At 40.8% G+C, this 72,089-nt stretch overlaps 1 protein-coding gene and 1 long non-coding RNA gene across 2 annotated transcripts; both read left to right on the top strand.

The window, feature by feature from the left end:
* Positions 1-26,629: 26,629 nt before the first annotated feature.
* On the top strand, positions 26,630-58,423 carry LOC115178631 (zinc finger protein 420-like; the record flags this gene model as incomplete). Its single annotated transcript, XM_029739884.1, has 4 exons — positions 26,630-26,649; positions 35,910-36,620; positions 42,169-42,495; positions 57,390-58,423. Coding segments are annotated over exons 2-4 (1,800 nt in total), but the record flags the coding sequence as incomplete, so codon positions are not given.
* Positions 58,424-64,780: 6,357 nt separating this feature from the next.
* Positions 64,781-68,901, top strand: LOC115178453 (uncharacterized). The gene is made up of 2 exons (XR_003872631.1): positions 64,781-64,818; positions 68,700-68,901. It is a non-coding gene; the product is annotated as an uncharacterized LOC115178453 (long non-coding RNA).
* The last annotated feature ends 3,188 nt before the right edge of the window (positions 68,902-72,089 follow it).

Raw genomic sequence — 72,089 nt, 5'->3', positions numbered from 1 at the left:
ACAAATCTAAGTATTTGAATCTAGGTTTCTCTGTAGACATGGTCCATCCCACCAGAGGGTGGAGGGGCTCCTGTATCAGTGGTTTTGACCAGATAGACACCTGCAGACACACAGTATAGTGCCTCCCATGTACTCTCCTAAGATTTAACTTTTCTATGCCACGTATCACATGACTGTGTACAAAACTGCCAATGGTAGAAAACTCTGGCAGCGGTATACAGAGCATTCGTAAAGTATTCAGACCCCTTCACTTTTTCTACATTTTGTTACGTTACAGCATTCTTCTAAAATGGAATCATTTTTCACCCTCATCAAACTACACACAATACCCCACAATGACAAACCCAAAACAGGTTTTTAGAACATTTTGGAAATGTATTTACTTTAAACATTTCTGCAGCATTGAAGGTCCCCAAGAACACAGTGGCCTCCATCATTATTTAATGGAAGAAGTTTGGAATCACCAAGACTCTTCCTAGAGCCGAACACCCGGCCAAACTGAGCAATTGGGGGAGAAGGGCCTTGGTCAGGGAGGTGACCAAGAACCCGATGGTCACTCTGACGGAGCTCCAGAGTTCCTCTGTGGAGATGGGGGAACCTTCCAGAAGGACAATCATCTCTGCAGCACTCCATCAATCAGGCCTTTATGGTAGAGAGGCCAGATGGAGGCCACTCCTCAGTAAAAGGCACATGACAGCCCACTTGGTGTTTGCCAAAAGGCACCTAAAGGACTGTCAGAACATGAGAAACAAGATTCTCTGTTCTGATTAAACCAAGATTGAACTCTTTGGCATGAATGTCATGTGTAACTTCTCACCCATTTCGTCAGTCGGAAAGTGAATTTCCCCTCAGACACACACTTTTATTCTTTGTTGTTATGAAGGTAATTTGTATATAATGTACTTTTCCTCACTCATTCACCCCATCTCTTTACATTGCTTATTTATATTCAGTGGCCTGGCTGCATCCAGACTGTCAAAGGCCCATCCTGGTAGATCTGAACCTAGTGCAGCTTGGAGTGACCGGATGACAGAAGTCACATTTTGGTGCCAGGTGTAACTGAGGCCATAGATGCTCCATATCCATTACTTTGAGTGTTTTATATATATGACTAAATGCATTTCTTTCTGTGTTGCAGGAACAGTCAAGAAATGGAACAGCAAGGCCACAGAACATGACATAAGCAGAGCTGTGGGAGACCACCTCAAGCCCCTGGTAGAGCCGGGGGTGGTGTTTACCACTCCACCACACCTTCAGCAGGCTGGAAAAGTGGGATTGATCTGTTTGTTTACTTCAATTCTCAGTAGTTGAATCCTTCGACAAATTGTTGAATTCAAAGATATTCATTTTCAACAAATGCACTGGATTAGTTGAAAAGTGATACTAAACTTACATACCATTAACTGTTTGACATAGTGGGAGATACTATTTTTCATACTAAGATTGTCAAAGATGTGTTGCTTTTGCACTTATTTGTTCATTGGTTTAGCAAGAGTCTGTTTATTGGTCAGTCATTGGGTTCATTTGTTTTGCAATATGTTCAAATAAATCTTTATTTATACAGCACATGTCAGACAAGGATGCAACACAATGGCCTCATAGGAAAAAAAATATTGAAATACAGAAATATTTACAACAAACATAAGAGGATAAAAAACAGATTTACAACTGTAAGACTATTGAACATTCTAAGGAAATGCTTAATTGATGAAAATACTAAGAAGTGGATGCAATATCCAACCCAAAATATAAGCTTGTTTTTTAGGAGGGGTTCTGAAAGACACTATGGGGGTGTCCACTGGAAGTTGACTAGTAACAACAACTGGGACCTAAAATACACCCACCATGAGACCCACTACATCTGCCCAAGAAGAGGAAAACAAAAGGAAAAACCCACACCAAACTTAAAGACAGGAAGCAAACTAAAAAAGTGGAGCAACTAAAGGTGTTGACTCTCCACATGTATCAAGACAACTGGAGCACTGGGCCAGACACTCTTAAATAGAACCTGGACCAGCTCAGGTGAAACACCTTCCCACTAACGAGATGGACAAGCCAGCACAGGTGTAACACACACTGACTAACGAGGTGACACCAATCAGTGCACCCTACGTGCTAACGAGCCCTACGTGCTAACGAGCCCTACGTGCTAACGAGCCCTACGTGCTAACGAGCCCTACGTGCTAACGAGCCCTACGTGCTAACGAGCTAGACGTGCTAAAGTCCAACCTCAAAACATAAATGGAAAAAACTCGTTGGTGTATTTTAGGTTCTGATGAAGATTTGCAGAAAGATTTCTTCCCTGTGGGTCTCTGCTGGTGTTTCTTGAGGTGTTCTGATCTGAAGAGACTCTTCTCTGCCTCATCAGCTTCATGATGTTGTTGAGGCTCCCCAGAGGATCCAAGATTGTCCCGTCTCTCTCCTGTGTGAACAACAAAGTCAGACAGATGGTTAAAGGCCCAGAACAGCAGAAATCCACTGTTTATTTGAGGTAAAAGGTGATGCCCAGAGTGTACCCATGAAGTTGTACAACAATTGACGTCTGTTAAATGATTTGACAATTAAGACAGTCAAGTTAGCAACAAGTAATGTCTTGTTTTCACATTAGTGGTAGCTAGAAATAAGTTAATAAAGTTGTTGAAATCCTAAGCAGTGTGCCAGACGACTATTGGTCTCCAATATAGGCCCCTTTCTGTGTTCAATAAAATCGCGGCATGAGGGCAATGCACACACAATTTGATTGTAGAAACACCTCCCTACTAATGAGGAAACCGCTAGTTATGGATGTAGTATATCTGGTAATGAGGAAACCACTAGTTATGGATGTAGTATATCTGGTAATGAGGAAACCACTAGTTATGGATGTAGTATATCTGGTAATGAGGAAACCACTAGTTATGGATGTAGTATATCTGGTAATGAGGAAACCACTAGTTATGGATGTAGTATATCTGGTAATGAGGAAACCACTAGTTATGGATGTAGTATATCTGGTAATGAGGAAACCACTAGTTATGGATGTAGTATATCTGGTAATGAGGAAACCACTAGTTATGGATGTAGTATATCTGGTAATGAGGAAACCACTAGTTATGGATGTAGTATATATGCTAATGAGGAAACCACTAGTTATGGATGTAGTATATCTGCTAATGAGGAAACCACTAGTTATGGATGTAATATATCTGCCTGGAGCAAAAATGGTGAGCAAAGATTTTAGTTTTCCACAACATATTCTGAATATTACAGTGCACTATCATCGCAAGATCAGGAGTGCTACTCAAGGAAACTCATATTAAGCTCTGTGTCTATTCACTAATTCACCACCGTGGTGGAAAACTCAGCGGAGTTCTCATAGGCTGACAGCAAAATTAGCTTCCATTTCCAGGTTGCTTATGAGTGCATTTCACATTACTTTTGGATTATAATTGTAAGGCTCGCTTGAATCTCCTGCTTAATATAATGTCTGTGTTATTGTCACATATCAACTGATTTATACTTTAAAAAACACTTCAACCAGTAAAATGCTCTATGGCTAGCTTTGCCATCAGCTTGACAATGAGGGTTTGTACACTAAGTGTTTAACAAATTGGCCCATAACTTCACCAAACAATAACATAGACCTACTGTAGGACCCATAACTTCACCAAACAATAACATAGACCTACTGTAGGACCCATAACTTCACCTAACAATAACAGACCTGCTGTAGGACCAATACCTTCACCTAACAACAATATAGACCTACTGTAGGACCCATAACTTCACCTAACAATAACATAGACCTAGGACTATAAATCATTTAATATTTCAGGTGAAACATACAAACTAAAATGTCTATGTCATGACATTTCATAACCTGATCACTAGATAATTTTGTGAATAATCCCACTAGGCTACTCTGTAATGAGTTGTCATTCTAAATGTCCTGAATAAAGGAAAATATCTCTGTGTGTTGTACAATAGCCTATGCATCAAGGAACAGTTCTCTACACATTATGAGCTAAGTATCTCTGTTTCCAAACAGACTAATGAGACCCTATTGTAAATGAAGCAGACAATAACGCATAATAAAAATCCATTTGTTAGGGATGTTGGATCCAACATGGAGCACGGCATAACTGTCTTTACCAGAGTAATGAATGAAGAAGCACTTTGGTTGTTGTTGCATGTTGTGATGTTTGTCATGTGACTGTCATTCAGAAAATTATTTCCTGGATCAGCTGATGATAGTTGAACATGTGACTGTAACTAAACAGCTACAGTATTAAGTGTAATTATTGAAGAACGAATTAATGACAGTATCCATTTGGGTGTTGTCAATAAAGTTAAGGTGACTCTCGGTTAGAACCACTGGATTTAGCAAACCCCTACAGATACTAAATGAAACAGCCTATGGCAGACCACCCAGACCTGACCTCTTCAAGATGCGTCAGTTTTATCAATTTATTAATTGTCTTTTGTTTGAAACACTCCTGTCAATGTTGAGTAAGGACGCACACCTGATTACGCATATAACAGTAGGACTAGTCTACCTGGCCTGTGTGCAAATGTAGGCCTATAAATGTGCCCATTTGGGGATGTCTGATAGTATTTCTGATTGTCTTAATGCACCACCACTAATGAGTTGTGGAGCTTCTCAAAGTATTTTTTCTTCACCTCAAACAGCAAGTAAAAAAAGTCTAATCAAAATCAATTGCGAATGACAATAGTTCCTCAAAGTCATTTCATAAAATATTGCCAGCTCTCGTCCTTTCGATAACAACTCGGCATAAAAGGGAAAAATGTAATGCTCTGATCCAGTGGAAATGTCATAAAATACCCGTTTACTTCTAATCCCTTGAACAAATAGCCTACAGCTGCGTCTGTCCCAAACTCCCTGGCAGGAAATTGAAGGCCCAGAATATTTTATACAATGTTGCAAGCTTGCTATCTGGAGTGTTGGGCCGACCCAGTTGATAGTTGATACAATGTTTCAAGTTCGTTGTAGACAGACCATGTGCAGCAAATGTGATTTATAGGAAATGTATTTTTAAATCTGGATATTTTCTACCTGCAAGCTGCAATGTTTTTATTTGTTGGCTTTAGGTAGGTTATTTTTACATAGTTGGCAATGGCAATAAAATTTACTTTCAGATTTGTATAATTTTCATTTAGATTTAGATAGAATGTAGATGAATCACAGACAATGACTGAAAGAACATGACTGGATCCCTCTAGTCATTTGTGTGTCTTATTTATTTAATCGAACAGCATGCTTAAAGCATCAGACAAATTCAGTACATTTAGATTTTATAAAAACACATGGGGCGATTGGTAGAAAGAACAGATGACTCTTGGTTGACCAAGATGTATTTTAGTTGGGGACAGCACTAGAACATGATTTTGGGGCTCCCGAGTGGTGCAGCGGACACTGCATCTCAGTGCTTGAGGCGTCACTACAGACACCCTGGTTCAAATCTAGGCTGTAGCACAACTGGCCGTGATTGGGAGTCCCATAGGGCGGCGTGCAATTGGCCAGCGTCGTCCAGGGTAGGCAGTCATTGTAAATAAGAATTTGTTCAACTGACTTGCCTAGTTAAATAAAGGTTACATTTAAATAAATAAAGTGTTTTATGACAAACCGTTTTCTACAAATCCGTCAAGGGACCAACTTTGAGAAGGTTTTAAAACAAAGGTTTCAAACCAATTCATGAATGTAATGCAATCTAGGTATGTTTCGCCTTTAACGTAATGGCATGAAAAGAATTGGCTGAAAATTATACAAATTATACAAATTATCAACAGCTCTAATAATTTGCCCCCCACAGGAAATCTACACGGGCAGTTATAGAATATACTATATATCCTAGAAACCTGGTTTAAACTATCATTATGACATCACGGATGAATTGTAGAATATACTATATATCCTAGAAACCTGCTTTAAACTATCATTATGACCTCATGGATGAATTGTAGAATATACTATATAGCCTAGAAACCTGGTAAAACTATCATTATGACATCATGGATGAATTCTAGAATATACTATATATCCTAGAAACCTGGTTAAACTATCATTATGACATCATGGATGAATCCTAGAATATACTATATATCCTAGAAACCTGGTTAAACTATCATTATGACATCATGGATGAATTCTAGAATATACTATATATCCTAGAAACCTGGTTAAACTATCATTATGACATCATGGAGGAATTCTAGAATATACTATATATCCTAGAAACCTGGTTAAACTATCATTATGACATCATGGATGAATTCTAGAATATACTATATATCCTAGAAACCTGGTTAAACTATCATTATGACATCATCACATCAATCATCTCCAATCCAAAGTGAAATCTAGAATTGGCTTCCTATTTCGCAACAAATCAAATCAAATCAAATCAAATCAAATTTATTTATATAGCCCTTCGTACATCAGCTGAAATCTCAAAGTGCTGTACAGAAACCCAGCCTAAAACCCCAAACAGCAAGCAATGCATGTGAAAGAAGCACGGTGGCTGGGAAAAACTCCCTAGGAAAAACTCCTGAGAAAGGCCAAAAACCTAGGAAGAAACCTAGAGAGGAACCAGGCTATGAGGGGTGGCCAGTCCTCTTCTGGCTGTGCCGGGTGGATATTATAACAGAACATGGTCAAGATGTTAAAATGTTCGTAAATGACCAGCATGGTCAAATAATAATAATCATAGTAATTGTCGAGGGTGCAACAAGCACGTCCGGTGAACAGGTCAGGGTTCCGTAGCCGCAGGCAGAACAGTTGAAACTGGAGCAGCAGCATGGCCAGGTGGACTGGGGACAGCAAGGAGTCATCATGCCAGGTAGTCCTAGGGCTCAGGTCCTCCGAGAGAAAGAGAGAAAGAAAGAGAGAATTAGAGAGAGCATATTTACATTCACACAGGACACTGGATAAGACAAGAGAATACTCCAGATGTAACAGACTGACCCTAGCCCCCCGACACATAAACTACTGCAGCATAAATACTGGAGGCTGAGACAGGAGGGATCAGAAGACACTGTGGCCCCATCCGATGATACCCCCGGACAGGGCCAAACAGGCAGGATATAACCCCACCCACTTTGCCAAAGCACAGCCCCCACACCACTAGAGGGATATCTACAACCACCAACTTACCGTCCGAAGACAAGGCCGAGTATAGCCCACAAAGATGTCTGCCACGGCACAACCCAAGGGGGGGGCGCCAACCCAGACAGGAAGACCACGTCAGTGGCTCAACCTACTCAAGTGACGCACCCCTCCCATGGACGGCATGGAAGAACACCAGTAAGTCAGTGACTCAGCCCCTGTAAAAGGGTTAGAGGCAGAGAATCCCAGTGGGAAGAGGGGAACCGACAAGGCAGAGACAGCAAGGGCGGTTCGTTGCTCCAGCCTTTCCGTTCACCTTCACACTCCTGGGCCAGACTATACTTAATCATAGGACCTACTGAAGAGATAAGTCTTCAGTAAAGACTTAAAGGTTGAGACTGAGTCTGCGTCTCTCACATGGGTAGGCAGACCATTCCATAAAAATGGAGCTCTATAGGAGAAAGCCCTACCTCCAGCCGTTTGCTTAGAAATTCTAGGGACAATTAGGAGGCCTGCGTCTTGTGACCGTAGCGTACGTGTAGGTATGTACGGCAGGACCAAATCGGAAAGATAGGTAGGAGCAAGCCCATGTAATGCTTTGTAGGTTAGCAGTAAAACCTTGAAATCAGCCCTTGCCTTAACAGGAAGCCAGTGTAGGGAAGCTAGCACTGGAGTAATATGATCAAATTTTTTGGTTCTAGTCAGGATTCTAGCAGCCGTATTTAGCACTAACTGAAGTTTGTTTAGTGCTTTATCCGGGTAGCCGGAAAGTAGAGCATTGCAGTAGTCGAGCCTAGAAGTAACAAAAGCATGGATTAATTTTTCTGCGTCATTTTTGGACAGAAAGTTTCTGATTTTTGCAATGTTACGTAGATGGAAAAAAGCTGTCCTTGAAGCAGTCTTGATATGTTCTTCAAAAGAGAGATCAGGGTCCAGAGTAACGCCGAGGTCCTTCACAGTTTTATTTGAGACGACTGTACAACCATCCAGATTAATTGTCAGATTCAACAGAAGATCTCTTTGTTTCTTGGGACCTAGGACAAGCATCTCTGTTTTGTCCGAGTTTAAAAGTAGAAAATTTGCAGCCATCCACTTCCTTATGTCTGAAACACAGGCTTCTAGCGAGGGCAATTTTGGGGCTTCACCATGTTTCATTGAAATGTACAGCTGTGTGTCGTCCGCATAGCAGTGAAATTTAACATTATGTTTTCGAATGACATCCCCAAGAGGTAAAATATATAGTGAAAACAATAGTGGTCCTAGAACGGAACCTTGAGGAACACCGAAATTTACAATTGATTTGTCAGAGGACGAACCATTCACAGAGACAAACTGATATCTTTCCGACAGATAAGATCTAAACCAGGCCAGAACTTGTCCATGTAGACCAATTTGGGTTTCCAATCTCTCCAAAAGAATGTGGTGATCGATGGTATCAAAAGCGGCACTAAGATCTAGGAGCACGAGGACAGATGCAGAGCCTCGGTCTGACGTCATTAAAAGGTCATTTACCACCTTCACAAGTGCAGTCTCAGTGCTATGATGGGGTCTAAAACCAGACTGAAGCGTTTCGTATACATTGTTTGTCTTCAGGAAGGCAGTGAGTTGCTGCGCAACAGCTTTTTCTAAAATTTTTGAGAGGAATGGAAGATTCGATATAGGCCGATAGTTTTTTATAATTTCTGGGTCAAGATTCGGCTTTTTCAAGAGAGGCTTTATTACTGCCATTTTTAGTGAGCTTGGTACACATCCGGTGGATAGAGAGCCGTTTATTATGTTCAACATAGGAGGGCCAAGCACAGGAAGCAGCTCTTTCAGTAGTTTAGTTGGAATAGGGTCCAGTATGCAGCTTGAGGGTTTGGAGGCCATGATTATTTTCATCATTGTGTCAAGAGATATAGTACTAAAACACTTTAGTATCTCCCTTGAGCCAGGGTCCTGGCAGAGTTGTGCAGACTCTGGACAATGAAGCCCTGGAGGAATACCCAGATTTAAAGATGAGTCCGTAATTTGCTTTCTAATGATCATGATCTTTTCCTCAAAAAAGTTCATAAATTTATTACTGCTGAAGTGAAAGCCATCCTCCATTTGCGAATGCTGCTTTTTAGTTAGCTTTGCGACAGTGTCAAAAAGAAATTTCGGATTGTTCTTATTTTCCTCAATTAAGTTGGAAAAATAGGATGATCGTGCAGCAGTGAGGGCTCTTCGATACTGCACGGTACTGTCTTTCCAAGCTAGTCGGAAGACTTCCAGTTTAGTGTGGCGCCATTTCCGTTCCAATTTTCTGGAAGCTTGCTTCAGAGCTCGTGTATTTTCTGTATACCAGGGAGCTAGTTTCTTATGACAGATGTTTTTAATTTTTAGGGGTGCAACTGCATCTAGGGTATTGCGCAAGGTTGAATTGAGTTCCTCGGTTAGGTGGTTAACTGATTCTTGTCCTCTGACGTCCTCAAAGCATCCTTCACTCATGCTGCCAAACATACCCTCGTAAAACTGACCATCCTACCAATCCTCGACTTCGGCGATGTCATTTACAAAATAGCCTCCAATACCCTACTCAACAAGCTGGATGCAGTCTATCACAGTGCCATCCGTTTTGTCACCAAAGCCCCATATACAACCCACCACTGCGACCTGTATGCTCTCGTTGGCTGGCCTTCACTTCATAATCGTCGCCAAACACATTGGCTCCAGGTCATCTACAAGACCCTGCTAGGTAAAGTCCCCCCTTATCTCCGCTCACTGGTCACCATAGCAGCACCCACCTGTAGCACGTGCTCCAGCAGGTATATATCTCTGGTCACCCCTAAAGCCAACTCCTCCTTTGGTCGTCTCTCCTTCCAGTTCTCTGCTGCCAATGACTGGAACGAACTACAAAAATCTCTGAAACTGGAAACACTTATCTCCCTCACTAGCTTTAAGCACCAGCTGTCAGAGCAGCTCACAGATCACTGCACCTGTACATAGCCCATCTATAATTTAGCCCAAACTACTACCTCTTCCCCTACTGTATTTATTTATTTTATTTATTTTGCTCCTTTGCACCATATTATTTAGATTTGAACTTTGAACTTTCTTCAAACTACAAATCCACCATTCCAGTGTTTTTCTTGCTATACTTTATTTACTTTGCCACCATGGCATTTTTTTGCCTTTACCTCCCTTATCTCACATCATTTGCTCACATTGTATATAGTCTTATTTTTTTCTACTGTATTATTGACTGTATGTTGTTTACTCCATGTGTAACTCTGTGTTGTTGTATGTTGTCGAACTGCTTTGCTTTATCTTGGCCAGGTCGCAATTGTAAATGAGAACTTGTTCTCAACTTGCCTACCTGGTTAAATAAAGGTGAAATAAAATAAATAAATAAAAATGGATGAATTCTAGAATATACTATATAGCCTAGAAACCTGGTTAAACTATCATTATGACATCATGGATGAATTCTAGAATATACTATATAGCCTAGAAACCTGGTTAAACTATCATTATGACAATATGGATGGCCAGTATTTGTATTCAAAGTCTAGTGAATTCAGGGGGTAGCCCTGAGCTGAACTCAAACCTGGGTCCAGTGACTGTCAAGTCAACACCTTATAACTGTTACGCCAAGTCTCTGGGCAGCCATTTTGTTGCTGTTTAAAAAAAACACAAATTAATCAATCATCCAATCTGCAGTTAAAACACTGTTGGTAATAAGATGGTGGATGGGTCTGGAGAAATGTAACTAGTCTCAAATGCATAGACAGACCTATGGATGCAAGGACTGACCATCCATGATATCAACATTATTGTTTTAACCATGTTGAGGCTATACAGTGTTGGTTTACATTGTTTCTAAACATTGGAGTAAAAAAAGCTTATTTGGGGTTCTGATGGGGTACAACAGTTGAACTAAGCTCATGAGGCATGTGTTATATTCTTCAAGAATCAATGGCTATAAATAAATAATTTAGAAGTCTAAATATGGATGTAGCTATTGCAGATTTCCCCTTTAACACCAAACATCAGTTCAACAACTGCAGAGTTTGTGCCTCTGTATTTAAGACAGTACTTGTGTTAATCAGGGAACGGTTTCTCAAAACCATCTTATGGCTAAGTTCACCGTTAGAACCATTGGATGCCTTAAGATGCGTTTGGGAAACAGGGCCCAAAATGTCCAGTTTCCTCCTCTTCTTCCACCTCCCTTTTGGATGTGACAGTCATCTCCCCCTCTGACTTTTTTACTCCAAAAACTGCATCTTCCTCTTTCACTCTGAACACGTCTACCTCTTCTTTCACTGATACGTCTTTCTCTTCTTCTTTCACAGTAACAGCCTCACCCTCTACTTGTTTTTGTTTCGAAACAGTCTCCTCTTCCTCCTCTTTCACGACAGCTTCTTTCTCCATCCAGCTGACCTCTTCTTTAGCAGGAGGAGAGTAGTGTCATGACATTGGCCTGTGGGTAAGGTTTATGACCCCCCCCCCCCCATAAATACCTTTCTCCCTTCCCCTCTCTGACCCTACTGAAGGACTGGAATAGCCTGTGTTAAATATAGAGAGTCTGGGAACATCAAACAAATGGGGAAAAGGAACCATATTTTGGTAATAAAACCAGTTGGAAATATGCTTGGGAACGTAATGAGTATGTATGTCAGTTCGGTTGTCATCTGAGACATTATGACTGATGACAGGACGACATAAACTGTACCTGAGAAAGTATACACCCTCTAGTTATCAGAGTAACATGGAATTGTTATGCAATTGAAATGTTTGATATTGAAATTGTTTGTTAGGAGATTAAATGTAATTTTAGCTTCCAAATGAGAGAATTGGGTTTTCATAAAGAAAGTGCTCTGCTTGATCAGTGGCCCACCCCTGTGAAGAGACAGGGGTTATAAACGATGAAACACATCCTTCCCCCTCTCCACTATATAAGCCTTTGACGAAAAGATAACCGCATTGGTTCCAGTACGTGAGGTCTGCAGCCTCTACGTTAGAAGGACACACATGTCAAGTACAGAACTAAGCCAACCTCGGCGTGAGCTTTGGTGGCGAATGGTATGAACTTTGAGCTTATTCACTACAGAAGTGATACTTCCTAGCCGTTGAGTTAGCAGCGGCCGCTGTAGACGTGGGCTAGGAAAGGACGGACAACGGATCCAGTCTAACAGACGGACGAAGATACCACCACGTATCCAATTTACCACCAGAGACATTCTTCCGAGGACAGGAAGATCTGTTGGCCAACCCGGCCAGCATCTACGACCAATCTACCGAAGCGCAGCTCAGAGTAAACATTTATTGCATTTTCCTTTTCCAAATGGGCGGTAATTTAGAATGCATAAGATAATGTATTTTACGATAGCATAGCTGCTGTTTCTTCGTTCCTAAGTCTTCCCGCTCTTTCATTCAAGCCCAACCCCCCCTTCCTTTGTGTAACCAGCTTTCATACAGGTTCCGTCCACCAGGACGTTTTCTGTATGACATCATTTGTATTCTGTGTATATGTAATTCTGTGTGATTAGTTTAGTTATTTAGTAAATAAATAATTAAACCCAATTTGGTATTGCTGATTCAACTTGTTAGCCAGGGTTTGTGAAGATAGCCAAGAATTTACAACTTTCATTATGAGACTGAAAATAAGATAAGGGTTAATATTGACTGCTATCGATGTAAAATATTACTAAGTATTTTAAGAGTTTATTCGGAAGATAACGGCTCTATTGACATTCTTCCGTGGTGCCCCGACTTTCTAGTTAATTACATTTACATGATTAGCTTAATCAGGTAATATTAATTACAGAGAAAGGATTTTATAGGTTAGCATATCATATCACTTAATCCGGCATAGCCAAAGACACGACAGTAGATTCGTGGCCGCATGGTCGGGGATGTTAGCTAACTAGGCTTATGCTAACTTAACCAGTCCGCTAGTTGACTAATAACAACAATACAGGAAATATTAAATTAAATCTGATAACTAACTAGACGACAGAAGTGGGTTTAAAACACAGTTGCTAATATACACTAAAGCGTCTAAAGTGCTTTATTGGTTCGGCTATTTTGTCTATCAAGCTACCGAGGTGGCTGATTAAGTGTTCCTGCTGTTGAGAGAAGCGTTCCGTCCACTACATTATACGTCACACCAACAGCATCGCCTTAAATTCCCAGACCACCATCTGTTGACTGAAGTGGGTGACGCAGTTGAGTAAAATGTTTATTTAATTTTCAGACAAAAAGTTAAAGGGTAGGAAGCATGAGTTTTTACTCACCAGTGTAACAACACAGTGTGGTTAAAGACTTAGTAACTGAGTTGTATTCATGATCTGGTTTCCTATAAGTACAAACAGTTATGTTTTTGCGTTATTACATATTTCTTAACTTATTTCCGGATATCTTCTAAACTACCCACAATGCACTATGTGCTACAGAGTTTGTATGCTAGCTCGGTATTTAGCTCAAGCTTGCAAAAGTTAGCCACACCTCATGCTTTCATATACTGTGTGGTTGTGATATCTAGTGGGAACGCATTAGCACGGTAGGCTCTGGTGCCTTGTTGCCAGTAGGGATGTTACTTTTGATACCGGAGCTACAAGGCCTGCGTCCAAATCGCTAAGCAGTAAACTTCAAAGCAGTGTACCGATGCCTGTATCACTTTATCAGCAGCACGTCATCAATGACGTCTGAAGCTTAATTTCATCAAACAACCACCTGATTGGTTTGGTATTGGGCTTGTTCGACACTGCAGGCGACTGCCGACTGACTGATCTACAAATCACCTTACATCATAAATAACTACTCATTATTATTTAGAAATCAGTCTAGCAGTCACCATTTACCCACAATGCAGCATGGATTTGATGCTCTCGAACACGGCCAGTGGTTTAGTAGATGACATAAAGTCTACACTGCTACGGTGTGGGATGTCATATATAATAATTACATAAAGGCTATGCTGCTACGGTGTGGGATGTCATCTATAATAATGACATAAAGGCTATGCTGCTACGGTGTGGGACGTCATCTATAATAATGACATAAAGGCTATGCTGCTACGGTGTGGGATGTCATCTATAATAATGACATAAAGGCTATGCTGCTACGGTGTGGGATGTCATCTATAATAATGACATAAAGGCTATGCTGCTACGGTGTGGGATGTCATCTATAATAATGACATAAAGGCTATGCTGCTACGGTGTGGGATGTCATCTATAATAATGACATAAAGGCTATGCTGCTACGGTGTGGGACGTCATCTATAATAATGACATAAAGGCTATGCTGCTACGGTGTGGGACGTCATCTATAATAATGACATAAAGGCTATGCTGCTACGGTGTGGGATGTCATCTATAATAATGACATAAAGGCTATGCTGCTACGGTGTGGGATGTCATCTATAATAATGACATAAAGGCTATGCTGCTACGGTGTGGGATGTCATCTATAATAATGACATAAAGGCTATGCTGCTACGGTGTGGGATGTCATCTATAATAATGACATAAAGGCTATGCTGCTACGGTGTGGGATGTCATCTATAATAATGACATAAAGGCTATGCTGCTACAGTGTGGGATACCATCTATAATAATGACATGAAGGCTATGCTGCTACGGTGTGGGATGTGTTAGGGTTGAACTGGCTATTTGTATGCATAACTTGTATAATATACTGGGGAAGCTTTGCTACAATGTTAAGTATATGAACTGCGGATAAATCAACTGCTGAGGACAGGAAGTGCGTCACTAGGCTGGGACCAGCCTGCACGCCGACGTTAGGAGGAGCAAGTTTAACCTCTACGGGCTAGGGGGCAGCATTGAGAATTTTGGAAAAAATATGTGCCCATTTTTAACTGCCTCCTACACCAACTCAGAAGCTAGAATATGCATATTATTGTTCCGGTTTGGATAGAAAACACCCTATAGTTTCTAAAACTGTTTGAATGGTGTCTGTGAGTATAACAGAACTCCTATGGCAGGCAAAAACCTGAGAAGGTTTCATGCAGGAAGTACCCTGTCTGACAAGGTGTTGTTGTTCTTGCTTCTGTTTATTGAAGAGTCAGGATCTTAGCTGTAACGTGACAATTCCTAGGGCTCCAATAGGCTCTCAGAACCCGGGAAAAACCTGAACGATGACGAGGCAGCCTCAGGCTGAAACACAGAATCCCTTTTTCCAAGTGTCCCATCAGAGGACAATAGAATTAGGCGCGTGCGCAATTCGACCCCGTGGAGTATTTCCTTCGGCTGTTTAGCTAATTGCAGATTCCCGGTCGGAATATTATCGCTTTTCTACGAGATAAATTGCATAAATATTGATTTTAAACAGCGGTTGACATGCTTCGAAGTACGGTAATGGAATATTTAGTAATTTTTTGTCACATTCTGCGCCATGCGCGCGACCGTGATTTAGCATTCTGATAGTGTCTAGAACGCACGAACAAAACGCCGCTGTTTGGATATAACGATGGATTATTTGGGACCAAACCTACATTTGTTATTGAAGTAGAAGTCCTGGGAGTGCATTCTGACGAAGAACAGGAAAGGTAAGACCATTTTTCTTACAGGAAATGTGATTTTGGTGAAGGCTAAACTGGGTGGGTGTCTAAATAGCTAGCCCGTGATGGCTGGGCTATGTACTTAGAATATTGCAAAATGTGCTTCATCCGAAAAGCTATTTTAAAATCGGACATATCGAGTGCATAGAGGAGTAATGTATCTATAATTCTTAAAATAATTGTTTTGCTTTTTGTGAACGTTTATCGTGAGTAATTTAGCAAATTGTTAGTAAATTCCCCGGAAGTTTGCGGGGGGTATGCTTTTTCTGAACGTCACATGCTAATGTAAAAAGCTGGTTTTTGATATAAATATGAACTTGATTGAACAGACATGCATGTATTGTATAACATAATGTCCTAGGTGTGTCATCTGATGAAGATCATAAAAGGTTAGTGCTGCATTTAGCTGTGGTTTGGGTTTTTGTGACATTATATGCTAGCTTGAAAAATGGGTGTCTGATTATTTCTGGCTGGGCACTCTCCTGACATAATCTAATGTTTTGCTTTCGTTGTAAAGCCTTTTTGAAATCGGACAGTGTGGTTAGATTAACGAGAGTCTTGTCTTTAAATAGCTGTAAAATAGTCATTTGTTTGAGAAATTGAAGTAATAGTATTTCAAACGTTTTAAAAATCGCGCCACATGATTCAACTGGCTGTTACGTAGGTGGGACGAATTCGTCCCGCCGGTCCCATAGAGGTTAAACCACGCGAAGTTGGCGACGAGTGCAGACGAGATTTCAGCTTGCTCCGAGTAACCTTAACTTTTATCCCTCTCAAACTTACTTAAATGTAATGGAACTTGGCTTATAGTAAACACAATAGAGAACAATGTTTAATTGACCGATAATTTGATTCAAAACTTTGAGAAATGGAAGGAAAAAATGTGCGAAAGAGCAAAGGGAGGAGAAGGCAGTTGCTAGCTGAGCACTCATACACTGGAGAAAAACCGCCACCTGACTCCTCAGGAGAAGAAATGGATTCTGGACGTTCGGTTGATCTGAAAATGCAGTCATTAGTCCTGCAACCAAAAAGACACATAAAGAATTGTCTTTGCGCGAACTACAGATCAACATAATCGATGCTGTCTCTGTAAAGAGCCGACGGTCTGGAGAAAATGATACGCGAAAACACATCAAAAATAGTTGACCTCGAGACCTCTCTGAATCATGCATACAAGAGTATCGAAGAGCTTAAACTTGCAAACACTGCTACGTCTGAGAAATGCACTGCTCAGGAGAAGACCATCGCAGACATGCAAGAGCGCTTATCGGAAGCAGAGCGATACCGGAGAAGGTGGGGGCTACGGCTTTACGGTGTCCCCGAGGACCAGGATGAGAATGTGAAGCGCTTAGTAAGAGACATCTGTAACCGTGTGGCACCGGACTTTCCCGATGGATATATGGATATGGCTGTGGATGTCGCTCATCGTATTGGGAAGAAACAAGATGCCATCGTCAGCCGATCGATCATCATCCAGTTTGCTTTACGCACAGCGAGAGATGCAGTTTGGAAGAAAGCAAAGGAAAGCGCCTTTCTGAAAGAAAGAAAACTTAGATTCGGTGAGGACTTGACTGCAGCAGACAAGGCAGCAAAGGCAAAATTGTGGCCTCTCGTACAACAGGCCCGAAATCAAGGAAACGGTGGATACTACAGGGGAATCAGAGCTTTTTTCGCCAACGGTAAAGAAATACGACCGGGGTGATTTGATTTGTTCTGTCGGTAGGTTTACAAGGTAGCTCCTTCCCCACTGCAAACTGAACAATCTACTTTTGAAATAGGGTGTTACTATTTTACAAGTTAAGAATTCTGTTAATACATATATGAAGCAACTTTTTATAGAGAGGGTAAAGTTGAGATTGCATAGGATTTTTCTTTCTATGCTATAGATATGGACTTGAAGTTTATGTCAATCAATGCCAGGGGGATACGAAACCTGTTGAAGAGAAAATACTTTTTTTTTGTTTTGTAAGGACTGCAACGCAGATCTTGTATTCGTTCAAGAAACACATTCATGCAAAGAGGACTATAATTATTGGAAAAATCAGTGGGGCAGTGACATTTTTTTGGCCCACGGGACAAATTATTCAGCTGGGGTTGCAATTTTAGCACACAATTTCAAAGGGATATTTTTGTTTACTCAAATGGACTCCAATGGACATTGGCTAGTAGCGGTCATCAACCACATGGACAGATTATTTGTGTTGTGTAATGTATATGGATACTGTTCTAGTCCTCCAAATAACTTACTTCTAGAGGAAATTGAAGAAATTCTTAAAAGTCTTCTGAGAAAATATCCATACAGTCAGATAATAGTTGGTGGAGATTTTAATATGGTTTATTCCAATGAGACTGATAGATTGCCTCATAGGCCTAACATTGGTGTGAACAAGTTGGTGAATTTCTGCCAAAGCCTGGACTTAATTGACATATGGAGAGTAAAAAACCCTGGAGAGATACAATACACATGGAGTAATAGAGATCGTTCCTTACAATCAAGAATTGATTTGTGGGTGATAACCTCTAGTCTTGTGCCCAACACTGTAGAGGTAAAAATACTGCCTGCAGTCCTGACGGATCATAAAGTCATATGGTTGACTGTAAGAATATGCAGTAATGATGGTAAGAAATACTCTGGTGGTTATTGGAAATTAAATAACTCATTGTTATTGCATGATGATTTAAAAAATGTGATTAAGAATCTAATCTCTATTTACTGGAGTTTAGCTACATCTAATGCAGAATATGGGAAATATTGGGAACTGCTGAAATTTAAAATCCGCTCAGCCTGTATTACTTATGGAAAACGGCTTGCTTTAAGAAGGAGATGTGAGGTAGCTGAACTCTCTAAGACAATTGCCGATATCACAGAGATTGAGCATCTTGATCTTATTGAGAAAGCTAAATTGAATGATTTACAGAATCAACTAGATACATTGTATGAGGAAAAGGCTAGAGGAGCTTTCATAAGATCTAGAAAACAATGGCTTGAAAAAGGTGAAAAGAACAGTAGATACTTTTTTAATTTGGAGAAGAGGAGAGGGGAACTCAACACACTTCGGAAATTTAAGATTAATGGGGTTACCACTGAGGATAGAGAGTTGTTATCAGACTTTACCACTAAATTTTATGACAATCTTTACTCCTTAGATAACAATTTGAGTGACTCTAAGGATCTCCTTGATTCTATAGAGAATGTTAATTCGATTAGTGAAGAAATCAATCAGTCTTGTTGCCAAGATTTATCCATTATGGACATCCAGTACGGGGTTGCTCAGTTAAAAAATAACAAATCTCCAGGTTGTGATGGATTAACCTCTGAATTTTACAAAACCTTCTTTGAAGAAATAGCACCTTTTTTACTTGAAACCTTTAAGGAGGCTATAAAGAAGGGAGAACTACCTGCCTCTCTGAAGCAAGGGGTTATTACTCTTATACCTAAACCACACAAGGATCTCCTAAGTATTGATAATTGGCGTCCAATCACACTCCTAAATAACGACTACAAAATTATAGCCTTAATCTTTGCAAAAAGGTTAAAGTCTTGCTTAAATGATCTGATTGATGAATGTCAATCAGGGTTTATGAAAGGGCGCCATATATCTAATAATCTGAGGCTGATATTAGACTTGGTTGAGTATTGTGATCTATTAGATGACTTCCCTGTTATCCTATTTTTGGATTTTCAGAAAGCATTTGATACAGTAAGTCACAATTGTATCTTTGATTGTCTTAAGCATTTGAAATTTGGTCGTTTTTTGTTGATGCTATTAGAACTCTGTATAATGGTGGCAATAGCTGTATCAAACTCTGTCATGGAACATCCTCGAGGTTAAACATTTACAAAGGAATACGACAAGGTTGTCCAATTTCACCTTTTTTATTTTTGTTAGTATCTGAAATGCTATGCTCATTAGTTCATGAAAGTCAATTTGAAGGCATTACATTCCAGGCCAGAGAGATTAAGATATCCCAACTGGCGGATGACACCTCACTTTTTTTGAAAAATGTGTCTCAAGCTAGATCAGCATTGGATATCGTGAAGCAGTTCTCCAAAATCTCAGGTTTGGTTTTAAATCTTTCCAAATGTGAGATATTTGTTTTGAAAGGAGCTGTCAATCCAGCAGATTGTAACATCTCTGAAAAAGATACTGTAACCTACCTTGGTGTAAAGATCACCAAAAATCTTAAGGCTATGAAAGATCTTAATTTGAACCCTGTAACTGAATCTGTCAAAAAAAATTATCCTCATGGTTAGGGAGGGATTTAAGTCTTCAAGGAAGGGTGCTTTTATCCAAAGCTGAGGGGCTATCTCGTGCATCCTATCTTTTTTCATCTATTGACATTTCCAAATCCACTTGCTGTACCTTAGATAGGCTTTTGTACAACTTCATATGGAAAAACAAGCCACATAAGATAAAAAGAGATGTTATCAACAACAGGGTTTGTGATGGCGGTCTAAATGTCTTAGATTTCACTCTCTTCAATCAGATATCAAAGGTCAACTGGATTAAAAGGTACATAAAAAAATCCTCATAGTTTCTGGAATATTATACCTCATTTTGTTTTTCAGAAGTTTAATGTGCTGGGCTTTGTTGTATAAACACAACTTTTCACCTCATAAATGTTTTATATGGAACAATGGGTCGATATTACATAGAAACCAGATGTTATTTAACCATAAATGGTTCTCGAAAAACATTGTTCTTGTCAGCCAATTAGTTGATAATAGTGGGAATCTATTTACACGGAGAGAATTTATGGAAAGATACAACTTTGAGGTTTCAAGCAAGGAATATGACACTGTTATTAAAGCTATACCTAGTGGGATAAAAACTTTACTTCAGAATAATACATATTTTGGAATATCTCCGATTGTAAGCGATATTCAGTTGAATGGCATTGGTCTACTAGATACGAAATTCAACAATCGTTTATTAAGGGATATTTTCTACAGGAAGTCTATTCCCTCTGCGATATTTTGTTGGGTTTCATCGTTTGATGTAAACTGGCGCCGTGCTTGGCTCACTCCACACAAATTTATGGTGACCAATAAAGTGAAGGAGATCTCCTTTAAGATAATCCATAGATTCTATCCGTGTAATAGTTTGATTTCTAAATACATACTTGATGTTACCAGTGAATGCAGTTTTTGTGAACTAGAAACTGAATCTATTGAACACTTATTCTGTAATTGTTTATATAGTGAAGTGTTCTGGACTGATGTAAAACTATATCTTGGCCTCAAATTGCATACAACCATTGAAATGTCTAAGTTTGACATATTTTTTTACTACACTGATTCCACAATTGAACGTGAGTATGTCATAAATCTCTTTATTTTATTAGGAAAATGTTTCATCCACAAATCAAAATTTATGAAGAAAAAGCCCCTTTTCTTAATTTCTTTATCTGATGTGGAAAACTATTTAGAGTCGTTAAAACGTATACAAAACAAAATGTAAAAAAGATTTATTCGCTATATGTCTGCATTTGATTTGATATAATGTGGAATATTTTTTTTATTTTTTTTCTCATTTCTTTGGAATCCCTCTGGCTGTTATGTTTATGTTTTGCATGTTACTGTTAATAAAAAAAATAAAAAATAAAAAAATAAAGAAATAAAAAAAATTAAACCACGCTCCTCCTCCCTCTGACAGGCCAGCATTGAGCAGGAACTATCTCTGTCAGAGTTTAAAAGCGAGAACAATAGGATGTGTCGTTCTCTTCTCTATTTGCCCTGCGAGGTAAAACAGCGAGACCGTATATACGAACCACCCATTTACCACACACGTGTTTGCATTAATTAAAGTACAAATAAATCAGAAGTTACTATGTGCTGACTATTTTGTTCTGATACCAGAAACGAACTGTCGTAACTTTAACAGACGTCATCTATAATAATGACATAAAGGCTATGCTGCTACGGTGTGGGATGTCATCTATAATAATGACATAAAGGCTATGCTGCTACGGTGTGGGATGTCATCTATAATAATGACATAAAGGCTATGCTGCTACGGTGTGGGACGTCATCTATAATAATGACATAAAGGCTATGCTGCTACGGTGTGGGATGTCATCTATAATTATTTGGCTGTTCTAAATTCTGTGCTGCTCAAAGCCTTGAGTAATGAACCTATTTTTGAGACAATTGGCTGGAAAGCGTCAATGCTTCAGGAAGCCTTGTTTCCCCATCATGTAATCTATCTATTTTTGATGTTGGGGATTTTCACATCATTCTGTATTTCTCTGCTCTTCTGATCTGCAGTCATGTTTTAGTTGGGTTTTGTTAGTTGGGCTCCAGCTCGCTGACCATAGTGTCACGAACCGGCTCGAAGACCGTAACAAACAGTGAGACAACATGGAGATAAATTATAACAACATATATTTATTAACTGAAGTAAAGTAAATACAATTAACAATGGTGTGTGTTTAGTCAGTAGTGTAAGTGAGTGGTCGCATGTATATATGTGATAATGAGGGGTGTTGAAAGGTGCCAATGCAAACAACCAAAATAGCCACAAAAAATGCCACAACCAAAATCTGTCTGTGTCTGCATGGAGAGAGTCTCCTCAATGAACGGGGAAGAGGTGCATTTATCCTGGGACCCACCCGAGCCCAGGTGTGTCTGCATGGAGAGAGTCTCCTCAATGAACGGGGAAGAGGTGCATTTATCCTGGGACCCACCCGAGCCCAGGTGTGTCTGCATGGAGAGAGTCTCCTCAATGAACGGGGAAGAGGTGCATTTATCCTGGGACCCACCCCAGCCCAGCCCATTTCACTGACAACCCTCCCGGCTCCGCCCACCGACATCCTATTAAGGAAAACAAGAGAAAAGAGAAAGAATTCAGCAGACAGAGTGGGAGGGTCACAGCAGTCTGGTGATATACCAGGGACTGGGGATGTAGTTAGGTTTGTACAGTCTGATGATATACCAGGGACTGGGGATGTAGTTAGGTTTGTACAGTCTGGTGATATACCAGGGACTGGGGATGCAGTTAGGTTTGAACAGTCTGGTGATATACCAGGGACTGGGGATGTAGTTAGGTTTGTACAGTCTGATGATATACCAGGGACTGGGGATGTAGTTAGGTTTGTACAGTCTGATGATATACCAGGGACTGGGGATGTAGTTAGGTTTGTACAGTCTGGTGATATACCAGGGAATGGGGATGCAGTTAGGTTTGTACAGTCTGGTGATATACCAGGGACTGGGGATGCAGTTAGGTTTGTACAGTCTGGTGATATACCAGGGACTGGGGATGCAGTTAGGTTTGTACAGTCTGGTGATATACCAGGGACTGGGGATGTAGTTAGGTTTGTATGCAGTATGGTGATATACCAGGGACTGGGGATGCATTTAGGTTTGTATGCAGTCTGGTGATATACCAGGGACTGGGGATGCAGTTAGGTTTGTACAGTCTGGTGATATACCAGGGACTGGGGATGCAGTTAGGTTTGTACAGTCTGGTGATATACCAGGGACTGGGGATGCAGTTAGGTTTGTACAGTCTGGTGATATACCAGGGACTGGGGATGCAGTTAGGTTTGTATGCAGTCTGGTGATATACCAGGGACTGGGGATGCATTTAGGTTTGTATGCAGTCTGGTGATATACCAGGGACTGAGGATACAGTTAGGTTTGTATGCAGTCTGGTGATATACCAGGGCCTGGGGATGCAGTTAGGTTTGTACAGTCTGGTGATATACCAGGGCCTGGGGATGCAGTTAGGTTTGTATGCAGTCTGGTGATATACCAGGGACTGGGGATACAGTTAGGTTTGTATGCAGTCTGGTGATATACCAGGGACTGAGGATACAGTTAGGTTTGGATGCAGTCTGATGATATACCAGGGACTGGGGATACAGTTAGGTTTGTATGCAGTCTGGTGATATACCAGGGCCTGGGGATGCAGTTAGGTTTGTACAGTCTGGTGATATACCAGGGACTGGGGATGTAATTAGGTTTATGCAGTCTGGTGATATACCAGGGACTGGGGATGTAGTTAGGTTTGTACAGTCTGATGATATACCAGGGACTGGGGATGTAGTTAGGTTTGTACAGTCTGATGATATACCAGGGACTGGGGATGTAGTTAGGTTTGTACAGTCTGATGATATACCAGGGACTGGGGATGTAGTTAGGTTTGTACAGTCTGATGATATACCAGGGACTGGGGATGTAGTTAGGTTTGTATGCAGTATGGTGATATACCAGGGACTGGGGATGCAGTTAGGTGTGTATACAGTCTGGTGATATACCAGGGACTGGGGATGCAGTTAGGTTTGTATGCAGTCTGATGATATACCAGGGACTGGGGATGCAGTTAGGTTTGTACAGTCTGGTGATATACCAGGGACTGGGGATGCAGTTAGGTTTGTATGCAGTCTGATGATATACCAGGGACTGGGGATGCAGTTAGGTTTGTACAGTCTGGTGATATACCAGGGACTGGGGATATAGTTAGGTTTGTACAGTCTGGTGATATACCAGGGACTGGGGATGTAGTTAGGTTTGTACAGTCTGATGATATACCAGGGACTGGGGATGTAGTTAGGTTTGTACAGTCTGATGATATACCAGGGACTGGGGATGTAGTTAGGTTTGTACAGTCTGATGATATACCAGGGACTGGTGATGTAGTTAGGTTTGTATGCAGTATGGTGATATACCAGGGACTGGGGATGCAGTTAGGTGTGTATACAGTCTGGTGATATACCAGGGACTGGGGATGCAGTTAGGTTTGTATGCAGTCTGATGATATACCAGAGACTGGGGATGCAGTTAGGTTTGTACAGTCTGGTGATATACCAGGGACTGGGGATATAGTTAGGTTTGTACAGTCTGGTGATATACCAGGGACTGGGGATGTAGTTAGGTTTGTACAGTCTGATGATATACCAGGGACTGGGGATGTAGTTAGGTTTGTACAGTCTGATGATATACCAGGGACTGGGGATGTAGTTAGGTTTGTACAGTCTGATGATATACCAGGGACTGGTGATGTAGTTAGGTTTGTATGCAGTATGGTGATATACCAGGGACTGGGGATGCAGTTAGGTGTGTATACAGTCTGGTGATATACCAGGGACTGGGGATGCAGTTAGGTTTGTATGCAGTCTGATGATATACCAGAGACTGGGGATGCAGTTAGGTTTGTACAGTCTGGTGATATACCAGGGACTGGGGATGCAGTTAGGTTTGTACAGTCTGGTGATATACCAGGGACTGGGGATATAGTTAGGTTTGTACAGTCTGGTGATATACCAGGGACTGGGGATGTAGTTAGGTTTGTACAGTCTGATGATATACCAGGGACTGGGGATGTAGTTAGGTTTGTACAGTCTGATGATATACCAGGGACTGGGGATGTAGTTAGGTTTGTACAGTCTGATGATATACCAGGGACTGGTGATGTAGTTAGGTTTGTATGCAGTATGGTGATATACCAGGGACTGGGGATGCAGTTAGGTGTGTATACAGTCTGGTGATATACCAGGGACTGGGGATGCAGTTAGGTTTGTATGCAGTCTGATGATATACCAGAGACTGGGGATGCAGTTAGGTTTGTACAGTCTGATGATATACCAGGGACTGGTGATGTAGTTAGGTTTGTATGCAGTATGGTGATATACCAGGGACTGGGGATGCAGTTAGGTGTGTATACAGTCTGGTGATATACCAGGGACTGGGGATGCAGTTAGGTTTGTATGCAGTCTGATGATATACCAGAGACTGGGGATGCAGTTAGGTTTGTACAGTCTGGTGATATACCAGGGACTGGGGATGCAGTTAGGTTTGTATGCAGTCTGATGATATACCAGGGACTGGGGATGCAGTTAGGTTTGTACAGTCTGGTGATATACCAGGGACTGGGGATATAGTTAGGTTTGTACAGTCTGGTGATATACCAGGGCCTGGGGATGTAGTTAGGTTTGTATGCAGTCTGGTGATATACCAGGGCCTGGGGATGTAGTTAGGTTTGTACAGTCTGATGATATACCAGGGCCTGGGGATGTAGTTAGGTTTGTTTTCCTCCAGCTATTCTCCAGTTTCCTCCCAGCAGCGTTCATAGAACATAGATCCCTGTTAAACTAGGCTGCAGAGTTCCTAGTTTGACAGATAATTCAACCAGTGTGACCAGTGGGTTTCTTTAAATGAATGAATATGAAACTGCCTTAAATACAGATGTGAAGGACAGTATGTTTTAAATTCTCACTGCTCTATTTGAACGTCTCAATATAATATTATTATTTCATGAAAGGAATGAAAATACATTTGTCTGAAGAAAAAAAACGTGTCTTATCTATCGTATCTATCTTAACTGCGTTTCCCTCCAGTCAGCAGACGGCGATCTGCGTCTTTCAGGCGATGCTGCCAGCGTGACGTATAATCTAGTGGACGGTTCTTCATAAACAGCTCGTCAACCACCTCGGTAGCTTGCTAGCCAACATAGCCGAAAGATTCAAGCTATTTATACGCTTTCGGTCTATATTACCTATTGTGTTTTAGACACACTTCGGTCGTATCTACTTGTTAACCTATTAAATATTACGTTATTTTGTATTAGTCAGCTATAGTAGCTGGTTGGTTAAGTTAGCACTAGCCTAGTCGCTAGCTAGCTAACATTAGCTAGCTAGCTAACACCCCCGAACATGAGCTCCCTAAACTACTCCCCTCCTGTTAAAGAAGAGGTCTACTGGACGGAGAAAGAAGCTCTGGGGCTGAACATTGTCGTGAAAGAGGAGGAGGAAGAGGAGGATGTCACAGTAAAACAAGAAGTAGAAGGTGAGGCTGTTACAGTGAAAGAAGAAGAGAAAGACGTTTCAGTGAAAGAAGAGGAAGACGCGTTCAGAGTGAAAGAGGAAGAGGAGGATGTTACAGTAAAAGAAGAGGAGGAAGAGAAAGAGGAGGATGTAGTTTTTGGAGTGAAGAAGGAAGGAGAGATTACTGTCACATTGGAAGATGAAGAGGAGGAGACAGGAGATCTGAGTAACACCAGTAAGTACCGCCTTCAATTCGTTTTTAACTTTGGATATTCGGAGTTGGCTCGTCAATACCTCTTCAACGGAGGGTCCTGGGATGATAACTGATATGTCTAGAATCAGACGACGTAGAGAGCAAGCTGCCCCTTGTTTTCTCCGTTACGTTTCTTAAAAGTGACTTAACATACACTTATTTTATTTTCAAGAATTATATTAAACGTATATATATATACACTGCTCAAAAAATTAAAGGGAACACTTAAACAACACAATGTAACTCCAAGTCAATCACACTTCTGTGAAATCAAACTGTCCACTTAGGAAGCAACACTGATTGACAATACATTTCACATGCTGTTGTGCAAATGGAATAGACAACAGGTGGAAATTATAGGCAATTAGCAAGACACCCCCAATAAAGGAGTGGTTCTGCAGGTGGTGACCACAGACCACTTCTCAGTTCCTATGCTTCCTGGCTGATGTTTTGGTCACTTTTGAAAGTTGGCGGTGCTTTCACTGTAGTGGTAGCATGAGACGGAGTCTACAACCCACACAAGTGGCTCAGGTAGTGCAGCTCATCCAGGATGGCACATCAATGCGAGCTGTGGTAAGAAGGTTTGCTGTGTCTGTCAGCGTAGTGTCCAGAGCATGGAGGCGCTACCAGGAGACAGGCCAGTACATCAGGAGACGTGGAGGAGGCCGTAGGAGGGCAACAACCCAGCAGCAGGACTGCTACCTCCGCCTTTGTGCAAGGAGGAGCAGGAGGAGCACTGCCAGAGACCTGCAAAATGACCTCCAGCAGGCCACAAATGTGCATGTGTCTGCTCAAACGGTCAGAAACAGACTCCATGAGGGTGGTAATGAGGGCCCGATGTCCACAGGTGGGGGTTGTGCTTACAGCCCAACACCGTGCAGGACGTTTGGCATTTGCCAGAGAACACCAAGATTGGCAAATTCGCCACTGGCATCCTATGCTCTTCACAGATTAAAGCAGGTTCACACTGAGCACATGTGACAGACGTGACAGAGTCTGGAGACGCCGTGGAGAACGTTCTGCTGCCTGCAACATCCTCCAGCATGACCGGTTTGGCGGTGGGTCAGTCATGGTGTGGGGTGGCATTTCTTTGGGGGGCCGCACAGCCCTCCATGTGCTCGCCAGAGGTAGCCTGACTGCCATTAGGTACCGAGATGAGATCCTCAGACCCCTTGTGAGACCATATGCTGGTGCGGTTGGCCCTGGCTTCCTCCTAATGCAAGACAATGCTAGACCTCATGTGGCTGGAGTGTGTCAGCAGTTCCTGCAAGAGGAAGGCATTGATGCTATGGACTGGCCTGCCCGTTCCCCAGACCTGAATCCAATTGAGCACATCTGGGACATCATGTCTCTCTCCATCCCCCAACGCCACGTTGCACCACAGACTGTCCAGGAGTTGGCGGTTGCTTTAGTCCAGGTCTGGGAGGAGATCCCTCAGGAGACCATCCACCACCTCATCAGGAGCATGCTCAGGCATTGTAGGGAGGTCATACAGGCACGTGGAGGTCACACACACTACTGAGCCTCATTTTGACTTGTTTTAAGAACATTACATCAAAGTTGGATCAGCCTGTAGTGTGGTTTTCCACTTTAATTTTGAGTGTGACTCCAAATCCAGACCTCCATGGGTTGATAAATTGGATTTCCATGGATTATTTTTGTGTGATTTTGTTGTCAGCACATTCAACTATGTAAAGTAAAAAAGTATTTAATAAGATTATTTCATTCATTCAGATCTAGGATGTGTTATTTTAGTGTTCCCTTTATTTTTTTGAGCAGTGTATATATTTGAGAAGGGTCTATCTGCTGACCGCAGACTGGGGGGCACGGCATGTAGTGATTTTAATGTAGTGATGTTTTACTACACACCGTGCCCCCCAATAGAGCCATGTGAGAGTTGGGTTGGCTACACCAAAGATTATGGATATACTGACAAGATGTCTCTCTGTCCTAACAAGGGGAGTCGTTGTCCACAAAGCGGCACTGTGGGTTGTCTCGCTCCCACCTATCCTTTCTTTGGATTGGTGGATACAGCTTATTATTGTAATCTATTGTTTATATTCTATGAGGATTGTTGTCGTCAACCGCCTGTTCAATGGAGAGAGATGCTAAGCTACTAGCATGAATATTAGAACACACTGTTCTATACAGTCCACCTGGTAGAGGTTCATATCTGACAGAGATGAACACACCGTTCTATACAGTCCATCTGGTAGAGGTTCATATCTGACAGAGATGAACACACCGTTCTATACAGTCCACCTGGCAGAGGTTCATATCTGACAGAGATGAGCACACCGTTCTATACAGTCCACCTGGCAGAGGTTCATATATGACAGAGATGAACACACCGTTTTATACAGTCCACCTGGTAGAGGTTCATATCTGACAGATGAAAATGTCTGTTATAAACTTAGAAAGAGGGGGAGTCTAAAGCTTCAACAACTAGGATTGTGTCTTTGGCTTCTGGACAACGAAATAATGTTGATATGAAAACCAATAGAACAGGAGAGAAATGACATAGTGGTGGGTCCAATAGAACAGGAGAGAAATGACATAGTGGCGGGTCTAATAGAACAGGAGAGAAATGACATAGTGGTGGGTCTAATAGAACAGGAGAGAAATGACATAGTGGTGGGTCTAATAGAACAGGAGAGAAATGACATAGTGGTGGGTCTAATAGAACAGGAGAGAAATGACATAGTGGTGGGTCTAATAGAACAGGAGAGACATGACATAGTGGTGGGTCTAATAGAACAGGAGAGAAATGGCATAGTGGTGGGTCTAATAGAACAGGAAATAAATGACATAGTGGTGGGTCCTATAGAACAGGAGAGACATGACACAGAGTTACACGTGTGATAAACAAATGTACAGTCAATAACACAATAGATAAATCTATCATCGCCGTCATGTGCAAATGAAGTAAGGAGGGATGGCAATAAATGGGTAATTACAGAGGTAATTACTATTTAGCAATTAACACTGGAGTGATGTGAAGAAAAAAAATAGCTGTGTTTCAATTAACAAATGTCACCAGTAGTAAATGTACTGTTACTTCCTGTCATTTGGTTATATTCATTTCTGTTAATGTATTAATTACAGTCATTTACCGTTGTCATTATCGGAGTGGAAACGTTGTCTGTTTTAAAACCTGCTACACTTGTGAGAAACCAGTTTTGGTTTATTTCAGAACCATCATTTACAAGATTTGTCAAATTTTTTCCATTGTCTTTTTGTTTGGAGTGCTCCATGTGAGCAATGAGCATGTCTGGTTTCTCTGTCCTGATCATGTTGAGGGAGCGCGTGTCTGGTTTCTCTGTCCTGATCATGTTGAGGGAGCGCGTGTCTGGTTTCTCTGTCCTGATCATGTTGAGGGAGCGCGTGTCTGGCTTCTCTGTCCTGATCATGTTGAGGGAGCGCGTGTCTGGTTTCTCTATCCTGATCATGTTGAGGGAGCGCGTGTCTGGTTTCTCTGTCCTAATCATGTTGAGGGAGCGTGTGTCTGGTTTCTCTATCCTGATCATGTTGAGGGAGCGCGTGTCTGGTTTCTCTGTCCTGATCATGTTGAGGGAGCGCGTGTCTGGTTTCTCTGTCCTGATCATGTTGAGGGAGCGCGTGTCTGGTTTCTCTGTCCTGATCATGTTTAGGGAGCGCGTGTCTGGTTTCTCTGTCCTGATCATGTTGAGGGAGCGTGTGTCTGGTTTCTCTGTCCTGATCATGTTGAGGGAGCGCGTGTCTGGTTTCTCTGTCCTGATCATGTTGAGGGAGCGTGTGTCTGGTTTCTCTATCCTGATCATGTTGAGGGAGCGCGTGTCTGGTTTCTCTGTCCTGATCATGTTGAGGGAGCGCGTGTCTGGTTTCTCTGTCCTGATCATGTTGAGGGAGCGCGTGTCTGGTTTCTCTGTCCTGATCATGTTTAGGGAGCGCGTGTCTGGTTTCTCTGTCCTGATCATGTTGAGGGAGCGTGTGTCTGGTTTCTCTGTCCTGATCATGTTGAGGGAGCGCACACCCTCATTCATACTGGGTTCCTTACAAACAACAGGATTTGTCACAACCTTCCCTCCAGCCAAATAATTTCCCAATATGAATGAGACCCCCTTCACTGGTAGGCTAGGCCTCACTCCAACGACAACGGAATGAGACATGAGATCAGATTCCAGTTCCACATTATAAACGGAACTTCCATGCAACCATCTCCACGTCTTGTACTGACACACTGGAACCAGTTGTCTTGTACTGACACACTGGAACCAGTCGTCTTGTACTGACACACTGGAACCAGTCGTCTTGTACTGACACACTGGAACCAGTCGTCTTGTACTGACACACTGGAACCAGTCGTCTTGTACTGACACACTGGAACCAGTCGTCTTGTACTGACACACTGGAACCAGTCGTCTTGTACTGACACACTGGAACCAGTCGTCTTGTACTGACACACTGGAACCAGTTGCTGAAGTGTCAAAGGCAAAACACCCTCCAACATGAAGGGCTTCCCCAGTATAGTACTGTAGAAACACCCTCCAACATGAAGGGCTTCCCCAGTATAGTACTGTAGAAACACCCTCCAACATGAAGGGCTTCCCCAGTATAGTACTGTAGAAACACCCTCCAACATGAAGGGCTTCCCCAGTATAGTACTGTAGAAACACCCTCCAACATGAAGGGCTTCCCCAGTATAGTACTGTTTTAAGGTTATACCAAGGATAATTTGGCGTTCTGATTTTGAGTTGTAAGATACCTTGAAATATCAACAAAAAATATTCAAAAGTTAATTCATGTAAAAAAATGATTAGGCCATACTGCTGTAACCCATAGTAACACATTGCATAACATTCACAACATGGAACAACAGTAACCATAGTAACACATTGGATAACATTCACAACATGGAACAACAGTAACCATAGTAACATTGTTTCCCCCAGAACATCTAAAGGAAGTTTGTTCTGAAGTGTCTGTCCTGTATCTGAGAGATAAAATGTATCTGAGATATATACAAAATAAAACGTGCACGTCTTTAACTCCTTATTTATGTCACTAAAGTATTTCCACATTTTGTTACGTTACAGCCTTATTCTACTATGGATTAAATATCAATCTACAGTCGTGGCCAAAAGTTTTGAGTGACACAAATATTAATTTCCACAAAGTTTGCTGCTTCAGTGTCTTTTAGATATTTTTGTCAGATGTTACTATGGAATACTGACGTACAATTACAAGCATTTCATAAGTGTCAAAGGCTTGTATTGACAATTACATGAAGTTGATGCAAAGAGTCAATATTTCAATATTTCCAGTGTTGACCCTTCTTTTTCAAGACCTTTGCAATCCGCCCTGGCATGCTGTCAATTAACTTCTGGGCCACATCCTGACTGATGGCAGCCCATTCATGCATAATCAATGCTTGGAGTTTGTCAGAATTTGTGGGGTTTTGTTTGTCCACCCGCCTCTTGAGGATTGACCACAAGTTCTCAATGGGATTAAGGTCTGGGGAGTTTCCTGGCCATGGACCCAAAATATTGATGTTTTGTTCCCCGAGCCACTTGGTTATCACTTTTGCGTTATGGCAAGGTGCCCCATCATGCTGGAAAAGGCATTGTTCGTCACCAAACTGTTCCTGGATGGTTGGGGGAAGTTGCTCTCGGAGGATGTGTTGGTACCATTCTTTATTCATGGCTGTGTTCTTAGGCATAATTGTGAGTGAGCCCACTCCCTTGGCTGAGAAGCAACCCCACACATGAATGGTCTTCGGATGCTTTACTGTTGGCATGACACAGGACTGATGGTAGCGCTCACCTTGTCTTCTCCGGACAAGCTTTTTTCCAGATGCCCCAAACAATCGGAAAGGGGATTCATCAGAGAAAATGACTTTACCCCAGTCCTCAGCAGTCCAACCCCTGTACCTTTTGCAGAATATCAGTCTGTCCCTGATGTTTTTCCTGGAGAGAAGTGGCTTCTTTGCTGCCCTTCTTGACACCTGGCCATCCTCCAAAAGTCTTCACTTCACTGTGCGTGCAGATGCACTCACACCTGCCTGCTGCCATTCCTGAGCAAGCTCTGTACTGGTGGTGCCCCGATCCCGCAGCTGAATCAACTTTAGGAGACGGTCCTGGCGCTTGCTGGACTTTCTTGCGTGCCCTGAAGCCTTCTTCACAACAATTGAACCACTCTCCTTAAAGTTCTTGATGATCTGATAAATGGTTGATTTAGGTGCAATCTTACCGGCAGCAATATCCTTGCCTGTGAAGCCCTTTTTTGTGTAAAGCAATGATGACAGCACATGTTTCCTTGCAGGTAACCATGGATGACAAAGGAAGAACAATGATTCCAAGCACCACCCTCCTTTTGAAGCTTCCAGTCTGTTATTCGAACTCAATCAGCATGACAGAGTGATCTCCAGCCTTGTCCTTGTCAACACTCACACCTGTGTTAACCTGTTTAGGATAGGGGGCAGTATTTTCACGGCCGGATAAAAAAACGTGCCCGATTTAATCTTGTTATTACTCCTGCCCAGAGACTAGAATATGCATATAATTATTTGATTTGGATAGAAAACACCCTAAAGTTTCTAAAACTGTTTGAATGGTGTCTGTGAGTATAACAGAACTCAGAACTTTTTCGCTGCAGTCCCTGGGCGAAAAACAGTAGGGCTTTTGGAAAGTGGTCGTTCTGAGATCAATGACACCGGTGCGTGCGTGCATGTGAAGACTCCATTTTCTATTTTCAGTGTTTGAACGAAAACAAGGTCTCCCGGTCGGAATATTATCGCTATTTTACGGGAAAAATCGCATAAAAATTGATTTTAAACAGCGTTTCACATGCTTCGAAGTACTGTAATGGAATATTTTGAATTTTTTTGTCACGATATGCGCCGGCGCGTCACCCTTCGGATAGTGTCTTGAACGCAAGAACAAAATGCAGCTATTTGGATATAACTATGGATTATTTGGAACCAAAACTACATTGGGTGTTGAAGTAGAAGTCCTGGGAGTGCATTCTGACGAAGAACAGCAAAGGTAATCCAATTTTTCTTATAGTAAATCTGAGTTTGGTGAGTGCCAAACTTGGTGGGTGTCAAAATAGCTAGCCATGATGGCCGGGCTATCTACTCAGAATATTGCAAAATGTGCTTTCACCGAAAAGCTATTTAAAATCGGACACCGCGATTGCATAAAGGAGTTCTGTATCTATAATTCTTAAAATAATTGTTATGTTTTTTGTGAATGTTTATCGTGAGTAATTTAGTAAATTCACCGGAAGTTTTCGGTGGGTATGCTAGTTCTGAACGTCACATGCTAATGTAAAAAGCTGGTTTTTGATATAAATATGAACTTGATTGAACAAAACATGCATGTATTGTATAACATAATGTCCTAGGAGTGTCATCTGATGAAGATCATAAAAGGTTAGTGCTGTATTTAGCTGTGGTTTTGGTTTTTGTGACATTATATGCTAACTTGAAAAATGGGTGTGTGATTATTTCTGGCTGGGTACTCTCCTGACATAATCTAATGTTTTGCTTTTGTTGTAAAGCCTTTTTGAAATCGGATGATGTGGTTAGATAAAGGAGAGTCTTGTCTTTAAAATGGTGTAAAATAGTCATAGGTTTGAAAAATGGAAGTTTTGGGATTTCTGAGGTGTTTGTAATTCGCGCCACGCTCTATCATTGGATATTGGCGAGGCGTTCCTCTAGCGGCACATCTAGATGTAAGAGGTTAACGAGAGAATCACTGACATGATGTCAGCTGGTCCTTTTGTGGCAGGGCTGAAATGCAGTGGAATTTTTTTGGGGGGATTCAGTTAATTTGCATGGTAAAGAGGGACTTTGCAATTAATTGCAATTCATCTGCTCACTCTTCATAACATTCTGGATTATATGCAAATTACCATCATACAATCTGAGGCAGCAGACTTTGTGAAAATTTGTGTCATTGTCAAAACCTTTGGCCACGACTGTACACACAATACCTCATAATGAAAAAGCTCAAATAGGTTTGTAGAAAACATGTCACATTTATTAATAAGAAAAAACAGATACCTTATGTATATAAGTATTCAGACCCTTTGCTATGAGACTTGAAATTGATCTCAGGTGCATACTGTTTCCATTGATCATTGTTGAGATGTTTGTACAACTTGATTGGAGTCCACCTGTGGTAAATTCAATTGATTGGACATGATTTGGAAAGGCACACACCTGTCTGGCTACCACAGCATTCTGAAGCGATACGCCATCCCATCTGGTTTGCGCTTAGTGGGACTATCATTTGTTTTTCAGCAGGACAATGACCCAACACACCTCCAGGCTGTGTAAGGGCTATTTGACCAAAAAGGAGAGTGATGGAGTGCTGCATCAGATGACCCGGCCTCCACAATCACCCGACCTCAACCCAATTTTTATTTATTTTATTATTTATTTTTACCTTTTATTTAACTAGGCAAGTCAGTTACGAACAAATTCTTATTTTCAATGACGGCCTAGGAACAGTGGGTTAACTGCCTTGTTCAGGGGCAGAACAACAGATTTATACCTTGTCAGCTCGGGGATTTGAACTTGCAACCTTTCGGTTACTCTAACCACTAGGCTACGCTGCCGGCCCAATTGCGATGGTTTGGGATGAGTTGGACCGCAGAGTGAAGGTAAAGCAGCCAACAAGTGCTCAGCATATGTGGGAACTCCTTCAAGACTGTTGGAAAAGCATTCCAGGTGAAGCTGGTTGAGACACTGCCAAGAGTGTGCAAAGCTGGCAAAGGGTGGCTACTTTGAAGAATCTAAAATATATTTTGATTTGTTTGCCACTTTTTTGGTTACTACATGATTCCATATGGGTAATTTCATGGTTTTCATGTCTTCACTGTTATTCTACAATGTAGAAAATAGTAAAAATAAAGAAAACCCCTGGAATGAGTAGGTATGTCCCAACTTTTGACTGGTACTGTATATCTCATGAATGTTTTTACATTCAGTTACATGAAGTCACTTTCTTACCACTTCTTCCATAGGCAAACATGTAAGGAAAGCTTCTTTTTTTAAATCAAAAGGGATGCTGTCAAAAATGTATTGAATTCAAATGGATTTACCCAGCCTACAAAGCACTACAGCCACTCTGTGATGACCAGTTCTGCTCTTTTTGAGGGATCTAGTCTAGATTAAACCTCATAGGAAGACAGTTTTATCATGTGGAGGTTTCATTCAGGTCTCTGTTTAACGAGATCCTCTGTTTGTCTTTTGGCAGGAGAGATACCAGACTCTCACTCTGACAGCGGGAAGAGTCCTTCAGGGGAACCAGATCCAGAGACGCCCAAAACAGCGAGACAACACCACTGCTCCCACTGTGAAAAGAGTTTTCGCTGGTTAGGGAACCTGAAACTGCATGAGAGGACACACACGGGAGAAAAGCCTTTCCAATGCTCCCAGTGTGGAAAGAGTTTTGCTGTGTTAGCTAACCTGAAGAGGCATGAGAGAATACACACTGGAGAAAGGCCTTATCACTGTTCCCAATGTGGAATGAGTTTTAATCAGGATGGGGACCTAAAAGCTCATAAGAGGATACACACAGGAGAAAAGCCTTTCCAATGTTCCCAGTGTGGAAAGAGTTTTACTAAGATAGGGCAATTAAAAGAACATGAGAGAATACACAAAGGAGAAAAGCCATTCCAATGTTCCCATTGTGGAAAGAGTTTTACCCGGATAGGAAACCTAAAAAAGCATGCGAGACTACACACCGGAGAAAAGCCTTACCAATGTTCCCAGTGTGGAAAGAGTTTTGCCGTGTTAGCTAACCTGAAAAGGCATGAGAGAATACACACAGGAGAAAAGCCTTATCGCTGTTCCCACTGTGGAATGAGTTTTATTCAGTTATGGGACCTACAAGCTCATGAGAGGATACACACAGGAGAAAAGCCTTTCGAATGTTCCCAGTGTGGAAAGAGTTTTACTCAGATCGGTCACCTGAAAGCTCATGAGAGGATACACACAGGAGAAAAGCCTTACCAATGTTCCCAGTGTGAAAAGTGTTTTACCATGTTAACTAACCTGAAAAGGCATGAAAGAATACACACAGGAGAAAAGCATTTTCTGCTCCCAGTGTAAAAATTGATTTTCTCGAATGGCGGACCTAAAAGCTCATGAGGGAATAGAGAGGAGAAAAGCCTTTCCAATGTTCCCTGTTTCGAAAGGGTTTTACCTGGTTAGGGAGCCTGAAGGAGCATAAGAGTACACACACGATAAAAGTCCAGTCAATGCTCTCTCTCTGTGTGGAAGGACATTTTCCCAGTCAGAGAACCTGAAATCACATGAGAGAATAGAAAAGCTGTGTTCTGACTTATATTTTTGACTGAAAATTTGTGTTTTTGTTTTGTGCCACATTAAATCATATTGTTTATGATTATACCTGTCCATATAAGGTCCCACAGTTGGCAATGCATGTCAGAGCAAATTCCAAGCCATAAGGTCGAAGAAATTGTCCATAGAGCTCTGAGACAGGATAGTGTCGATGCACAGATCTGGGGAAAGGTACCAAAAAATATCTGCAGATTTGAAGGTCCCCAAAAACACAGTGGCCGCCATCATTCTTAAATGGAAGAAGTTTGGAACCACCAAGACTCTTCCTAGAGCTGGCCGCACGGCCAAACTGAGCAATCGGGGGAGAAGGACCTTGGTCAGGGAGGTGACCAAGAACCCGATGTTCACTCTGACAAAGTTCCAGAGTTCCTCTGTGGAGATGGGAGAACCTTCCAGAAGGACAATCATCTCTGCAGCACTCCAACAATCAGGCCTTTATGGTAGAGTGGCCAGACGGAGGCCACTCCTCAGTAAAAGGCACATGACAGCCTGCTTGGAGTTTACCAAAAGGCACCTAAAGACTCTCAGACCATGAGAAACAAGATTCTCTGGTCTGATGAAACCCAGATTGAACTCTTTGGCCTGAATGCCAAGCGGCTCGCCTGGCGTAAAGCGTGGTGGTGGCAGCATCATGCTGTGGGGATGTTTTTCAGCGGCAGGGACTGGGAGACTAGACAGGATCAAGGGAAAGATGAACAGAGTGCAGAGAGATCCTTGATGAAAACCTGCTCCAGAGCGCTCAGGACCTCAGTCTGGGGTGAAGGTTCACCTACCAAAAGGACAATGACCTTAAGCCCACAGCCAACAATACCAGAGTTGCTTCGGGACAAGTCTCTGAATAACCTTGAGTGGCCTAGCCAGAGCCCGGACTTGAACCCGATCGGAGACCTGAAAATAGCTGTGCAGCGTCGCTCCCCATCCAACCTGACAAAGCTTGAGAGGATCTGCAGAGAAGAATGGGAGAAACTCCCCAAATACAGGTGTGCCAAGCTTGTAACGTCATACTCCAGAAGACTGGAAGCTGTAATCGCTGCCAAAGGTGTTTCAACAAAGTACGTAGTGAACGGTCTGAATACTTCAGTTTATTTTAATAAATTAGCAAAAAAAATCTAAAACCGTTTTTTGGTTTGTCATTATGGGGTATTGTGATGTCATTATGGGGTATGCATTGATTGAGTATTTAATTTTTTATCCATTTTAGAATAAGGCTGTAACGTAACAAAATGTGGAAAAAGTGAAGGGGTCTGAATACTTTCCAAATGCACTGTATTGTTACACCATGTAGGAGCAGTATAGACCTAGTCTGTTCATTATATACATCTACATGATGTATTGTTACACCATGTAGGAGCAGTATAGACCTAGTCTGTTCATTATATACATCTACATGATGTATTGTTACACCATGTAGGAGCAGTGTAGACCTAGTCTGTTCATTATATACATCTACATGATGTATTGTTACACCATGTAGGAGCAGTATAGACCTAGTCTGTTCATTATATACATCTACATGATATAGAACATTTGTGGGCAGAACTGAAAAAGTGTGTATGAGCAAGGAGGCCTACAAACCTAACTCAGTTCCACAAGCTATGTCAGGAGGAATGGGCCAAAATTCACCCAACTTATTTTGGGAAGCTTGTGGAAGGCTGCACGAAACGTTTGACCCAAGTTAAACAATTTAAAGGCAATGCTACCAAATACTAATTGTGTGTTTGTAAACTTCTGACTCAACTGGGAATGTGATGAAAGAAATTAAAGCTGAAATAAATCATTCTCTCTGCTATTATTCTGACATTTCACATTCTTCAAATAAACTGGTGATCCTAACTGACCTAAGACAGGGAATTTTTTTGAGGATTAAATGTCAAGAATTGTGAAACACTTTAGCCAAATACATTTAAACTCAGTTTATGTAAATTTACGACTTCAACAGTATATAAATGACTATTGTAGCTGGAAACGGCAGATTTTTTATGGAATATCTACATAGGCGTACAGAGGCCCATTATCAGCAACCATCACTCCTGTGTTCCAATGGCACGTTGTGTTAGCTAATCCAAGTTTATCATTATAAAAGGCTAATTAATCATTAGAAAACCCTTTTGCAATTATGTTTAAAACTGTTGTGCTGATTAAAGAAGCAATAAAATTGGCCTTCTTTTTTCCTTAATTATTAAAAAACAAGTTCTGTGTTATTGTGGGTCCTACAGTAGGTCTATGTTATTGTTAGGTGAAGTTATGGGTCCTACAGTTGGTCTATGTTGTTAGGGGAAGTTATGGGTCCTACAGTAGGTCTATGTTGTTAGGTGAAGTTATGGGTCCTACAGTAGGTCTATGTTATTGTTTGGTGAAGTTATGGGTCCTACAGTAGGTCTATGTTATTGTTAGGTGAAGTTATGGGTCCTACAGTAGGTCTATGTTGTTAGGTGAAGTTATGGGTCCTACAGTAGGTCTATGTTATTGTTTGGTGAAGTTATGGGTCCTACAGTAGGTCTATGTTATTGTTTGGTGAAGTTATGGGCCAATTTGGCAAACACTTAGTATACAAACCCTGTTTCAGGCTGATGGCAAAGCTAGCCGAAGAGCATTTTACAGGTTGAAGTGGGTTTTTTTTTATAAAGCAGTTGATTTGCAACAATAACACACAGGACATTCAAACGACCCTTACAATTATTATCCATACGTTGTGTGAAATGCACTCATAAGCAACATATAAATGGAGGCTATTTTTGCTGTCAGCCTATGAGAACTCCCCTGAGTTTTCCCCCACGGTGGTGAATTAGTGAATAGACACAGAGCTTAATGTGAGTTTCCTTGAGTAGCACTCCTGATCTTGTGCTGTAATATTCAGAATACATTGTGAAAAACTAAAATCTTTGCTCACCATTTTTGCTCCATGCAGATATACTACATCCATAACTAGTGGTTTCCTCATTACCAGATATACTACATCCATAACTAGTGGTTTCCTCATTAGTAGGGAGGAGTTTCTGCAACCAAATTGTGTGCGCATCGCCCTTATAGTCTAAACACAGAAAGGGGCCTACAGTGAGGGAAAATAGTATTTGATCCCCTGCTGATTTTGTATGTTTGCCCACTGACAAAGAAATTATCAGTCTATAATTTTAATGGTAGGTTTATTTGATCAGTGAGAGACAGAATAACAACAAAAAAATCCAGGATAAGTCATGTCAAAAATGTTATAAATTGATTTGCATTTTAACAATCTTGTCCCTTACATCCTTGGAGAGCTCTTTGGTGTTGGCCATGGTGGAGAGTTTGGAATCTGATTGATTGATTGCTTCTGTCTCCCAGGTGTCTTTTATACAGGTAACGAGCTGAGATTAGGAGCACACTCTTAAAGGCAGTGCTCCTAATCTCAGTTTGTTACCTGTATTAAAGACACCTTTCCACAGAAGCAATCAATCAATCAGATTCCAAACTCTCCACCATGGCCAAGACCAAAGAGCTCTCCAAGGATGTAAGGGACAAGATTGTAGACCTACACAAGGCTGGAATGGGCTACAAGACCATCGCCAAGCAGCTTGGAGAGAAGGTGACAACAGTTGGTGCGATTATTCACAAATGGAAGAAACACAAAAGAACTGTCAATCTCCCTCGGCCTGGGGCTCCATGCAAGATCTCACCTCGTGGAGTTGCAATGATCATGAGAACGGTGAGGAATCAGCCCAGAACTACACGGGAGGATCTTGTCAATGATCTCAAGGCAGCTGGGACCATAGTCACCAAGAAAACAATTGGTAACACACTACGCTGTGAAGAACTGAAATCCTGCAGCGCCCGCAAGGTCCCCCTGCTCAAGATGGCACATATACATGCCCGTCTGAAGTTTTCCAATGAACATCTGAATGATTCAGAGGACAACTGGTGAAAGTGTTGTGGTCAGATGAGACCAAAATGTAGCTCTTTGGCATCAACTCAACTCGCCATGTTTGGAGGAGGAGGAATGCTGCCTATGACCCCAAGAACACTATCCCCACTGTCAAACATGGAGGTGGAAACATTATGCTTTGGGGGTGTTTTTCTGCTAAGGGGACAGGATAACTTCACTGCATCAAAGGGATGATGGACCATGGACCATGTACATGGACCATGTACCGTCAAATCTTGGGTGAGAACCTCCTTCCCTCAGCCAGGGCATTGAAAATGGGTCGTGGATGGTTGGCAATGACCCAAAACACACGGCCAAGGCAACAAAGAAGTGGCTCAAGAAGAAGCACATTAAGGTCCTGGAGTGGCCTAGCCAGTCTCCAGACCTTAATCCCATTGAAAATCTGTGGAGGGAGCTGAAGGTTCGAGTTGCCAAACGTCAGCCTCGAAACCTTAATGACTTGGAGAAGATCTGCAAAGAGGAGTGGGACAAAATCCCTCCTGAGATGTGTGCAAACCTGGTGGCCAACTACAAGAAACGTCTGACCTCTGTGATTGCCAACAAGGGTTTTGCCACCAAGTACTAAGTAATGTTTTGCAGAGGGGTCAAATACTTATTTCCCTCATTAAAATGCAAATCATTTTATACAATTTTTGACATGGTGTTTTTCTGGATTTTTTTGTTCTTATTCTGTCTCTCACTGTTCAAATAAACCTACAATTAAAATTATAGACTGATCATTTCTTTGTCAGTGGGCAAACGTACAAAATCAGCAGGGGATCGAATACTTTTTTCCCTCACTGTATATTGGAGACCAAAAGTCGTCTGGCACAGTGCTTAGGATTTCAACAACTTTATTAACTTATTTCTAGCCCACAATCATCGATCGATGTTACTACTAATGTGAAAACAAGACAAAATATGACTATTCTTGCTCATTTTAAGACAATTGTCAAATAATTTTAACATTCATTACAGACGTCAATTGTTGTACAACATGGCTACGCTGTTGGTATCACCTTTTGCAGTGGATGTCCGCTGTTGTGGGCCTTTAACCATCTGTCTGACTCTGTGCACACAGGAAAGAGACGTGACTATCTTGGATCCTCTGGGGAGCTTCAACAACATCATGATACTGACGAGGCAGAGAAGAGACTCTCCAGCTCAGAACTCCTCAAGAAACACCAGCAGAGACCCACAGGGAAAAAATCTCATTGCTGCTCTGACTGTGGGAAGAGATTCACCTCCTCAGCAGGCATTACAATTCATCAGAGAATCCACACAGGAGAGAAACCTTATAGCTGTGATCAATGTGGGAAGAGATATCTTACATGTAGCAGTCTGACTATACACCAGAGAACACACACAGGAGAGAAACTTTTAAGCTGCTGTGACTGTGGAAAGAGTTTTGTTTCTTCAGGATGTTTAGAATCACACCAGAGAACACACACAGGAGAGAAACCTTATAGCTGTGATCAATGTGGGAAGAGGTATGTTACATCTAGCAGTCTGACTAAACACCAGAGAACACACACAGGAGAGAAACCATATAACTGTAAACAATGTGGGAAGACTTTTAGTCAGTCATTCAGCCTGATATCACACCAGAGAACGCACACAGGAGAGAAGCCTTATAGCTGTGTTCAATGTGGGAAGAGTTTTGTTACTTCTAGCAGTCTGACTATACACCAGAGAACACACACAGGAGAGAAACCTTATAGCTGTGATCAATGTGACAAGAGATACTCTAGTAAAAGATCTCTGATCAAACATCAGAAAAAACATACATGAAGGAGTTGTTTCATGATATCAATAAAATAATGTCACAATGTAGAATGTTTTAACATTGTAGTAGGAGTATTTTAATGTCACAATGTAGAACCCTAAACGTTTGTCCCCTGTTCTATTGATTTCAGCATGATATGGATATTAGCCTCAGGGGGGGAAATCCAGGCTCTGAATTGAAAGAGTTACTATTTATGAGGTTTAACAAAAAGTGACTAACAAAAATAGAGTCGTCTTACATTTACCACGTTGGTGACCCGCTTGAATCAAAATGCATCACTTCAAAATGTAACTAGCTGTTTTCTACAAATTGTCCTCTAACCAGTGATGTACACATTATTCCCAGATTCTGTGTAGTTTTTGAGCTGTTAGTTTTAACAGGAAGTGCAACCTAATGTCCCCCCTAATTGATATCAGTGATTTATTGCTACTTGTCAAAACAACAGCGTTTTTTGCTGTTTGTGCAGTTTATAAGGAGCTTGTTTTAAAAAAGACAAGTAATATGATTATTGTGGCAGATGTTTGTGTAGATAGAACATTTTATGTTTAGGTTTTCAATATATCACAAACTGTTTCTACATATTGGTTATTGATTTAGATACGTTAAAACTGTGTTTTGACATTGGGGCTATCCCACCTAGCAAAATGTCATTGAAAAGCCCTTGAAAAAAAGACATGCAATCAAATATTTCATGTAACATTTAATAATGAAAATTATTCATGCAACCAACTGACAATTTTTTGGTACAATTATATTGACATTGTTGCCCTGCTTTTAGAATGTCTGGGTACATTCTCAGATGTGCCAACACAAATGTACTAGAGCATGACATTGGGGACTGGGCCCAGATCCAACAACATGCCAATCTAGTGAACCCTGAAAAGAGAGAGAAGCTCTGCAGTGAGGTGGAAAGTTACTACAGATATTGCAGGAGTTTCCTCTTGAAATCAGACATGTCCGTGGTGAGGACAACTTGGTTGCTGATTGTCTCAAGGGTGGGCAGTTAAAAAGATTTGTGTTTAGCATTTAGCCAGTGCATTGCCATGGATCACAATTTATTTTGACTGCACGTTTTTCCGTATTGGAGATGAGTTTTGTTTGGGCTCGTTCCAAGGGGACGAGAGTTCTAGAAGCTAGAGAGTTTTAGGAAGACGAGAGTTCTAGAAGCTAGTGAGTTTTAGGAAGACGAAAGTTCTAGAAGCTAGTGAGTTTTAGGATTCTATAGAAAGAAAAAGGAGAAAATATACGATTGTATATTATTATTTAGATTGTTTTTAATTGTTGACAGCCAGTAGACACCATGTTTATATTGTAGAAGGTGAAGCATTGTAATTGATTATAATGTGAAATGGAAGTTGTTTTCTGTTGGTGGTGAGCAAACTAGTCCAACAAAAATATAGGATATATATGTTCTCTTGAAGGGTTTGGTTTTTCCATTTATATTTTGAGGTTGGACTTTAGCACGTCTAGCTCGTTAGCACGTCTAGCTCGTTAGCACGTCTAGCCCGTTAGCACGTCTAGCTCGTTAGCACGTCTAGCTCGTTAGCACGTCTAGCTCGTTAGCACGTCTAGCTCGTTAGCACGTCTAGCTCGTTAGCACGTAGGACGCACTGATTGGTGTCACCTCGTTAGTCAGTATGTGTTACACCTGTGCTGGCTTGTCCATCTCGTTAGTGGGAAGGTGTTTCACCTGAGCTGGTCCAGGTTCTATTTAAGAGTGTCTGGCCCAGTGCTCCAGTTGTCTTGATACATGTGGAGAGTCAACACCTTTAGTTGCTCCACCTTTTTGGTTTGCTTCCTGTCTTTAAGTTTGGTGTGGGTTTTTCTTTTGTTTGCCTCTTCTTGGGCAGATTTAGTGGGTCTCATGGTGGGTGTCTTTTATGTCCCAGTTGTTGTTACTAGTCAACTTTCAGTGGACACCCCCATAGTGTCTTTCAGAGCCCCTCCTAAAACCCCACCTGTTTAGTTGTGGTTGTTAGTGACTCTTTGTTAGTTCCCTCTTCTATTTAAGTGACATTTCTGGTTTTCTTGCTGGGGAACTTAACAACAAACAATGGAGTTAAACAAACTTATATTTTGGGTTGGATGTTGCATCCAATTCTTAGTATTTTTAATCAATGGATTTTCCTTAGAATGTTTATTAGTCTTTCAGTTAATCTATAAATAAATATAAATAAAGATTGATTTGATTTGAACATATTGCAAAACAAATGAACCCAATGCCTGACCAATCAACAGACTCTTTCAAAACCAATTAACGTATGTGCAAAAGCAACACATCTTGGTCCATCTTAGTATGAAAAACAGTATAAATTCAGTATATCTTACACTTTCAAAATGTATGGTATGTACGTTTCATCTCACTCTTTTAAAAAAATCAACTATACATCAATAGATTCAACTATTAAAAACAAACAAAATTATCAAACAGCTCTGCTTATGTCATGTTCTGTGGCCTTTGCTGTTCCATTTCTTGACTGTCCCTGCAACAAAGAAATAAACACATTTAGTCATATTATGTAAAACACTTAAAGTAATGGATATGGAGCATCTATGGCCTCAGTCACACCTGGCACCTAAATGTGACTTCTGTCATCCGATCCCTCCAAGCTGCATTAGGTTCAGATCTACCAGGATGGGCCTTTGACATATTCTGGACGCAGTCAGGCCACCAAATATGCATCAGCAATGTAAAGAGATGGGGTGAATGAGGGGAAAAGTAAATTTGACACAAATGATCTTCATAATATCAAAGAACAAATGTGTTTCTGAGGGGAAATTAACTTTCATACAGCCAAAAGGGGTGAGAAATTACACCAATATCAGTGGACAGTTTGCACTAATGTAAATAAACATGGATGATGGAACATATTCCCTTTTGCTGACATGATGAACCGCTAAGGGGACATAAATATTTAACATCTAAACCATGTGTGACCTCTCACCTCTCTGGCTGTAGAAGTGTTCTTCCTAACCAGTCCCTCAACAGCTCTCTGACTGAGCTCCACCCTCACTGGGTCTTCAGAGGAGAGGAAGGCTGAGGAGGGATGGAAGGATGAATGGATCAGTCAGTCAATAAAGTGTAGAGCTGCTGTCTATGCTGTCTGACAAAATCACTATTTTAGTAGTTCATTAAAGTAAATAAGGCTTTATGACTGCTGAATACCAACAATCAATCACTTAGATAATGAAATCAACCAATCTAAAGGTCAAATGCTTTATTATCTAAAAATGTAAAGTTCTGGGCGTCAGAGAGAAATAAAATGGTGCAGTTTGAGGTGTCGTGACGTTGTATTAGTTAATGTGACGACTGTTGCTCATCGAATGATTAACGGTTTATAATTGCGTGATTAAATGAATCATGCAATGAATCAAGCAATTATTAACTCATTAACCTGGGGCACCATGGGAAAATTAGTTTTATTGAGTTTTTATTTCCCAAATTAATTCAAAGAATATCGATTTTACAACAGTCGCTTAATTAATCAATTTTCTCTTATGTCTCATTTCTGAACGTCGCATAATCCGGGAATCTGCACGAACCCGGGCTACACCAATGAGTTTACCACACCAATCTTAGTTGATCATTTATTTACTAGCAAGCTAAAATTATGATAAAAGATACACATACACAAAACACAGTCTAGGCTATTGATTAGGACTTAGTATAACGGGCCAACACACTATGGCGCGTGTTACCCAAAATGGGGATTTAAAAGAGAGAGAAACAAAGAAAGTACACGAGAGAAATATATATTTGGGTTCATTTGTCAGCTATGCTTATCTAAACCTAGCCTTGCCCCGAACTGCCGCTCTTATGGGTCAGAATATAATGATGTTATTACGTGTTGGAGATCTCAGAGGAGCGTCCCGCGTGGCTCGTTTAGGCTTCTCAAGGACGCACTGCTCCGACGCAACTCTCTGGTTGTCCTCACAATGTCAGTGTCCCTTTTGGCTTAGTGGTCTGAATCCTTGTCCTTGCTTTGAAAGGGGGCTTCTGAGGACAGACAGCTCTGTAGCTCAGAGCTCACAGCGTAGGAATGAGATACCGCGATTCGATGAAGAGGGGAGGCTAGGTGGTTCGGCTTGATTTCACCCGCTTAGACACAGCTACTCATCCGTAGCTTGGGTAGAAAAAGATTTCTTTGTCTTCAAATTTCTTTGACTTCAAACTTTGTGTTGCGTTTTGGGGTTCGTTGACCATTCAGACCGTGGCTGCAGCCTGGGGTCAGTAGTCTGATATGTTAATTCTTCAGTCACATGTCTTATACCTCTCGGGTCAGAAGTGGGCGTAACCGCCTTTAGGGCAGTTCTCTGGGCGGACCAAATGAAGAGCAAGGCCTAGATTTTACTCAAATCCAATTTTACACACTAACTTCACATTTCATCCTTACCAAAAATTCTCTTTGATTTGGATACTTTCCACACAACATACAATGTGTAAACACCAGGCATATACATGGAAAACTCTTAAAGGTACAATGTTTTCGTAATAACGTCATCTCTTAACCTTTAATAACAATACAAAAATTACATACATTTTCATATTCCATCTCTCGTCATGACCACCATTGTGGCTGACGGAAACCATTGTTCCAAAGTCCCTTTATTGCAAGTTTAATGTTCTGAGGCCAGTTCTCCATAGTGAGGACAAAGGAATTTCTCTGTGGCCTAAGACTATCATGGGCGTGAGGGGTCATAAAACCCCCACATCTTCAGACCCCTAGATCTCTCCTCCTCTGTTGGGGGTTGAGAGATACCCTGTAGGATTGTGGTCTCCTGTAACCTGACCTGATCAGGACAGTCATGACAGAGGCCATGTGGCGGAGAGTGATGCGCTGGAGATGGGGGTGTGTTCTAGTGGGTCTGGACAGGTGTGATGTAGTTAATGAAGATGGAGGTGTGTTCTAGTGGGTCTGGGCAGGTGTGATGTAGTTAATGAAGATGGAGGTGTGTTCTAGTGGGTCTGGACAGGTGTGATGTAGTTAATGAAGATGGAGGTGTGTTCTAGTGGGTCTGGGCAGGTGTGATGTAGTTAATGGAGATGGAGGTGTGTTCTAGTGGGTCTGGGCAGGTGTGATGTAGTTAATGTTTGTATGATGTTGTTGTGTGTATGTTTTGTATTGTTTATAAAATATCAAATAAAGTCCCAATGCAAAGTTAACCTCACTGTTCTATTTTTGGAGTTATTACATAAAACCAATCAGAATTCAGAAGAATGCCAAAGTCAGGTGTGATGTAATATGGAGGACCAGCATATTCCCTATGATGTAAACTACAACAGAAATAACTTCAAATGTATAACTTCAAATTAAACCAATAGTTTCCACTCATGACTTGAGTGACTAAAGTAAACCAACGTTTTGGAAATACATAATACCATCTAATCAAAGAATGTTAGCTATTGCAGTTATCTTAGCTAGCCAGCTAACGTTAGCTATTTAGCCAACTAGCTATGGTCAGTGAGCTGGAGCCCAACTACTGGAGACCATTTAGAACCCAACTAACAAAACCCAACTAAAACATGACTGCAGATCAAAAGAGCAGAGACATACAGAATGATGGTAGGGAAAATCCCCAACATCCAAAATAGATAGATTCCAGATGTCAGGTAGTCAGCGTGCCAGCAGTAAGCCAAGGTGGAAAACCTTACAAAACTCCCGTAGTCTACTTCACAGAGAACATGCTGAAAAGTAGTGATGGGGAAACAAAGCTTCCTGAAGCATTGATGCTTTTCAGCCTGTTGTGTCAAAAAAAAAAACAGCAAGCAGGTTGATTTCCTCTGTCGTTTTGAACCCACGGCAAGAGGCACCAGAGCCTACTGTGCTAACGGGTTCCCTCTAGATAACACATCCACACAATTCATGAAAAGCATGAGGTGTGGCTAACGTTTGCAAGCTTGAGCTAGCTACCGAGCTAGTGTGACCTTCCTGGTCCCTCAAGTCAGTGAGTCAACACAGGAAGGAGCAATGGATGGATAGTTCATTTATTTCCAAAAGCTGCAATGATGGGACACACAGTATGGATGAATGATCAGTAGTGATGGGATATAAATAGCACTCCCATGCAGTATAGATGATATACAGTTTATAATGTAATGTCAACTTTATACATTTCTATGCCAGGACCATTCAATTTTCAACTCACCGACAGCAATTCTCCATAAATCTGCTGTGGATTACCCAGAATCCCGAAATAAATTAATACATATTAATACATAAATTAATACATAGGTAAAGCCCGCCTTATCTCAGTCACCATAGCAGCACCAACTGGTAGCACGAGCTCCAGCAGGTATATTTCACTGGTCATCCCCAAAGCCAACACATCCTTTGGATGCCTTTCCTTCCAGTTCTCTGCTGCCAATGACTGGAACGAATTGCAAAAATCACTGAAGCTGGAGACTCATATCTCCCTCACTAACTTTATTGAAGCACCAGCTGTCAGAGCAGCTCACAGATCATTGCACCTGTACACAGCCCATCTGTATACAGCCCATCTGTAAACAGCCCATCTGTAAACAGCCCATCTGTAAACAGCCCATCTGTAAACAGCCCATCAACTACAGTTGAAGTAAGAAGTTTACATACACTTAGGTTGGAGTCATTAAAACTCGTTTTTCAACCACTCCATACATGTCTTGTTAAGAAACTATAGTTTTGGCAAGTTGGTTAGGACATCTGCTTTGTGCATGACACAAGTAATTTTGCCAACAATTGTTTACAGACAGATTATTTCACTTATAATTCACTGTATTGCAATTCCAGTGGGTCAGAAGTTTACATACACGAAGTTGTTTGTGCCTTTAAACAGCTTGGAAAATTCCAGAAAATGATGTCATGGCTTTAGAAGCTTCTGATAGGCTAATTGACATCATTTGAGTCAATTGGAGGTGTACCTGTGGATGTATTTCAAGGCCTACCTTCAAACTCAGTGCCTCTTTGCTTGACATCATGGGAATATCAAAAGAAATCAGCCAAGACCTCAGAAAAAAATTGTAGACGTCCACAAGTCTGGTTCATCCTTGGGAGCAAATTCCAAATGCCTGAAGGTACCACGTTCATCTGTATAAACAATAGTACGCAAGTATAAACACCATGGGACCACGCAGCCGTCATACGGCTCAGGAAGGAGACGCATTCTGTCTCCTAGAGATGAACATACTTTGGTGCGAAAAGTGCAAATCAATCCCAGAACAACAGCAAAGGACCTTGTGAAGATGCTGGAGGAAACAGGTACAAAAGTATTTATATCCACAGTAAACGTAGTCCTATATCGTCATAAACTGAAAGGCCGCTCAGCAAGGAAGAAGCCACTGCTCCAAAACCGCCAGACTACGGTTTGCAACTGCACATAGGGACAAAGATCGTAGTTTTTGGAGAAATGTCCTCTGGTCTGATGAAACAAAAATCAAACTGTTTGGCCGTAATGACCATCGTTATGTTTGGAGGAAAAAGGGGTAGGCTTGCAAGCCGAAGAACACCATCCCAACCGTGAAGCACTGGGGTGACAGCATCATGTTGTGGGGGTGCTTTGCTGCAGGAGGGACTGGGTGCACTTCACAAAATAGATGGCATCATGAGGGAGGAAAATGATGTGGATATATTGAAGCAACATCTCAAGACATCAGTCAGGAAGTTAAAGCTTGGTCGCAAATGGGTCATTCAAATGGACAATGACCCCAAGCATACTTCCAAAGTTGTGGCAAAATGGCGTAAGGACAACAAAGCCAAGGTATTGGAGTAGCCATCACAAAGCTTTGACCTCAATCCTATAGAAAATTTGTGGGCAGATCTGAAAAAGTGTGTGCGAGCAAGGAGGCCTACAAACCTGACTCAGTTACACCAGCTATGTCAGGAGGAATGGGCCAAAATTCATCCAACTTATTGTGGGAAGCTTGTGGAAGGCTACCTGAAATGTTTGAACCAAGTTAAACACTTTAAAGGCAATGCTACCAAACACTGATTGAGTGTATGTAAACTTCTGACCCACTGGGAATGTGATGAAAGAAATAAAAGCTGAAATAAATCATTCTCTCTACTATTATTCTGACATTTCACGTTCTTAAAATAATGGTGATCCTAACTGACCTGAGACAGGGAATTTTTACTTGGATTAAATGTCAGGAATTGTGAAAAACTGAGTCTAAATGTATTTGGCTAAGGTGTATGTAAACTTCCGACTTCAACTGTACCTCATCCCCATATTGTTATTTATTGTTTTGGTAATTTGCACACCAGTCTCTCTACTTGCACATCCATCTTCTGCACAAATATCACTCCAGTGTTTAATTGCTAAATTGTAATTACTTCGTCACTATGGCCTATTTATTTCCTTACCTTCCTAATCTTACCTCATTTGCACACACTGTATATAAACTTTTCTATTGTGTTATTGACTATGCGTTTGTTTATTCCATGTGTAACTCTGTGTTGTTGTTTGTGGCGCACTGCTTTTCTTTATCTTGGCCAGGTCGCAGTTGTAAATGAGAACTTGTTCTAAACTGGCCTATCTGGTTAAATAAAGGTGAACTAAAATTAAATAAAAAATATATAAATATGTGATAATTCAAAAACATAACTGGTTGTGCTTATAGGTAACCAGATCTTCAATACAACTAGGTTTCTAAGTATTTAAACACACTGTGTCGTTACACTGGTGAGTAAAAACTCATGCTTCCTACAATTTAACTTGTTTGAAAATACAATATACGTTTTATTCAACAGCGTTACCCACTCCAGTCAGCAGATGATGGTATGTGGCTTTAAGGCGATGCTGTTGGTGTGACGTATAATGTAGTGGACGGAACGCTTCTTTCAACACCAGCAACAGTTAGTCAGCTTCCTTCGTAGCTTGATAGACAAAATAGCCGAACAATAAAGCTCTTTAGACACTTTAGTGTATATTAGCCACTGTGTTTTAAACCCACTTCTATCGTCTAGTTAGTTATCCGATTTAATTTCATATTTACTGTGTTGTTGTTATTAGTCAGCTAGCGGGCTGGTTAAGTTAGCATTAGCCTAGCTAGCTAACTGTTAGCTAACATCCCGACCATGAGTTCACTAAGCTACTCTCCTGCTAAAGAAGAGGTCTACTGGACGGAGAAAGAAGCTCTCGTCAAAGCGGAGGAGGAAGAGGAGGCTGTTACAATACAAAAAGAAGTAGAGGGTGAGGCTGTTGCCGTGAAAGAAGAAGAGAAAGACGTTTCAGTTAAAGAAGAGGAAGACTCGTTAAGAGTGAAAGAGGAAGATGATGTTACAGTAAAAGAAGAGGAGGAAGAGAAAGAGGATGATGCAGTTTTTGGAGTGAAGGAGGAGGGGATAACTGTCACATTGAAGGAGGAGAAGGAAGAAGAGGAGGAAACTGGATATCTGGGCCCGGTTTCCCAAAGGCAACTTAAGGCGTCCAATGGTTCTAACGATGAACTTAGCCATAAGATGGTTTTGAGAAACCGTTCCCTGATTAACACTAGTAAGTACTGTCTTAAAAACAGAGGCACAAACTCTGCAGTTGTTGAACTGTTGTTTGGTGTTAAAGGGGAAATCTGCAATTGCTACATCCATATTGTGACTTTTAAATGATTTATTTATTTATAGCCATTGATTCTTGAAGAATATAACACATGCCTCATGAGCTTAGTTAAACTGTTGTACCCCATCAGAACCCCAAATAAGCTTTTTTCTCTCCAATGTTTAGAAACAATGTAAATCAACACTGTATAGCCTCAACATGGTTAAAACTATAATGTTGATATCATGGATGGTCAATCCTTGCATCCATAGGCCTGTCTATGAATTTGAGAGTAGTTACATTTCTCCAGACCCATCCATCATCTTATTACCAAAACAGTGGTGGAATTACAGCTTTGTTATTGTTTGAATGGCAAGTTGGTTGAGTGATTTATGTGGCTTTTGTAAAGGGACAACCTGGTATTTAAACAGAAACAAAATGGCTGCCCAGAGACTTGGTTTGGTAAACAGCTGAGGGTTGGAGAAATGTAACCACTCTCGTGCCGAGTGGATATCGAAAGACCGAGAGCATTGTCATTCACAATTGATTTCATTAAGACTTTGTTTACTTCCTGTTTGAGGTGAAGAAAAAAAATACTTTGAGAAACTCCAGAGCTCATTAGTGGTGGTGCGTTAAGACAGTCAGAAATACTACCAGACATCCCAAAATGGGCACATTTATAGGCCTACATTTGCACACAGGCCAGGTAGACTAATCCTACTTCTATATGCATAATCGGGTGTGTGTCCTTACTCAACATTGACAGGAGTGTTTCAAATGAAAGACAATTAATAAATTGATTAAACTGACGTATCTTGTGGGGTCAGGTCTGGGTGGTCTGCCAGGGGCCATTTCATTTAGTATCCCTCCTTCAGGGAACAGTAGTTACAGTCATAACGTTAAGCTTGTCATATGATGAACTTCAACTTAATTACTGGATCTTCCTGTCGGACAGTTTTTTTGACAGTCAAATGACAAACATCACGACATGCAACAACAACCAAAGTGCTTCTTCATTCATTACTCTGGTAAAGACAGTTATGCCGTGCTCCACGTTGGATCCAACAACCCTAACAAATGTATGTTTATAATGTGTTATTGTCTACTTGATTTACTGTAGGGTCTCGTTAGTCTGTCTGAACAAAGAGATACTTAGCTCATAATGTGTAGAGAACTGTTCCTTGATGGACAGGCTATTGTACAACACACAGAGCTATTTTCCTTTATTCAGGACATTTAGAATGACAACACATTACAGAGTAGCCTAGAGTTATTATTCACAAAATTATCTGGTGATCAGGTTATGAAATGTCATGACAAAGACATTTTAGTTTCCATGTTTCACCTGAAATATTAAAGGATTTATAGTCCTAGGTCTGTTGTTGTTAGGTGAAGTTATGGGTTCTACAGTGATATGCAACTTTTCAGGGAAGTTATGAACCAATATACACAGGCAGTTAGGAAAGCTAAGGCTAGCTTTTTCAAACAGAAATTTGCATCCCGTTGAACAAACTCCAAAAGTTCTGGGACACTGTAAAGTCCATGGAGAATAAGAGCACCTCCTCCCAGCTGCCCACTGCACTGAGGCTGGGTAACACTGTCACCACCAATAAATCCACTATAATTGAGAATTTCAATAAGCATTTTTCTACGGCTGGCCATGCTTTCCACCTGGCTACCCCTACCCCGGTCAACTGCCCGGCACCCCCCACAGCCACTCACCCAAGCCCCCACCATTTATCCTTTACCCAAATCCAGATAGCTGATGTCCTGAAAGAGAGGCAAAATCTGGACCCCTACAAATCAGTGGGCTAGACAATCTGGACCCTCTCTTTCTAAAATTATCTGCCAAGAAATTGTTGCAACCCCTATTACTAGCCTGTTCAACCTCTCTTTCGTATTACCTGAGATTCCCAAAGATTGGAAAGCAGCTGCAGTCATCCCCCTCTTCAAAGGGGGAGACACTCTAGACCCAAACTGCTACAGATCTATATCTATCCTACCTTGCCTTTCAAAGGTCTTTGAAAGACAAGTTAACAAGCAGATTACCGACCATTTCGAATCCCACCGTACCTTCTCCGCTATGCAATCTGGTTTCAGAGCTGGTCATGGGTGCACCTCAGCCACGCTCAAGGTCCTAAACGATATCATAACCGCCATCGATAAGAGACATTACTATGCAGCCGTATTCATCGACCTGGCCAAGGCTTTCGACTCTGTCAATCACCACATTCTTATTGGCAGACTAAACAGCCTTGGTTTCTCAAATGACTGCCTCACCTGGTTCACCAACTACTTCTCTGACAGAGTTCAGTATGTCAAATCGGAGGGCCTGTTGTCCGGGCCTCTGGCAGTCTCTATGTGGGTGCCACAGGGTTCAATTCTCAGGCCGACTCTCTTCTCTGTATACATCAATGATGTCGCTCTTGCTGCTGGTGATTCTTTGATCCACCTCTACGCAGACGACGCCATTCTGTATACTTCTGGCCCTTCTTTGGACACTGTGTTAACTAACCTCCAGATGAGCTTCAATGCCATACAACTCTCCTTCCGTGGCCTCCAACTGCTCTTAAATGAATGTAAAACTAAATGCATGCTCTTCAACCGGTCGCTGCCTGCACATGCCTGCCCGTCCAGCATCACTACTCTGGACGGTTCTGACTTAGATTATGTGGACAACTACAAATACCTAGGTGTCTGGTTAGACTGTAAACTCTCCTTCCAGACTCACATTAATCATCTCCAATCCAAAATTAAATCTAGAATCGGCCTCCTATTTCTCAACAAAGCCTCCTTCACTCATGCTGCCAAACATACCCTCGTAAAACTGACCATCCTACCGATCCTCGACTTGGGCGATGTCATTTACAAAATAGCCCCCAACACTCTACTCAACAAATTGGATGCAGTCTATCACAGTGCCATCTGTTTTGTCACCAAAGCCCCATGTACTACCCAACACTGCGACCTGTACGCTCTCGTTGGCTGGCCCTCGCTTCATACTCGTCGCCAAACCCACTGGCTCCAGGTCATCTACAAGTCTCTGCTAGGTTAAGCCTTGCCTTATCTCAACTCACTGGTCACCATAGCAGCACCCACCTGTAGCATGCACTCCAGCAGGTATATCTCACTAGTCACCCCCAAAGCCAATCCTCCTTTGGCTGCCTTTCCTTCCAGTTGTCTGCTGCCAATGACTGGAACGAACTGCAAAAATCACTGAAGCTGGAGACTCATCTCCCTCACTAACTTTAACCTCTTACATCTAGATGTTCCGCTAGCAGAACGCCTCGCCAATATCCAATGATAGAGCGTGGCGCGAATTACAAACTCCTCAAAAATCCCAAACCTTAAATTTTTCAAACATATGACTATTTTACACCATTTTTAAAGACAAAACTCTCCTTTATCTAACCACATTGTCCGATTTCAAAAAGGCTTTACAACGAAAGCAAAACATTAGACTATGTCAGGAGAGTACCCAGCCAGAAATAATCACACACCCATTTTTCAAGCTAGCATATAATGTCACAAAAACCAAAACCACAGCTAAATGCAGCACTAACCTTTGATGATCTTCATCAGATGACACTCCTAGGACATTATGTTATACAATACATGCATGTTTTGTTCAATCAAATTCATATTTATATCAAAAACCAGCTTTTTACATTGGCATGTGACGTTCAGAACTAGCATACCCACCGAAAACTTCCGGTGAATTTACTAAATTACTCACGATAAACGTTCACAAAAAACATAACAATTATTGAAAGAATTATAGATACAGAACTCCTTTATGTAATCGCGGTGTACGATTTTAAAATAGCTTTGCGGTGAAAGCACATTTTGCAATATTCTGAGTAGATAGCTCGGCCATCACAGGCTAGCTAATTTGACACCCACCAAGTTTGGCACTCACCAAACTCAGATTTACTATAAGAAAAATTGGATTACCTTTGCTGTTCTTCGTCAGAATGCACTCCCAGGACTTCTACTTCAACACCCAATGTAGTTTTGGTTCCAAATAATCCATAGTTATATCCAAATAGCTGCGTTTGTTCTTGCGTTCAAGACACTATCCGAAGGGTGACGCGCCGGCGTGTATCGTGACAGAAAATTTCAAAATATTCCATTACCGTACTTCGAAGCATGTCAAACGCTGTTTAAAATCAATTTTTATGCGATTTTTCTCGTAAAAAAGCGATAATATTCCGACCGGGAGTCGTTGTTTTCGTTCAAACACTGAAAATGTAAAATCGACTCTTCACATGCACGCGCACGCCCGTGTCATTGTTCTCAGATCGACCACTTTCCAAAAGCCCTACTGTTTTTCGCCCAGGGACTGCAGAGTCATCATTCCCCGTTCTGGCGCCTTCTGAGAGCCTATGGGAGCCTTAGAAAATGTCACGTTACAGCAGAGATCCTCTATTTTCCATAAAGAGGCTATAGAAGGACAAGAAATGTTCAGAGAGGGCACTTCCTGTATGGAATCTTCTCAGGTTTTGGCCTGCCATATGAGTTCTGTTATACTCACAGACACCATTCAAACAGTTTTAGAAACTTTAGGGTGTTTTCTATCCACATCTACTGGGCAGGAGTAATAACCAGATTAAATCGGGTACGTTTTTTTATCCGGACGTGAAAATACTGCCCCCTATCCTAAACAGGTTAAGCACCAGCTGTCTGAGCAGCTCACAGATCTCTGCACCTGTACATAGCCCATCTGCCAATAGCCCATCCAACTACCTCATCCCATACTGTATTTATTTATTTCTTGCTCCTTTGCACCCCAGTATCTCTACTTGCACAGTCATCTTCTGCATATCTATCATTCCAGTGTCTAATTGGTATTTTGTAATTACTTCGCCAACATGGCCTATTTATTGCCTTACCTCCCTTATCTCACCTCATTTGCACACACTGTATATAGATTTTCTTCAACTTTATTGATGACTGTATGTTTTGTTTATTCCACGTGTAACTCTGTGTTGTTGTATGTGTCGAACTGCTTTGCTTTATTCTTGGCCAGGTTGCAGTTGTAAATGAGAACTTGTTCTCAACTTGCCTACCTGGTTAAATAAAGGTGAAAAAATAATAAATTAACAGTGGATTTCTGCTGTTGTGGGCCTTTAACCATCTGTCTGACTTTGTCGTTCACACAGGAGAGAGACGGGACTATCGTGGATCCTCTGGGGAGCCTCAACAACATCATGAAGCTGACGAGGCAGAGAAGAGTCTCTCCAGATCAGAGCACCTCAATAAACAGCAGAGACCCACAAGAGAGAAATCTTACTGCTGCTCTGACTGTGGGAAATGTTTCTCAAGATCAAATTCACTAAAAGTACACCTGAGAATTCACACTGGAGGGAAATCTCACTGGTGCTCTGACTGTGGGAAAAGATTCAAATCTACAACAGACCTTAAAATACATCATAGAATTCACACAGGAGAGAAATCTTTTGGCTGTGATCAATGTTTGAAGAGTTTTTCTCAGCTAAAAACCCTGAAATCACACCAGAGAACACACACAGGAGAGAAACCTTATGGCTGTGATCAATGTGGGAAGAGTTTTACTGTGTCAAGCTCCTTGGTAGTGCACCAGAGAACACACACAGGAGAGAAGCTTCACCATTGTTCATTTTGTGGGAAAAGCTTTTCAACATCACACACCTTGAAGGTGCACCAGAGAATGCACACAGGAGAGCGACCTTATAGCTGTAAACAATGTGGGAAGTGTTTTTTTACATCTAGCAATCTGACTAAACACCAGAGAACACACACAGGAGAGAAACCATATAGCTGTAATCAATGTGGGAAGAGTTTTGGTCAATCTGGAGATCTGAAGACACACCAGAGACTACACACAGGAGAGAAACCTTATGGCTGTGATCAATGTGGGAAGAGATATAATCAGTCGAGCAGCCTGATAGTACACCAGAGAACACACACAGGAGAGAAACCTTATGGGTGTGATCAATGTGGGAAGAGTTTTAATCAGTCAAGCAGCCTTGTGGTACACCAGAGATCACACACAGGAGAGAAACCATATAGCTGTACTCAATGTGGGAAGAGTTTTGTTACATCTGGCTGTCTGATGACACACCAAAGAACACACACAGGAGAGAAGCCTTATAGCTGTGATCAATGTGGGAAGAGTTTTACTCAGTTAAACAGCCTGGTAGTGCATCTGAGAACACACACAGGAGAGAAGCCTTATAGCTGTAGTCAATGTGGGAAGAGTTTTAATTGGCTAAACAGCATGGTATCACACCAGAGAACACACACAGGAGAGAAACCTCATAGCTGTAATCAATGTGACAAGAGATTCTCAGATAAAAGATATCTGATTAAACATCAGAAAATACATAGATGAAGGTTGTTTCATGATATCAATGCAATGTCACAATATGTTTTTAACATTGTTGTAGGAGTATTTTAAATGTTCACAATGTGGAACCCTAAATGTTTGTTCAATTGATTTGAGATCTTCATTGTAAAGGGTTTAAACACTGTTCAATGAACCATAAACAATTAATGAACTTGCACCTGTGGAACGGTACTTAAGACACTAACAGCTTACAGACGGTAGGCAATTAAGGTCACAGTTATGAAAACTTAGGACACTAAAGCGGCCTTTTTACTGACTCTGAAAAACACCAAAAGAAAGATGCCCAGGGTCCCTGCTCATCTGCGTGAACGTGCCTTAGGCATGCTGCAAGGAGGCATAAGGACTGCAGATGGGGCCAGGGCAATAAATTGCAATGTCCATACTGTGAGACGCCTAAGACAATCCTCCTCCCTCATGTGGTACCCTTCCTGCAGGCTCATCCTGACATGACTCTCCAGCATGACAATGCCACCAGCCATACTTCTCGTTCTGTGTGTTATTTCCTGCAAGACAGGAATGTCAGTGTTCTGCCATGGCCAGCGAAGAGCCCGGATCTCAATCCCATTGAGCACATCTGGGACCTGTTGGATCGGTGGGTGAGGGCTAGGGCCATTCCCCCAAGAAATGTCTGGGAACTTGCTGGTGCCTTGGTGGAAGAGTGGGGTAACATCACACAGCAAGAACTGGCAAATCTGGTGAAGTCCATGACGAGGAGATGCACTGTAGTACTTAATGCAGCTGGAGGCCACACCAGATACTGACGGTGACTTTTGATTTTGACCCCTCCTTTGTTCAGGGACACATTATTCAATTTCTGTTAATCACGTCTGTGGAACTTGTTCAGTTTGTCTCTCAGTTGTTGAATCTTGTTATGTTCATACACATGTTAAGTTTGCTGAAAATAAACACAGTTAACAGTGAGAGGATGTTTATTTTTTTGCTGAGTTTATTTGTTGTCTTCAGGGAGAAGGTGTTACGGGCTGTGGTTTTTCTATTTATGTTTTGAGGCTGGACTTTAGCACGTCTAGCTCGTTAGCACGTAGGACGCACTGATTGGTGTCACCTCGTTAGTCAGTATGTGTTACACCTGTGCTGGCTTGTCCATCTCGTTAGTGGGAAGGTGTTTCACCTGAGCTGGTCCAGGTTCTATTTAAGAGTGTCTGGCCCAGTGCTCCAGTTGTCTTGATAGATGTGGAGAGTCAACACCTTTAGTTGTTCCACCTTTTTGGTTTGCTTCCTGTTGTAACGTGTGTGGAGGACCAAGACGCAACAGGGAAGTGTACTCATCTTCTCTTTTTAATATATAAGAAGGAGAAACAAAATAAACACGTATACAATTAACAGAAACGACACTAACAGTTCTGTCAGGTAACAAGCACAAAACAGAATACAACTACCCACAAACCACAATACAAACACACCCCTAATTATAGGACCTTCAATCAGAGGCAACGATAGACAGCTGCCTCCAACTGAAGGCCCCAACACCAATTATCTAAACATAGAAATAAACTAACAGAACAATAACCAAAACCCTGGACTAATAAATCAAATACCCCTCTCTACATGGACACATACACACAACCACCCTGAACCACATAAAACAAATACCCCCTGCCACGTCCTGACCAAACTAAACACTAACAAATAACACCTTTACAGGTCAGAACGTGACACCTGTCTTTAAGTTTGGTGTGGGTTTTTCTTTTGTTTTCCTCTTGGGCAGATTTAGTGGGTCTCATGGTGGGTGTCTTTTAGGTCCCAGTTGTTGTTACTAGTCAACTTTCAGTGGACACCCCCATAGTGTCTTTCAGAGCCCCTCCTAAAATCCCACCTGTTTAGTTGTGGTTGTTGTCAGTGAGTCTTTGTTAGTTCCTCTTCTGTTTGAGCAACATTTCTGTTTTCTTGCTGGGGAACTTAACAACAAACAATGTAGTAAAACAAGCTGATATTTTGGGTTGGATATTGCATCCAATTGTTAATATTTTAATCAATGGCATTTCCTTAGTATGTTCATCAGTCTTTCAGTTGGTAATCTTCTGTTTTATCTTATGTTTTGTGGTAAATATTTGTTTATTTTCATTTTTTAATTGTTTTTTCCTGTGAAGCCATTGTGTTGCATCCATGTCTGAAATGTGCTATATAAATAAAGTTTGATTTGAACATATTGTAAAACAAATGAACCCAACAGACTTGCCTGACCTTGACCGACCAATCAAGACTCATGTCTTTAGACTTGCTAAACCAATGAACAAATATGTGCAAAAGCAACACGTATCTTGGTCCATCTTAGTATGAAAAACAATGAAACAAACAAATGGATCAAACAGATCAATCCCACTTTTCCAGCCTGCTGAAGGCGTGGTGGAGTGGTAAACACCACCCCCGGCTCTACCAGGGGCTTGAGGTGGTCTCCCACAGCTCTGTTTATGTCATGTTCTGTGGCCTTGCTGTTCCTTTTCTTGACTACCCCTGCAACACAGAAACACATTTAGTCATATTATAAAAAACACTCAAAGTAATGGATATGGAGCATCTACAGGCTCAGTTACACCTGGTACCTAAATGTGATTTCTGTCATCCGATCACTCCAAACTGCATTGGGTTCAGATCTACCAGGATGGGCCTTTGACAGTCTGGACGCAGTCAAGCCACTGAATATGCATAAGCAATGTAAAGAGATGGGGTGAATGAGTGGGGAAAAATACATTTTACACAAATTACCTTCATAAATCAAATCAAATGTTATTGGTCACATACAGGTGTTCAGCAGATGTTATTGCAGGAGTAGCAAAATGCTTGTCCTTCTAGTTCCCACAGTGCAGCAATATCTAACAAGTAATATCTAACAATTTCACAACAAATACCTAATACACACAAATCTAAGTAAAGGAATGGAATTAGGAATATATAAATATATGGATAAACAATGTCAGAGCAGCATAGACTGAGATACAGTTTATACATATGAGATAAGAAATGCAAGATATGTGAACATTATTAAAGGGACAATGATTTCATGATGCCTGTTTAACAGTCTGATGGCCTTGAGATAGAAGCTATTTTTCAGTCTTTCGGTCCCAGCTTTGATGCACCTGTACTGACCTCGCCTTCTGAATGATAGCGGGTGAACAGGCAGTGGCTCGGGTAAAAACAAAGAACAAATATGTGTGTCTGAGGGGAAATTAACTTTCATACAGCCAAAATGGGTGAGAAATTACACCAATATCAGTGGACAATTTGTACTAATGTAAATAAACATAGATGATGGAACATATTCCCTTTTGCTGACGTGATGAACCACTAAGGGGACATAAATATTTACCATCTAAACCATGTGTGACCTCTCACCTCTCTGGCTGTAGAAGTGTTCTTCCTAACCAGTCCCTCAACAGCTCTCTGACTGAGCTCCACCCTCACTGGGTCTTCAGAGGAGAGGAAGGCTGAGGAGGGATGGAAGGATGAATGGATCAGTCAGTCAATAAAGTGTAGAGCTGCTGTCTGACAAAATCACTATTTTAGTAGTTCATTAAAGTAAATAAGGCTTTATGCTGAATACTAACTATCAATCACTTAGATCATGTATTTTCATGTAGAGATACATCCTTGGGACGTCCCTAGCCCGTTGAAGTTGACATTTAAAATGGTTAAGGTAGGGGTTAAGGTTAGGGTTTAGGGTAGGGATGTCCCAAGGATCCCAGATAGCATTGACCATCGTGCATTCTTCTGTCTCTTTTACATAGCAGGTGTACAATAAACAGACAAGACAAGTTGGCACGCAATGGATTATGGAACATATTCCCTTTTTTTACCTTTATTTAAATTGGCAAGTCAGTTAAGAACAAATTCTTATTTACAATGATGGCCTATGAACAGTACCTTCCTAGACAATGTGCTGGACAGTAATTATTTATGTGACAGATCAATGAGGTCAGATCCCAATACCCATGTAGACATAGCTTACTGACAGATCAATGAGGTCAGATCCCAATACCCATGTAGACATAGCTTACTGACAGATCAATGAGGTTAGATCCCAATACCCATGTAGACATAGCTTACTGACAGATCAATGAGGTTAGATCCCAATACCCATGTAGACATAGATTACTGACAGATCAATGAGGTTAGATCCCAATACCCATGTAGACATAGCTTACTGACAGATTCATGTGGTTAGATTCCAATACCCATGTAGACATAGATTACTCACAGATCAATGAGGTTAGATCCCAATACCCATGTAAACATAGCTTACTGACAGATCAATGAGGTCAGATTCCAATACCCATGTAGACATAACTTACTGACAGATCAATGAGGTTAGATCCCAATACCCATGTAAACATAGCTTACTGACAGATCAATGAGGTTAGATCCCAATACCCATGTAGACATAGCTTACTGACAGATCAATGAGGTTAGATCCCAATACCCATGTAAACATAGCTTACTGACAGATCAATGAGGTTAGATCCCAATACCCATGTAAACATAGCTTACTGACAGATCAATGAGGTTAGATCCCAATACCCATGTAAACATAGCTTACTGACAGATCAATGAGGTTAGATCCCAATACCCATGTAGACATAGCTTACTGACAGATCAATGAGGTTAGATCCCAATACCCATGTAAACATAGCTTACTGACAGATCAATGAAGTCAGATCCCAATACCCATGTAGACACAGCTTACTGACAGATCAATGAAGTCAGATCCCAATACCCATGTATTGCGAACAGGTCGATTGTAGCGGTAGTTGTTTCGATAACTTTACAGTTGTTTCGCCCGCGGTGGTTATTGGAGACGTGGTTTCCTGGAAGAAACCGTTGTTGTGCATCATCTTTCAACGCTCCAATACCTGATAATGACCAAACCTGTAGAGGCTGTTTGGGAATTAAACTTTAATTAACCTGAAAGAGTTGCTTCATAGTAGAAACATCTGTTGGGTTGGTAGAATGTGGAAAGACCCACATCATTGGTTAATATTCACTGTAGTAGAAACATCTGTTGTGTTGGTAGAATGTGGAAAGACCCACCTCATTGGTTAATATTCACTGTAGTATTACCATCTGTTGGGTTGGTAGAATGTGGAAAGACCCACCTCATTGGTTAATATTCACTGTAGTAGAAACATCTGTTGGGTTGGTAGAATGTGGAAAGACCCACCTCATTGGTTAATATTCACTGTAGTAGAAACATCTGTTGGGTTGGTAGAATGTAGAAAGACCCACCTCATTGGTTAATATTCACTGTAGTATTAACATCTGTTGGGTTGGTAGAATGTGGAAAGACCCACCTCATTGGTTAATATTCACTGTAGTATTACCATCTGTTGGGTTGGTAGAATGTAGAAAGACCCACCTCATTGGTTAATATTCACTGTAGTATTACCATCTGTTGGGTTGGTAGAATGTAGAATTAGGTTATAAATTCATACTTATTACAAATCTGCAGTTGTCTGACTATTATATTATTATTTAATGAAAGAAATGTAAAAATGCACTTTTTGTCTGGAAATAAAATAAACATTTATCTGCCTTAACCACTCCAGTCAACAGATGGCGATGTGCGTCTTTCAGGCGATGCTATCAGCGTGACGTATAATCTAGTGGACGGAACACTTCTTCAACAACATCTAGTCAGCCACTACGGTAGCTTCCTAGCCGAAACATTCAAGCTGTTCAGACTTCTTCGGTGTATATTTGCCTCTGTATTTAAAGCATAATTCTGTCATATAACTAGTTTCCCCATTTAATGTCATATTTCCGTATAGTCAGGTAACGTTAGCTGGCTTGATAAATTAGCCTATCACCAGGCTAGTCGCTAACTAGCTAGGTTAGCTGGCTAACATCCCCGACCATGAGTTCACTAAGTTACTCTCCTCCTGCTAAAGAAGAGGAGGTCTGCTGGACGGAGAAAGAAACTCTTGTGAAAAAGGAGGAGGAAGAGAAAGATGTTACAATACAACAACAAGTAGAGGGTGAGGCTTTTACCGTGAAAGAAGAAGAGAAAGACGTTACAGTGAAAGAAGAGGAAGACGCGTTCAGAGTGAAAGAGGAGGAGGATGTTACAGTAAAAGAAGAGGAGGAAGAGAAAGAGGAGGATTCAGTTTTTGGAGTGAAGGAGGAGGAGGGGGAGATGACTGTCACATTGAAGGAGGAGAAGGAAGAACAATAACAGGAGGAGGAGACAGGCGACCTGATTAAGACCAGTAAGTACTGTCTTAGAAACAGCAGCACAAACTATTGTTGAACTGATGCGTGGTTTTAAAGCAGCGTTCTACTGAATGTTTATGCTTTAAAAACCTCTCTGGGCTATGTGGGACGATTTCGTCCCACCTACGTAACAGCCACTTCAATCCAGTGGCGCGATTTTTGAATCGTTAGAAATGCTATAACTTCAATTTCTCAAACATATGACTATTTCACAGCTATTTAAAGACAAGAATCTCGTTAATCTAACCCCACTGTCCGATTTCAAAAAGGCTTTACAACAAAAGCAAAACATTAGATTATGTCAGCAGAGTACCCAGCCAGAAATAATCACACAGCCATTTTTCAAGCTAGCATATCATGTCACATAAACCCAAACCATATCTAAATGCAGCACTAACCTTTGATGATCTTCATCAGATGACACACCTAGGACATTGTGTTATACAATACATGCATGTCTGTTCAATCAAGTTCATATTTATATCAAAAACCAGCTTTTTACATTAGCATATGACGTTCAGAACTAGCATTCCCACCGAACACTTCCGGTGATTTTACTAAATTACTCACGATAAACGTTCACAAAAAGCATAACAATTATTTTAAGAATTATAGATACATTACCCCTCTATGCACTCGATATGTCCGATTTTAAAATAGCTTTTCGGATGAAGCACATTTTGCAATAATCTAAGTACATAGCCCGGCATTACAGGGCTAGCTATTTAGATACCCACCCAGTTCAGCCTCCACCAAAATCACATTTCCTATAAGAAAAATGTTCTTACCTTGCTTGTTCTTCATCAGAATACACTGCCAGGACTTCTACTTCAATAACAAATGTTGGTTTGGTCCCAAATAATCCATCGTTATATTCCAACAGCGACGTTTTGTTCGTGAGTTCTAGAATGCTTCTTCGCGGTGTCGCGCATGGCGCATTGGCGTGTCAAAAATGTCTAAATATTCCATTACCGTACTTCGAAGCATGTCAACCGCTGTTTAAAACCAATTTTTATGCCATTTATGTCGTAGAGAAGTGATAATATTCCGACCGGGAGTATGCATTGAGCCTAAACAGCCGAATAAAATTTCTCCTCAGAAGCGACTCATGCACGCGCATCATTGAAAGGTCCTCCGAGCATCCACTTACAAAAGGCGATAATATGTTTCAACCTGAGGTTCCCTCGTAAACCTTCAGTTATTTCGCGGGCTCTGAGAGCCTATTGGAGCCCTGGGAATTGTCACGTTACAGCTAAGATCCTTACTTTTCAATAAAAAGAGGTAAGACGCACGACTCCTTGTCAGACAGGGTACTTCCTGCTTGAAGCCTTGTCAGGTTTTTGCCTGCCATAGGAGTTCTGTTATACTCACAGACACCATTCAAACAGTTTTAGAAAATTCAGAGTGTTTTCTATCCAAACCTGAACAATAATATGCATATTCTAGCTTCTGAGTTGGTGTAGGAGGCAGTTAAAAATGGGAACATATTTTTTCCAAAATTCTCAATACTGCCCCCTATACCAAACAGGTTAATATGTTTTTATTTAATGTAGGAATTGATAACTACACTGTAAGATGTGTATACCACCAAAGAGCGGGTCACCAACAAAACCTAAACAATGGATTAGCAAATTCACAACTTTAATGTCACTCAGAATTGACAAACAAGATATAAATGACTGGTGATGTGTGTTGCTATAGTAACCCGTGGGGGGAAGTGAACACCCAGACAGTGGGCATCTTTGAAAACAAAACCAGGAAGGTACTTCATAGTTACCCAGAAAGGATTTGATGTTGAGATTAAAAACTGCTGCATTGGCCTTTTAATGTAAGATACATATGGCTTCTTATATGTTTTATTTATCCAACATAACTGTGAAGGATTTCAATTAAAATAGTCAACAAGAAACAATAATAATAATAATAACTTTGACTACATACATCCTTCTAGCTAACTGACCACAACTTTCATTGTAATTCATGTAAATTAAGTTAGGTTTTAGTTAAGTTAGTTTATGAGAGTTTTCAAAAAAGTAATATGTACACATTTTGTGGGACATTCTGTATATTGTAAAATTTGACTGCGTGACACATTTAATTTAATATCCAACTTTTAACCTCTGAAATATAGCTAACGGTTTGCTAATGTTGCTAGTTTAACGTAGTTGCTAAATGTTGATATAACTGCTTAGTAACCAAAAGGGAAAGAAATGTTGTCAAGCTATAGATAGATAGTAGAGCTCAGCCTAAAACATGACATTATCTATTATTATAGAGCTCTGCTCAGCCTAAAACATGACATTATCTATTATTAGAGAGCTCTGCTCAGCCTAAAACATTACATTATCTATTATTATAGAGCTCTGCTCAGCCTAAAACATGACATTATCTATTATTATAGAGCTCTGCTCAGCCTATAAACATGACATTATCTATTATTATAGAGCTCTGCTCAGCCTATAAACATGATATTATCTATTATTATAGAGCTCTGCTCAGCCTAAAACATGACATTATCTATTATTATAGAGCTCTGCTCAGCCTAAAACATGACATTATCTATTATTATAGAGCTCTGCTCAGCCTATAAACATTACATTATCTATTATTATAGAGCTCTGCTCAGCCTAAAACATGACATTATCTATTATTATAGAGCTCTGCTCAGCCTAAAACATTACATTATCTATTATTATAGAGCTCTGCTCAGCCTATAAACATGACATTATCTATTATTATAGAGCTCTGCTCAGCCTATAAACATGACATTATCTATTATTATAGAGCTCTGCTCAGCCTATAAACATGACATTATCTATTATTATAGAGCTCTGATCAGCCTATAACATGACATTATCTATTATTATAGAGCTCTGCTCAGCCAATAAACATGACATTATCTATTATTATAGCTTTGCTCAGCCTATAAACATGACATTATCTATTATTATTGAGCTCTGCTCAGCCTATAAACATGACATGATCTATTATTATAGAGCTCTGCTCAGCCTATAAACATGACATTATCTATTATTATAGAGCTCTGCTCAGCCTAAAAAAATGACATTATCTATTATTATAGAGCTCTGATCAGCCTGTAAACATGATATTATCTATTATTATAGAGCTCTGTTCAGCCTATAAACATGACATTATCTATTATTATAGAGCTCTGTTCAGCCTATAAACATGACATTATCTATTATTATAGAGCTCTGATCAGCCTGTAAACATGACAATATCTATTATTATAGAGCTCTGTTCAGCCTATAAACATGACATGATCTATTATTATAGAGCTCTGATCAGCCTATAAACATGACATTATCTATTATTATAGAGATCTGATCAGCCTATAAACATGACAATATCTATTATTATAGAGCTCTGTTCAGCCTATAAACATGACATTATCTATTATTATAGAGCTCTGATCAGCCTGTAAACATGACATTATCTATTATTATAGAGCTCTGCTCAGCCTGTAAACATGACATTATCTATTATTATATGACGATGACGTGGATCTCTATTAAGGCAGCCCCCCACACCTCTCTGATTCAGAGGGGTTGGGTTAAATACGGGACACACATTTCAGTTGAATCCATTCAGTGTACTAGGTATCCCCCTTTCCCTATTATAGAGCTCTGCTCAGCCTATAAACATGAAAGCAAGATTAGATTTTATGTTCTACATTATCATTATTATTATAATTATTAGGGCGCCCCCCAAGTTTTTATTAAATTATGGAATGTTCTGAAAACTGACTTCAGGTTTTTGAGGAATCTAGCCTCACAGGAAGACAGTTTTATTTTATGGAGGTTTAATTCAGTTCTTTGTTTAGTATTTAACTAAATACTCTGTTTGTCTTTGGTAGGAGAGGGACCAGACTCTCACTCTGACAGTGGGGAGACTCCTTCAGTGGAACCAGACCCAGAGACACCCAAACCAGCGAGACGACACCACTGTTCCCAGTGTGGAAAGAGTTTTAAGTGGTTAAGGAACCTGAAAGTACATGAGAGAACACATACAGGAGAAAACCCTTATGATTGCTCCCACTGTGGAAAGAGTTTTACCAAGTTAGGGAACCTAAAAGAGCATGAGAGGACACACACAAGAGAAAAGCATTTCCAATGTTCACAGTGTGGAAAGAGGTTTACTTAGTTACGGTACCTGAAACGACATGAAGAAATACACACAGAAGATAGGATGACCTAGCACTGCTCTCAGTGTGGAAAGATATTTGCTGGGTTAGGGAACCTGAAAATACATATGAGAATACACTCTGGAGAGAAGCCTCACCACTGTTCCCACTGTGTAAAGAGTTTTACTCAGTTAGAGAGCCTGAAAACACATGAGAGGGGACACACTGGAGAGAAGCCTTACCACTGTTCCCACTGTGTAAAGAGTTTTACTCAGTTAGGGAGCCTGAAAACACATGAGAGGGGACACACTGGAGAGAAGCCTTATCACTGTTCCCACTGTGCAAGGAATTTTAGGTGGTATGCGAGCCTGAAGGAGCATGAGAGAATACACACAGGAGAAAAGCCTTACCAATGTTCCCGATGTGAAAAGAGTTTTACCCGGTTAGGGAGCTTGAAAAGGCATGGGAGAACATACACAGGAGAAAAGACTTTCCAACATACTAATACACAGGAGGAGAAGACATCCCACTGCTCTCATTGTGAAAATACATTTTCTCAGTCAGAGGACCTGAAATCACACAAGAGAATAGAGAGGCTGTGACTTATGTTTTTGATTGAGAGGCTGTGACTTATGTTTTTGATTGAGAAATTGTGTTTTTGTTCATGCTACATTAAATCATATTGTATGAATGAAATCATACTGAAAAATAGGTCAACATTTTTTTTCCATCTCAAGAAATGATCATGTCGAAAATCGGATTAAAATATTTAAAAAAATATTATGTTTTGATTATGAACTTAAGATTGATTGAATGCAAGTGTAAACCCCTAAATGTTGTTCACTATATAATTGGGATATTTCAAAAATGTTAATTATTAAATAGATTAATATTAGTATTTCTTCATTCAGATTGTCATTGTAAATGCGAATTGGTTCTCAATTGACATATCTGATTAAATAAAGGTGAAATAAAGTAAATGCCATATTATTTTGGGGAAGTCTATTTGATTCTATGTTCGGACATATAAAGTGCGTTTGTGAAAACTATTTTTAAGATGCTGCATAGTGATTTTCCAAACTCACTTCAAAAAGAGAGACTTGAGGATGGGACATGTTTGTGACATCACTGCTATTTCCAATCTGAGTGTTCCATTCCATCCTTTCCTCTATTTAGAATCTAATAGTGTCCATTCCATCCTTTCCTCTATATAGAATCTAAAAGTGTTCCATTCCATCCTTTCCTCTATTTAGAATCTAAAAGTGTTCCATTCCATCCTTTCCTCTATTTAGAATCTAATAGTGTTCCATTCCATCCTTTCCTCTATTTAGAATCTAAAAGTGTTCCATTCCATCCTTTCCTCTATTTAGAATCTAATAGTGTTCCATTCCATCCTTTCCTCTATTTAGAATCTAATAGTGTTCCATTCCATCCTTTCCTCTATTTAGAATCTAATAGTGTTCCATTCCATCCTTTCCTCTATTTAGAATCTAATAGTGTTCCATTCCATCCTTTCCTCTATTTAGAATCTAATAGTGTTCCATTCCATCCTTTCCTCTATTTAGAATCTAATAGTGTTCCATTCCATCCTTTCCTCTATTTAGAATCTAATAGTGTTCCATTCTATCCTTTCCTCTATTTAGAATCTAATAGTGTTCCATTCCATCCTTTCCTCTATTTAGAATCTAATAGTGTTCCATTCTATCCTTTCCTCTATTTAGAATCTAATAGTGTTCCATTCCATCCTTTCCTCTATTTAGAATCTAATAGTGTTCCATTCCATCCTTTCCTCTATTTAGAATCTAATAGTGTTCCATTCCATCCTTTCCTCTATATAGAATCTAATAGTGTTCCATTCCATCCTTTCCTCTATTTAGAATCTAATAGTGTTCCATTCTATCCTTTCCTCTATTTAGAATCTAATAGTGTTCCATTCCATCCTTTCCTCTATTTAGAATCTAATAGTGTTCCATTCCATCCTTTCCTCTATTTAGAATCTAATAGTGTTCCATTCCATCCTTTCCTCTATTTAGAATCTAATAGTGTTCCATTCCATCCTTTCCTCTATTTAGAATCTAATAGTGTTCCATTCCATCCTTTCCTCTATTTAGAATCTAATAGTGTTCCATCCTTTCCTCTATTTAGAATCTAATAGTGTCCATTCCATCCTTTCCTCTATTTAGAATCTAATAGTGTTCCATTCCATCCTTTCCTCTATTTAGAATCTAATAGTGTTCCACTCCATACATTCCTCTATTTAGAATCTAATAGTGTTCCATTCCATCCTTTCCTCTATTTAGAATCTAATAATATTCCATTCCTTCATTTAAGCCACTGTAACAGTTGTGTTTAATCATGTTGACTGACAAAAGAGACGTTACAGCATGCCTGCCAACTGGTTATATGGCAAAATGTTGATATGTCAAATGTGACCAGGTTTGCGCAGATTGCTTTCAGAGGTAGGCTGTACCCAGAGTAATAGAGGACACTACAGTGGGGGAAAAAAGTATTTGATCCCCTGCTGATTTTGTACGTTTGCCCACTGACAAAGAAAGGATCAGTCCATAATTTCAATGGTAGGTTTATTTGAACAGTGAGAGACAGAATAACGCATGTCAAAAATGTTATAAATTGATTTGCATTTTAATGAGGGAAATAAGTATTTGACCCCCTCTCAATCAGAAAGATTTCTGGCTCCCAGGTGTCTTTTATACAGGTAACGTGCTGAGATTAGGAGCACACTCTTAAAGGGAGTGCTCCTAACCGCAGCTTGTTACCTGTAAAAAAGACACCTGTCCACAGAAGCAATCAATCAGATTCCAAACTCTCCACCATGGCCAAGACCAAAGAGCTCTCCAAGGATGTCAGGGACAAGATTGTAGACCTACACAAGGCTGGAATGGGCTACAAGACCATCGCCAAGCAGCTTGGTGAGAAGGTGACAACATTTGGTGCGATTATTCGCAAATGGAAGAAACACAAAAGAACTGTCAATATCCCTCGGCCTGGGGCTCCATGCAAGATCTCACCTCCTGGAGTTGCAATGATCATGAGAACGGTGAGGAATCAGCCCAGAACTACACGGGAGGATCTTGTCAATGATCTCAAGGCAGCTGGGACCAT

This window comes from Salmo trutta, chromosome 38, assembly GCF_901001165.1.
Source record: "Salmo trutta chromosome 38, fSalTru1.1, whole genome shotgun sequence".
In the NCBI taxonomy this organism is placed as follows: Eukaryota; Metazoa; Chordata; class Actinopteri; order Salmoniformes; family Salmonidae; genus Salmo; species Salmo trutta.
Note: the sequence above shows the minus strand (reverse complement) of the source record. Positions and strands in the feature narration are given on the sequence as shown.